The 72089-nt window shown below is 44.0% G+C and overlaps 1 protein-coding gene across 2 annotated transcripts; it reads left to right on the top strand.

The window, feature by feature from the left end:
- The first annotated feature begins 13665 nt into the window (after positions 1–13665).
- On the top strand, positions 13666–42986 carry LOC139572808 (microtubule cross-linking factor 3-like). 2 transcript variants are annotated; one of them, XM_071395590.1, is made up of 12 exons: positions 13666–13830; positions 14575–15485; positions 16821–17045; positions 29117–29275; positions 30608–30676; positions 30781–31097; positions 32037–32187; positions 34388–34549; positions 35547–35747; positions 35863–36219; positions 39118–40081; positions 42885–42986. In XM_071395590.1, exons 2-11 carry the CDS (start codon positions 14673–14675, stop codon positions 39175–39177), a joined length of 2514 nt encoding a protein of 837 aa, XP_071251691.1. In that variant the 5' UTR covers positions 13666–13830; positions 14575–14672; the 3' UTR covers positions 39178–40081; positions 42885–42986. The 2 variants fall into 2 exon arrangements, with proteins under 2 accessions (XP_071251691.1, XP_071251688.1); XM_071395587.1 differs by having other exon boundaries at positions 13675–13830; positions 38917–40081.
- The last annotated feature ends 29103 nt before the right edge of the window (positions 42987–72089 follow it).

Below are 72089 nucleotides of genomic sequence, written 5' to 3'. Positions count from 1 at the left end.
AACAGTGGAATCTAGAAGTGACATTCAGTTAGAAACAGTGGAATCTAGAAATTACATTCAGTTAGAGACAGTGGAATCTAGAAGTGACATTCAGTTAGAAACAGTGGAATCTGGAAGTGACATTCGGTTAGAGACAGTGGAATCTAGAAATGACATTCAGTTAGAGACAGTGGAATCTAGAAGTGACATTTGGTTAGAGACAGTGGAATCTAGAAATGACATTCAGTTAGAGACAGCGGAATCTAGAAGCGACATTCAGTTAGAAACAGCGGAATCTGGAAATGACATTCAGTTAGAAACAGTGGAATCTAGAAGCGACATTCAGTTAGAGACAGCGGAATCTAGAAGCGACATTCAGTTAGAGACAGTGGAATCTAGAAGCGACATTCAGTTAGAGACAGTGGAATCTAGAAGTGACATTCAGTTAGAGACAGTGGAATCTAGAAGTGACATTCAGTTAGAAACAGTGGAATCTAGAAGTGACATTCAGTTAGAAACAGTGGAATCTGGAAGTGACATTCAGTTAGAAACAGTGGAATCTGGAAGTGACATTCAGTTAGAGACAGTGGAATCTAGAAGCGACATTCAGTTAGAAACAGCGGAATCTGGAAATTACATTCAGTTAGAGACAGTGGAATCTAGAAGTGACATTCAATTAGAGACAGTGGAATCTAGAAGCGACATTCGGTTAGAGACAGTGGAATCTAGAAGCGACATTCAGTTAGAGACAGCGGAATCTAGAAGCGACATTCAGTTAGAGACAGCGGAATCTAGAAGCGACATTCAGTTAGAGACAGCGGAATCTAGAAGCGACATTCAGTTAGAGACAGTGGAATCTAGAAGCGACATTCAGTTAGAGACAGTGGAATCTAGAAGTGACATTCAGTTAGAAACAGTGGAATCTAGAAGTGACATTCAGTTAGAGACAGTGGAATCTGGAAATGACATTCAGTTAGAGACAGCGGAATCTAGAAGTGACATTCAGTTAGAGACAGTGGAATCTAGAAGTGACATTCAGTTAGAGACAGTGGAATCTAGAAGTGACATTCAATTAGAGACAGTGGAATCTAGAAGCGACATTCAGTTAGAAACAGTGGAATCTAGAAATTACATTCAGTTAGAGACAGTGGAATCTAGAAGTGACATTCAGTTAGAGACAGTGGAATCTGGAAGTGACATTCAGTTAGAGACAGTGGAATCTAGAAGCGACATTCAGTTAGAGACAGTGGAATCTAGAAGCGACATTCAGTTAGCAACAGTGGAATTTTGTCAGAAATGTTTTCTTGTTTTTTGTTTCACTGTTCTGTCCTGGTTGCCTCTACATACAATATCACTAGTTGTCTTACTCAGTGAACGTGGAGCTGTGAGCAGAGCCAAGTAGACGTACTATGTCAGGGAATAGTAACTGTGAAGACGCAGCTATGGATTATTAGGGCGAATCAAACGACTAGTCAACTGGGAGATGCTGTTTATCAACCAATCAAATCAAATGATCGATTGGCCGGATTGATTTGATACGCTGTTTTAGGCAATATCAGCTGGACAACGTGTTTAGTTAGTGCTCTGTACATACTGCTACTGAAGGACCATGTGCTCTACCTAACCGTGACACGTGTAGAGTACAACACGACACGGTCGACTCCAGAGCAGCAAATTCAACCATGTATCACGTTATGTAATAAGATGTTATTTCTTGTTTTTATTGATTTTATTGTTCCTATCTTTAATGTAGATGTTGTTGTTTTTTTCTGAATGGCAAAGTGCTTGTCTGTGTTTTAGTGTTCTTGGAGAATTTTTCATTTTTTATTTATTACGTGTTGTATATATTATATGCTGTGTGATTTTGTACATTTGTGCTTTTTTTGAGGGGGGAAGTTCCCAAGTTAATACCATGATGAGCAGATATTTCTCTGTCCAAACAGCTTGCACGTTCTTTTAAATGATCATATGACTTATTTCAAAACTCATAGATACAAATAAACAGAATGCCTGTACATACAGTATTGTGTTGTCTCTCCTTCAGGCTTTAAAAGATATTGTATGTCTACGATCAGTTCATTATTGTTGTTTTAGTTTGTTACTGCTCAGGACAGGAATGGAGGGTGGAAATCGTCACGCTGCTGTGGACCAAGGTCATGTTGAGGCTTGGTGATTCTGAGTGCCTTGTCATTCTTCCAAGTGACCACCAGAGGGCGTAGTGGTCATTAGAACAGAACGATGTTTTAAAGTCTCTAGCTCGAGAGAAGAAAGGGGTTTACACTTCAGAGATTTGTCCACCTTTTTGCTGATTCTCAGTTTTAACATTTGAGGCGACTGGGAGGTTGGTGTAAGCTCCAGTAGCTCCACTCTATGTCCACCATGGTTCTCCTATTCAGTCCAGTCCAGTATCTAACCTGTGTAGAGGAGTGACCGGTCAGGGGAGAGTCCTCACTGTATAACACCAGGGTAAAAATCTAATCCAAGTGTATTGGTCACATACACATATTTAGCAGATGTTATTGCGGACGTAGCGAAAAATGCTTGTGAATCTGAGGAGATGTTGAAACTGCAGTCAGTGAGGAAATAGAGGAGTGTTCCAAATGGCAGTCTATTCCCTACATAGTGTGCCCTACTTTTGACCAGAGCCCTATGGGTGCATCTAGTGCCCTATAAAGGGAATAGGGTCCCATTGGGGACGCAAGCCTAGCTGTTTAATAGATGTGTGATCCAGGAGGTCACCTACTGCTTTATGTCATTGAGGCCCCAAGGACCAATCAGCATCCTTCTTCCTCATCCCCACGCTTCACGGAAGACAAAGGTTTCCACGGTAACCGTACACAGCCGTGGTTCTAAATTAAACTGGGGGCCTCTCACACCTCCCTACCACACACACGCACACACACACGCATGCGCACACACACACGCCCCCTCTTCTGTAATCCGTTGAGGGCCCCCACACAGTTGGATGATTGTGTGTGTGTGTGTGTGTGTGTGTGTGTGTGTGTGTGTGTGTGTGTGTGTGTGTGTGTGTGTGTGTGTGTGTGTGTGTGTGTGTGTGTGTGTGTGTGTGTGTGTGTGTGTGTGTGTGTGTGTGTGTGTGTGTGTGTGTGTGTGTGTGTGGTCATGCACTACTAGACAAGAGAGTTTATGAGTGGGTGTTTGTATTGCCAGAGAAGGAGATGAAGGGCGGTTCTTTGTTATTCTGTTACCCGGAGCAATACTTTTATAACTCAATACAGGAAAGCTGTAATTTTAGCAAGTATCTCCCCTTTAGGCTCCTCTATTTCCTCACTGACTGCAGTTTCAACATCTCCTCAGACGCAGAGAGACGATTCCCCGACCGTCACATAACTCTTTGTTTCTTCTTCAGACTATTTGTTTTTAAAGTCTCAAATATCTGTCCTGGCCCTGTCATTGGATGGTCCAGAGGACCAATTACGGAGAAGTTCTATGCCTCCATAGTCCCCCCCCCCCCCCCCCCGTCTCCTCCCTCACACAGTCATCCTTCAGGGCCAGGCTAGAACAGATAGGTGTTCATCTATATGCCTGCTGGAAATTCACAGAGGAGAACAGAGCAGTAGTTTCCAGCCACATGAGACCCAGTAATAAGTCATATACATACAGTTGCTTTTTTGATTTATCTCTCATAAAATCTGATTAAATTGAGGGCAATGCAAACGTAAGTATTCTTGTAGAGCTTTGCTTAGCCTACAGACTGTCCAATTACGAAGCAGCATCTCTAGAATCTGTAACTCCTCCTACCCCACAGCTGTGGCCAGAACACGCCCACTCGTTAAAAACCGGCTGCTCCCTTTGGTCCTCGTCAGCTGTCATTCAAAGACAAAAACTGTGTACTGTTGTCACTGAAATCGCTTCATTAATCGTGTAGCATTATGATTTCCCGAAGTCCTATTGGTGTCTGGGCCCCAGACACGTTACACAAACCCTGAATAAACATGGAGGATTAGGATGCAGTCTCAGATGACTCTTCAGAGTTCCAACAATGCAAGCAGCCTGGATGAGTCTGGGCATGAGGTCATTGTGCTGGTGTTGGGGAAGGAGGAGGGGGGGGTTGACAGAGAGGGGAGGAGGGGGAAGGTTGACAGAGAGGGGAGGAGGGGAAGGTTGACACAGGGCAGGGTGAAGCAGGGTGATGGTATTATTTTGGGATGTGAGTTAATCAAGGCCTCTCTGTCTCTCCCATCTCACCAGTGGCGGACCTACGATTACGCCGTCAAGGGCTGCTCGGCTCGTCGATCTAACTCTGTTTTGCTTCAGCAGGTTTGTTCAACAGCAGCAAAATCTGCGGGAAGCTTCAAAGTTGGAAAATGGTAGAGGGGGGGGTTTCAGTGGTGGGAAAAGTACCCGATTGTCATACTTGAGTAAAAGTAAAGATACCTTAATAGAAAATGACTCAAGTAAAAGTGAAAGTCACTCAGTAAAATACTACTTGAGTAAAAGTCTAAAATTATTTGGTTCTAAAATATACTTAAGTATCAAAAGTAAAAGTATAAATCATTTCACATTCTTTATATTAAGCAAACCAGACGGTACCATTTTCTTGATTTTTTTTTAATTTTACGGATCGCCGGGGGCAACACTCCAATACTCAGACTTCATTTACAAATGAAGCATTTGTGTTTAGTGAGTCTGCCAGATCAGAAGCAGTAGGGATGGACCAGGGATGTTCTCTTGATAATTGTGTGAATTGGACCATGTCCTGTCCTGCTAAGCATTCAAAATATAACAAGTACTTTTGGGTGTCAGGGAAAATGTATGGAGTAAAAAGTACATTATTTTCTTTAGGAATGTAGTGTAGTAAAAGTAAAAGTAGTCAAAAATAGTAAATAGTAAAGTACAGATACCCCAAAACACTACTTAAGTAGTACTTTATAGTATTTTTACTTAAGTACTTTACACCACTGGGGGGTTTTGCCTGGCCACTGTGCCCAGGTTAATGAGGCCACATTATTTGGGATGAACATGCAAAGGTCACCTTCTTTTTGAAGTGATTTGTTTGACAATCAGATGAAAACATCATGACTGGTTGTGTTTATGGGACATTTAAAGGTAATACATTTTTTACAGTTCAATTACCGTAAAACTTCAATAAAAGCCGATTCTCACGATTCTCATCTGTCCCTTTAAATAGCCGGGCAACGTCACACATTTCAGCAAATAAAAGCCTGTTTAAAATATACGCTGGGTCTAAATGAAATGTTTATGAGGTTACTATGCTTTACCATGAATTGTTTACGAGGTCACCATGCTTTACCATGAATTGTTTACGAGTTCACCATGCTTTACCATGAATTGTTTACGAGGTTACCATGCTTTACCATGAATTGTTTACGAGGTTACCATGCTTTACCATGAATTGTTTATGAGGTTACCATGCTTTACCATGAATTGTTTATGAGGTTTATTGTTTGATTTGTTAGATTTAATCATTCAGTAATGACAACAAAAAAAATGATGGCAATCATCCATTTTATCACCAGTAAGAAACTGCTATCCATTGGCTGCTAACAGCAGATAACTGCCATCCATTGGCTGCCAACAGCTGAGAACTGCTATCCATTGGCTGCTAACAGCTGATAACTGCTAGCCATTGGCTGCCAACAGCTGAGAATGGCTAGCCATTGGCTGCTAACAGCTGAGAACTGCTATCCATTGGCTGCTAACAGCTGATAACTGCTATCCATTGGCTGCCAACAGCTGAGAATGGCTAGCCATTGGCTGCAAACAGCAGATAACTGCTAGCCATTGGCTGCTAACAGCTGAGAACTGCTAGCCATTGGCTGCTAACAGCTAAGAACTGCTAGCCATTGGATGCTGACAGCTGAGAACTGCTAGCTAACTGGCTAGCCATTGGCTGCAAACAGCAGATAACTGCTAGCCATTGGCTGCTAACAGCTGAGAACTGCTAGCCATTGGCTGCTAACAGCTAAGAACTGCTAGCCATTGGATGCTGACAGCTGAGAACTGCTAGCTAACTGGCAAGCACGAAAACCGTCAACAACTTCGGGAGTACAGACCCCTAGAAATCGGCCGATCGCCCTCTAGTGGCGAAAGTAAGAACTGTCGTAAATGCACAGTCAAAGAGGAGTTGTTATGTCAACGAAAAGTTTAAAAGAAATCTAAATAGAGGCATACTAAGTCAAAAGAAATGTGACACAGTGTGTAAACGATAACACATTAGTGCAGGAAATTAAGAAATATATTAATACTGGAAGTGAATGCTGGAATTAAACAATGAATTACTTAAATGAGCATAGTTAATAGACGCCTGTCTCTAATAAGTGCCTGTTGTGTTCAGTGATTTAAAAACTCCTGGGCAATTAATTGAAGTTTTACGGTACGTCTTTACTGTAAAACCCATTATAGGGGGGCCCTTAGACTGGCCTCTGCCTGGGGCCTCCAAAAATCAATAAGTCTGCCCCTGCCTCTCTCTCTTTCTCTCTCTGTGTGTGTGTGTGTGTGTGTGTGTGTGCGTGCGTGCCTGTCTCTCTCTCTCTCTCTCTCTGTGTGTGTGTGTGTGTGTGTGTGTTTGCGTGTGTGCGTGCGTGCTTGTCTCTCCCTGTGATGTCCTCCCATGCTGATACAGCTGTCCTTCAGACTACAGTTACACAATACCTCAGGATCAGACCAGAGTTACAGGATACCTCAGGATCAGACCAGAGTTACAGGATCAGACTAGAGTTACAGGATCAGACTGGAGTTACAGGATCCCTCAGTATCAGACTGGAGTTACAGGATACCTCAGGATCAGACTAGAGTTACAGGATCCCTCAAGATCAGACTAGAGTTACAGGATCCCTCAGGATCAGACTAGAGTTACAGGATACCTCAGTATCAGACTGGAGTTACAGGATCCCTCAGGATCAGACTAGAGTTACAGGATCCCTCAGGATCAGACTGGAGTTACAGGATACCTCAAGATCAGACTAGAGTTACAGGATACCTCAGGATCAGACTAGAATTACAGGATCAGACTAGAGTTACAGGATCCCTCAGGATCAGACTGGAGTTACAGGATCAGACTAGAGTTACAGGATCCCTCAGAATCAGACTGGAGTTACAGGATCCCTCAGGATCAGACTAGAGTTACAGGATCAGACTAGAGTTACAGGATACCTCAGTATCAGACTGGAGTTACAGGATCCCTCAGGATCAGACTGGAGTTACAGGATACCTCAGTATCAGACTGGAGTTACAGGATCCCTCAGGATCAGACTAGAGTTACAGGATCAGACTGGAGTTACAGGATACCTCAGGATCAGACTAGAGTTACAGGATCCCTCAGGATCAGACTAGAGTTACAGGATCAGACTAGAGTTACAGGATACCTCAGGATCAGACTAGAGTTACAGGATCAGACTGGAGTTACAGGATACCTCAGTATCAGACTGGAGTTACAGTATCAGACTAGAGTTACAGGATCAGATTGGAGTTACAGGATACCTCAGTATCAGACTGGAGTTACAGTATCAGACTGGAGTTACAGGATCAGACTGGAGTTACAGTATCAGACTGGAGTTACAGTATCAGACTGGAGTTACAGGATCAGACTAGAGTTACAGGATACCTCAGTATCAGACTGGAGTTACAGGATCCCTCAGGATCAGACTAGAGTTACAGGATCAGACTAGAGTTACAGGATACCTCAGGATCAGACTGGAGTTACAGGGTCCCTCAGGATCAGACTAGAGTTACAGGATCAGACTAGAGTTACAGGATACCTCAGTATCAGACTGGAGTTACAGGATCCCTCAGGATCAGACTGGAGTTACAGGATACCTCAGTATCAGACTGGAGTTACAGGATCCCTCAGGATCAGACTAGAGTTACAGGATACCTCAGGATCAGACTGGAGTTACAGGATCCCTCAGGATCAGACTAGAGTTACAGGATCAGACTAGAGTTACAGGATACCTCAGGATCAGACTGGAGTTACAGGATCCCTCAGGATCAGACTAGAGTTACAGGATCAGACTAGAGTTACAGGATACCTCAGTATCAGACTGGAGTTACAGGATCCCTCAGGATCAGACTAGAGTTACAGGATACCTCAGGATCAGACTAGAGTTACAGGATACCTCAGGATCAGACTAGAGTTACAGGATACTTCAGGATCAGACTGGAGTTACAGGATCCCTCAGGATCAGACCAGAGTTACAGGATACCTCAGGATCAGACCAGAGTTACAGGATCCCTCAGGATCAGACTGGAGTTACAGGATCCCTCAGGATCAGACCAGAGTTACAGGATACCTCAGGATCAGACCAGAGTTACAGGATACCTCAGGATCAGACTAGAGTTACAGGATCCCTCAGGATCAGACCAGAGTTACAGGATACCTCAGGATCAGACCAGAGTTACAGGATACCTCAGGATCAGACTAGAGTTACAGGATCCCTCAGGATCAGACCAGAGTTACAGGATACCTCAGGATCAGACTGGAGTTACAGGATACCTCAGGATCAGACTAGAGTTACAGGATACCTCAGGACCAGACTAGAGATACAGGATCCCTCAAGATCAGACTAGAGTTACAGGATCCCTCAGGATCAGACTAGAGTTACAGGATACCTCAGGATCAGACTAGAGTTACAGGATCAGACTAGAGTTACAGGATCCCTCAGGATCAGACTAGAGTTACAGGATCCCTCAGGATCAGACTGGAGTTACAGGATACCTCAGGATCAGACTAGAGTTACAGGATACCTCAGGACCAGACTAGAGATACAGGATCCCTCAAGATCAGACTAGAGTTACAGGATCCCTCAGGATCAGACTAGAGTTACAGGATACCTCAGTATCAGACTGGAGTTACAGGATCCCTCAGGATCAGACTAGAGTTACAGGATCCCTCAGGATCAGACTGGAGTTACAGGATACCTCAGGATCAGACTAGAGTTACAGGATCCCTCAGGATCAGACTGGAGTTACAGGATCAGACTAGAGTTACAGGATCCCTCAGAATCAGACTGGAGTTACAGGATCCCTCAGGATCAGACTAGAGTTACAGGATCAGACTAGAGTTACAGGATACCTCAGTATCAGACTGGAGTTACAGGATCCCTCAGGATCAGACTGGAGTTACAGGATACCTCAGTATCAGACTGGAGTTACAGGATCCCTCAGGATCAGACTAGAGTTACAGGATCAGACTGGAGTTACAGGATACCTCAGTATCAGACTGGAGTTACAGTATCAGACTGGAGTTACAGTATCAGACTAGAGTTACAGGATCAGACTGGAGTTACAGGATACCTCAGTATCAGACTGGAGTTACAGTATCAGACTAGAGTTACAGGATCAGACTGGAGTTACAGGATACCTCAGTATCAGACTGGAGTTACAGTATCAGACTGGAGTTACAGGATCAGACTGGAGTTACAGTATCAGACTGGAGTTACAGTATCAGACTGGAGTTACAGGATCAGACTAGAGTTACAGGATACCTCAGTATCAGACTGGAGTTACAGGATCCCTCAGGATCAGACTAGAGTTACAGGATCAGACTAGAGTTACAGGATACCTCAGGATCAGACTGGAGTTACAGGATCCCTCAGGATCAGACTAGAGTTACAGGATCAGACTAGAGTTACAGGATACCTCAGTATCAGACTGGAGTTACAGGATCCCTCAGGATCAGACTGGAGTTACAGGATACCTCAGTATCAGACTGGAGTTACAGGATCCCTCAGGATCAGACTAGAGTTACAGGATACCTCAGGATCAGACTGGAGTTACAGGATCCCTCAGGATCAGACTAGAGTTACAGGATCAGACTAGAGTTACAGGATACCTCAGGATCAGACTGGAGTTACAGGATCCCTCAGGATCAGACTAGAGTTACAGGATCAGACTAGAGTTACAGGATACCTCAGTATCAGACTGGAGTTACAGGATACCTCAGGATCAGACTAGAGTTACAGGATCAGACTAGAGTTACAGGATACCTCAGGATCAGACTGGAGTTACAGGATACCTCAGGATCAGACTAGTTACAGGATACCTCAGGATCAGACTGGAGTTACAGGATCCCTCAGGATCAGACTAGAGTTACAGGATCAGACTAGAGTTACAGGATACCTCAGTATCAGACTGGAGTTACAGGATCCCTCAGGATCAGACTAGAGTTACAGGATCAGACTAGAGTTACAGGATACCTCAGTATCAGACTAGAGTTACAGGATACCTCAGGATCAGACTAGAGTTACAGGATCCCTCAGAATCAGACTAGAGTTACAGGATCAGACTAGAGTTACAGGATCAGACTAGAGTTACAGGATCAGACTGGAGTTACAGGATACCTCAGGATCAGACTAGAGTTACAGGATACCTCAGGATCCTCAGGATCAGACTAGAGTTACAGGATACCTCAGGATCCTCAGGATCAGACTAGAGTTACAGGATACCTCAGGATCAGACTAGAGTTACAGGATCCCTCAGGATCAGACTAGAGTTACAGGATCCCTCAGGATCAGACTAGAGTTACAGGATACCTCAGAATCAGACTAGAGTTACAGGATCCCTCAGGATCATACTAGAGTTACAGGATCCCTCAGAATCAGACTAGAGTTACAGGATCAGACTAGAGTTACAGGATCCCTCAGGATCATACTAGAGTTACAGGATCCCTCAGAATCAGACTAGAGTTACAGGATCAGACTAGAGTTACAGGATCCCTCAGGATCAGACTGGAGTTACAGGATCAGACTGGAGTTACAGGATCAGACTAGAGATACAGGATCCCTCAGGATCAGACTGGAGTTACAGGATCTACTACAGGAGTTTCCAGGCTAGATCTCATCTAATTTTCAGGTTTATACAGTTTTGTATGTTTTATTGATAAGACATGAAAAATGTAATAATAACTGGACAATGGATAACATGTTATCAACTTTTCACAATTTGAGGATGCAGACTATAGAGGCTGTACAGGTTTGATTGGATTACAGGAAGTTACAGAAGAGATGTTCAAGGGTTAATTTAATGATGTGTGGATTACAGGAAGTTACAGAAGAGATGTTCAAGGGTTAATTTAATGATTGGATTACAGGAAGTTACAGAAGAGATGTTCAAGGGTTAATTTAATGATGTGTGGATTACAGGAAGTTACAGAAGAGATGTTCAAGGGTTAATTTAATGATGTGTGGATTACAGGAAGTTACAGAAGAGATGTTCAAGGGTTAATTTAATGAGTGGATTACAGGAAGTTACAGAAGAGATGTTCAAGGGTTAATTTAATGATTGGATTACAGGAAGTTACAGAAGAGATGTTCAAGGGTTAATTTAATGAGTGGATTACAGGAAGTTACAGAAGAGATGTTCAAGGGTTCATTTAATGATTGGATTACAGGAAGTTACAGAAGAGATGTTCAAGGGTTAATTTAATGATTGGATTACAGGAAGTTACAGAAGAGATGTTCAAGGGTTAATTTAATGTTGAGTGGATTACAGGAAGTTACAGAAGAGATGTTCAAGGGTTAATTTAATGATTGGATTACAGGAAGTTACAGAAGAGATGTTCAAGGGTTAATTTAATGATTGGATTACAGGAAGAGACAGAAGAGATGTTCAAGGGTTAATTTAATGTTGAGTGGATTTCATTTGAGGGAGACTGGGCCCTGCAGGGATGTAGACATCTGTCATAGTAAGGACCTCACAGTTGGCAGGGAGGGTATGGGGGTGGAGAGATGGGGGAGTGAGAGGAGGAGGGGGGAGAGGTTGTGGGGAGAGGAAGAGGGGAAGATGGGTGGAGAGGTGGAAGGAGGAGAGGAGGAGGGGGAGAGGTGGAGGAGGAGAGGAGGAGGGGGGAGAGGAGAGGAAGAGGGGGAGAGGAGGAGGGGGGAGAGGTGGAGGGAGGAGAGGAGAGGAAGAGGGGAAGATGGGTGGAGAGGTGGAGGGAGGAGAGGGGGAGAGGTGGAGGAGGAGAGGAGGAGGGGGGAGAGGAGAGGAAGAGGGGGAGAGGAGGAGGGGGGAGAGGTGGAGGGAGGAGAGGAGGAGGGGGAGAGGTGGGGGAGGAGAGGAGGAGGGGGGAGAGGTGGGGGAGGAGGTTGGGGGGAGAGGAAGAGGAGAAGATGGGTGGAGAGGTGGGGAGGATGGGGAGGAGAGCAGGGTTAGGTGGAGAGGACTAGAGGAGATTTGGGGTGGAGGGGGGTTGGGGGGGTAGCCCTAGAGGTGGGGGTAGTGGGGAGTTTAAACCCCAACACATCTGTGGTTCTTTAAAAAAGGAACAGACCATCACCACAGGACAAAGCCAAATAATTAGCTTCACATCTTTGACAATTAGATAGTGATTTACAATGAGGAATTAGCTTCAGCGCCACCAGTAAATAAATAATATAAACCAGTCTGCAGGCTGTGGTGATAAACTATCACAGCCGAGATACTCTTTAACTCTGGCTCTCTTAGGCACATTACCAAAACATTCTGCTTGGAATTTATGTTATTAACTAAACAAGAGGCTACAAGTGTGAGAGGGGGTCTATATTGGTTTCCCGTGACATGTATTGTACCTGTGTGCATACTACTATAGAGACTACTCTCTGGAGACTACACACCCTAGTTAGTGTGAGGAGGGTGGGAGATAACCCCAGTTAGTGTGAGGAGGGTGGGAGATAACCCCATTTAGTGTGAGGAGGGTGGGAGATAACCCAGTTAGTGTGAGGAGGGTGAGAGATAACCCCATTTAGTGTGAGGAGGGTGAGAGATAACCCCATTTAGTGTGAGGAGGGTGAGAGATAACCCAGGTAGTGTGAGGAGGGTGAGAGATAACCCAGGTAGTGTGAGGAGGGTGAGAGATAACCCAGTTAGTGTGAGGAGGGTGGGAGATAACCCCAGTTAGTGCGAGGAGGGTGGGAGATAACCCAGGTAGTGTGAGGAGGGTGAGAGATACTCCAGTTAGTGTGAGGAGGGTGGGAGATAACCCAGTTAGTGTGAGGAGGGTGAGAGATAACCCCAGTTAGTTTGAGGAGGGTGAGAGATAACCCAGTTAGTGTGAGGAGGGTGAGAGCGTTTGACTGTCTCTGTCCCGTAGCTCTGTTCAAAAAGTACCCCCCTCTCTCTCTCTTAACTCAGCTCTGACGGTCTCCAGGCTCCTGTGAAACAGTTTCACAGCACAGCTTGAGGCTACGAGAGAGAGCAAAAGAGATAGCAAGAGAGAGCGAGAGAGAGAGAGCAAAAGAGAGAGAGAGAGAGAGAGAGAGAGAGAGAGAGAGAGAGACAGAGACAGAGACAGAGACAGAGAGAGGAGAGAGTGACAAGCCAGGAGTTATTGGAAAGTGACAATGTTGGCTGGGTGTCTTTGGTACTCAGCTTGTTTTGAAACACAGAGGCAGAGTGATAGAAAATGCCTCCTTCCAATTGCATGGCAACAGAATTATGCTTAAATGTACACCAAACCAAAACCATTGATTTCAAAGTTTAACAAACCATACAACTGGTTGTAGACAGGAACCACGTATTCAAGGAGGGATACCCCCTGTGTATCCACCATCAAAGCCTCTGGTATGATTCTCTCTCTCTCTCTCTCTCTCTCTCTCTGACAATCTTTAAACCAATAAGGTAGTTTAGAGGCATTATCACAAATTATGGTGCCATAAATCTTCACGTCCTCATTCAGTGAATGTATTATTTGTGTAAATCATGAGTCCTGCCAGGTGCCAACTAAGCACTTCCAACTTCATCTTCCGGTGTGTCTCTTTCTTGCGCCCCTCCCTGAGGTGACGTAATGTAAATGTATATTGAAACAGTTTCATTGGTGGTTGGGCCGTGCGCTCAGAGATTCAGAGGAGGGGAATTCTCCTCCTCCCCATCACTGTCGCCGGGATACTGCTGGTAAGATGCCCTTTAAATGATATTCATTGTTTTCATTGGTTAAGAATAACTCTATTTGTAGGATTAACATCAATATATTTAGTGCTTAGAGAGGACAAAGGGTTTTTAATTGTGTCAATCAGTTTGAATCTTTATAATTGTTAGATCCCAGTGTTTGTGGTTTCCGTCGGAAACTAACCTCTAATTAGACTACACACGAGGATGACCGTCGAATTCCAGACGGTATTCAACTATTGAGTGTACTACAGCGCGAGCATCGTGTAGATTGACCCTTTTTTCTGTCACTCGGTTCTTTTATTTGCGGGTTTATCCGTTCCACCAGGTTGACTAATGTCTCATCGGTTTTATCCGTTCCATCCGGTTGAGTGAAGTCTCATCGAACGTGTCGGACGGCAGTGGTGGAATGACTGCCACGAGCCTGACAGATATTCAAAACACTTATCCTCGAGCCTTGTCTCGACGATGTTTACTTCTAGAGGTCAGGGCTCCGGAGAATCCTGTCTTTAAACGAATGAGAGAGAGAGAGAGAGAGAGTGTTGTTATGAAGGTGTCCTTTACATAAATATTCATTTCAGATATGCTCTATATTTAAACACCTCTCAAAATAGAATGTCCTCTCGTTTAGCCTACTTGGGTCTACTTTCAAGAAACGCATGAAAGCAAATCCCCTCGGCTTTCTCGGGCTTCTTTTTCTTTTTGCATTTGTACTTAAAATAACGACGTGTTCACTGGATTATTTTTCAGCCAGACGAAAGACAGCGCAGCGAGGGACTGTCTGGGTGATGTGATGTGGATGTAAACTAAGCTGTTGAACTGAACGTCCATCCTCTCTATATGACACCATGAACCCTGCCTCGGGCGGCGCTGCCGACTCCCGCAGCCAGCTAGACAATAGCAACAGAAAGCCGCAGCAGCAGCAACAGCGCGCTTCCTCCCCGGCTGGCGGCAAAGACATTGGATCTAAAGAGACACCGAAAAGCAGCACTCCGTCAAAGAGCATCACGTCAAAGCAGTGCGGAGGAGGGAGAGGCGGCCGCGGTAGCTCCCCGGTCTCCACGGCAACCAGCAAAGACAGACTGTCTTCTTCTTCTTCTTCCAAAGGCGCGGCAAGCGTCCAATCCGCTGGTGCTGAAATCCATACGTTGACCAGGGCGGCGGCGGCGGCTGGGAGCGGCAGAGGAGCGGCAGAGGAGCGCAGTAGTCAGTCTGAAGACTCGCGTTGTACTGATATATCGTGTTTAAAGGGGGATACAACACGGGTTGTTTCTGATCAGCCTTGTTCATCCAAATCTCCTAAATTGAAGAACAATAACCCGAGAAGAGGGGGAGGAGAAGGCGAGGCTAGCAGCACAGCTACCGGCAACAAAAAGAGCTCCGGCAAGAGCAGTGTGGGCTGCGGCCCTGGCTTCTGGAGAGAGGGATGTTTGCAGTCTGAGCTGATCCAGTTTCACCTGAATAAAAGCTTAAAGAAAGGAGGAGGAGGAGGAAAGATGAAGACGAAGACACCGTCTCCCCCGGAGCCGGTCACAGAAACGGCGGAACCAGAGGATCTCTCCCCTGAGGCCATCGTTAACGAGCCCGAGCCGGTACCTGAGCCCGACCAGCTATTTCAGGAGGAGATAGAGAAACTAGAGGATGAAAATGATGAGCTAAAGGTATGTCTATATGTCTACCACTGTCACGTCTGTATGGGTTTAAATAACAGCATGTTTTAGCAGCCTATGCTTTATACAGAAAGTAAATGAGGATGGCTGGTTGTGGGGGGGGGGGGGGGTTCCAGAGAGGGGCTATGCCCCTGTCCATAATTTGGAGAAATTTGCATAAAAAAAAAAAAAGGAAACAGCTTTTTCCGGCAATCTAGAGCCATAATCATTATGCGTAATTACATGTCCAAAATATGTATTTTGTTCTGCATATCTAAGCATTTTGAGATGTCTGTATCCTCCTGACTGGTGGTTCTATTTTCAAAGAAACTAAATATGATTTTCTGCATCTCTGCTCAAATCTTGGTAGAAAGATTGAAAGGAATATGAGTCTTATTCAGTACATTTAGTTATTGCCTGATTTTCTAAAGTCGACCAACCTTGCCAGCAGGCATGCCAGCTAAGATAGTTAGACAAGCTAGCTACTCTAACTTGATAGCCTGAAAATGGCTCCTTGGTAGCTAGTTATGAGGTTGGGAGATTGGCAACCTATCTGGGCTAGCTAAAGACAACTTCATAAAATTGCTTCATAAAAGTTGCAAGTATTATTACAGAGAAACAACGAACAAAAAATATGTATCATTTTTTTAATATACTTAAATATATAATTTAAATCTGAGGGGCACGTGCCCCTGTGCCCATGTGCCCCTATGCCCCTGTGCCCCTATGCCCCTATGCCCCTGTGCCCCTGTGCCCCTGTGCCCCTGTGCCCCTATGCCCCTGTGCCCCTATGCCCCTATGCCCCTGTGCCCCTGTGCCCCTGTACCCCTGTGCCCCTGTGCCCCTGTGCCCCTATGCCCCTATGCCCCTGTGCCCCTATGCCCCTGTGCCCCTATGCCCCTGTGCCCCTGTGCCTCTGTGCCCCTATGCCTCTGTGCCCCTATGCCTCTGTGCCCCTATGCCCCTGTGCCCCTATGCCCCTGTGCCCCTATGCCCCTGTGCCCCTGTGCCCCTATGCCCCTGTGCCTCTGTGCCCCTATGCCTCTGTGCCCCTATGCCTCTGTGCCCCTGTGCCCCTGTGCCCCTATGCCCCTGTGCCCCTATGCCCCTGTGCCCCTGTGCCCCTGTGCCCCTATGCCCCTATGCCCTTGTACCCCTGTGCCCCTGTGCCCCTGTGCCCCTATGCCCCTATGCCCTTGTACCCCTGTGCCCCTATGCCCCTGTACCCCTGTGCCTCTGTGCCCCTATGGGCATGACACCTTTGCTGTTGCATCTATAATGTTTTTATTAATGCCTCTAATTGCTGTGTCCCTCTCCATCTTTCTCTCTCTCATTCGTTCCCATTAGACGGAGATAGAGGAGATGAGAGCGGAGATGGACGAGATGAGAGACACGTTCTATGAAGAGGACGCCTGCCAGCTGCAGGACATGCGTCGCGAGCTGGAGCGAGCCAATAAGAACTGCCGAATTCTCCAGTACCGTCTGAGGAAGGCGGAGAGGAAGAGGATGAGGTTTGCTCAGACCGGAGAGGTAGACGGAGAGCTACTGAGAGCCCTGGAGCAGGACTTGAAGGTAAGGCGCTGTCTAGACTCTAGGATAACTATTTTCGGCTCGGGTTAAAAACCTCTTAATTAAGGATCCGTGCCGTTTAAAAAAAATTCGCCTAAAATTACATACTCAAATCTAACTTCCTGTAGCTCAGGACCTGAAGCAAGGATATGCATATTATTGATACCGTTTGAAAGGAAACACTTTGAAGTTTGTGGAAATGTGAAATGAATGTAGGAAAATATAACACATTAGATCTGGTAAAAGATATTACAAAGAAAAAAACAACAGTTTTTTTGTATTTTTTTGTACCATCCTCTTTGAAATATAAGAGAAAGGCCATAATGTATTATTCCAGCACAGGCGCAATTTAGATTTTGGCCACTAGATGGCAGCAGTGGATGTGTAAAGTTTTACACTGATCCAATGAACCATTGCATTTCAGTGAGGGGCCAAGCCTCGAGACACCCACAACTTGTTTATTCATTCAAACCAAGCCCGTTTGCACCAACGCCAGCAAGTGCGCCGATAATTGTGATAGTGAAAATAGCAGAAATATTTCTGACACACCAATGAACCTATAGCACTACTGCCTGCACTTAGATTTACCAATGTGTTAGGTTTGTTAAAATACCTGAAGTTGTCTAGACTCTATATGTCATAAGGTAATGTTGTCTAGAGTCTATATGTCATAGGGGAACCTGAAGGTAATGTTGTCTAGACTATATGTTATAGGGTGTGACCTGCCGGTAATGTTGTCTAGACTCTATATGTCATAGGGTAATGTTGTCTAGACTCTATATGGCATAGGTTGTGACCTGAAGGTAATGTTGTCTAGACTCTATATGTCATAGGGTAATGTTGTCTAGACTCTATATGGCATAGGTTGTGACCTGAAGGTAATGTTGTCTAGACTCTATATGGCATAGGGTAATGTTGCCTGGACTCGATATGTCGTAAGGTAATGTTGTCTAGAATCTATATGTCATAGGTTGTGACCTGAAGGTAATGTTGTCTAGACTCTATATGTCATAGGGTAATGTTGTCTAGACTCTATATGTCATAGGGTAATGTTGTCTAGACTCTATATGTCATAGGGTGTGACCTGAAGGTAATGTTGTCTAGACTCTATATGTCATAGGGTAATGTTGTCTAGACTCTATATGGCATAGGGTAATGTTGTCTAGACTCTATATGTCATAAGGTAATGTTGTCTAGACTCTATATGTCATAGGTTGTGGCCTGAAGGTAATGTTGACTAGACTCTATATGTCATAGGGGAACCTGAAGGTAATGTTGTCTAGACTATATGTTATAGGGTGTGACCTGCCGGTAATGTTGTCTAGACTCTATATGTCATAGGGTAATGTTGTCTAGACTCTATATGGCATAGGGTAATGTTGCCTGGACTCGATATGTCGTAAGGTAATGTTGTCTAGAATCTATATGTCATAGGTTGTGACCTGAAGGTAATGTTGTCTAGACTCTATATGTCATAGGGTAATGTTGTCTAGACTCTATATGTCATAGGGTAATGTTGTCTAGACTCTATATGTCATAGGGTGTGACCTGAAGGTAATGTTGTCTAGACTCTATATGTCATAGGGTAATATTGTCTAGACTCTATATGGCATAGGGTAATGTTGTCTAGAGTCTATATGTCATAAGGTAATGTTGTCTAGACTCTATATGTCATAGGTTGTGGCCTGAAGGTAATGTTGACTAGACTCTATATGTCATAGGGGAACCTGAAGGTAATGTTGTCTAGACTATATGTTATAGGGTGTGACCTGCCGGTAATGTTGTCTAGACTCTATATGTCATAGGGTAATGTTGTCTAGACTCTATATGGCATAGGGTAATGTTGCCTGGACTCGATATGTCGTAAGGTAATGTTGTCTAGAATCTATATGTCATAGGTTGTGACCTGAAGGTAATGTTGTCTAGACTCTATATGTCATAGGGTAATGTTGTCTAGACTCTATATGTCATAGGGTAATGTTGTCTAGACTCTATATGTCATAGGGTGTGACCTGAAGGTAATGTTGTCTAGACTCTATATGTCATAGGGTAATGTTGTCTAGACTCTATATGGCATAGGGTAATGTTGTCTAGACTCTATATGTCATAAGGTAATGTTGTCTAGACTCTATATGTCATAGGTTGTGGCCTGAAGGTAATGTTGACTAGACTCTATATGTCATAGGGTGTGACCTGAAGGTAATGTTGTCTAGACTCTATATGTCATAGGGTAATGTTGTCTAGACTCTATATGTCATAGGGTAATGTTGTCTAGACTCTATATGTCATAGGTTGTGGCCTGAAGGTAATGTTGTCTAGACTCTATATGTCATAGGGTAATGTTGTCTAGACTCTATATGTCATAAGGTAATGTTGTCTAGACTCTATATGTCATAGAGTGTGACCTGAAGGTAATGTTGTCTAGACTCCATATGTCATAAGGTAATGTTGTCTAGACTCTATATGTCATAGGGTGTGACCTGAAGGTAATGTTGTCTAGACTCTATATGTCATAGGTTGTGACCTGAAGGTAATGTTGTCTAGACTCTACATGTCATAGGTTGTGACCTGAAGGTAATGTTGTCTAGACTCTATATGCCATAGGGTAATGTGGTCTAGACTCTATATGTCATAGGGTGTGACCTGAAGGTAATGTTGACTAGACTCTATATGGCATAGGGTGTGACCTGAAGGTAATGTTGTCTAGACTCTATATGTCATAAGGTAATGTTGTCTAGACTCTATATGTCATAGGGTGGGACCTGAAGGTAATGTTGTATAGACTCTATATGGCATAGGGTAATGTTGTCTAGACTCTATATGTCATAGGGTAATGTTGTCTAGACTCTATATGTCATAGGGTAATGTTGTCTATACTCTATATGTCATAGGGTGTGACCTGAAGGTAATGTTGTCTAGACTCTATATGTCATAGGGTTTGACCTGGAGGTAATGTTGTCTAGACTCTATATGTCATAGGGTGTGACCTGAAGGTAATGTTGTCTAGACTCTATATGTGATAGGGTTTGACCTGCAGGTAATGTTGTCTAGACTCTATATGTCATAGGGTAATGTTGTCTAGACTCTATATGTCATAGGGTAATGTTGTCTAGACTCTATATGGCATAGGGTAATGTTCTCTAGACTCTATATGTCATAAGGTAATGTTGTCTAGACTCTATATGTCATAGGTTGTGGCCTGAAGGTAATGTTGACTAGACTCTATATGTCATAGGGGAACCTGAAGGTAATGTTGTCTAGACTATATGTTATAGGGTGTGACCTGCCGGTAATGTTGTCTAGACTCTATATGTCATAGGGTAATGTTGTCTAGACTCTATATGGCATAGGGTAATGTTGCCTGGACTCGATATGTCGTAAGGTAATGTTGTCTAGAATCTATATGTCATAGGTTGTGACCTGAAGGTAATGTTGTCTAGACTCTATATGTCATAGGGTAATGTTGTCTAGACTCTATATGTCATAGGGTAATGTTGTCTAGACTCTATATGTCATAGGGTGTGACCTGAAGGTAATGTTGTCTAGACTCTATATGTCATAGGGTAATATTGTCTAGACTCTATATGGCATATGGTAATGTTGTCTAGAGTCTATATGTCATAAGGTAATGTTGTCTAGACTCTATATGTCATAGGTTGTGGCCTGAAGGTAATGTTGACTAGACTCTATATGTCATAGGGGAACCTGAAGGTAATGTTGTCTAGACTATATGTTATAGGGTGTGACCTGCCGGTAATGTTGTCTAGACTCTATATGTCATAGGGTAATGTTGTCTAGACTCTATATGGCATAGGGTAATGTTGCCTGGACTCGATATGTCGTAAGGTAATGTTGTCTAGAATCTATATGTCATAGGTTGTGACCTGAAGGTAATGTTGTCTAGACTCTATATGTCATAGGGTAATGTTGTCTAGACTCTATATGTCATAGGGTAATGTTGTCTAGACTCTATATGTCATAGGGTGTGACCTGAAGGTAATGTTGTCTAGACTCTATATGTCATAGGGTAATGTTGTCTAGACTCTATATGGCATAGGGTAATGTTGTCTAGACTCTATATGTCATAAGGTAATGTTGTCTAGACTCTATATGTCATAGGTTGTGGCCTGAAGGTAATGTTGACTAGACTCTATATGTCATAGGGTGTGACCTGAAGGTAATGTTGTCTAGACTCTATATGTCATAGGGTAATGTTGTCTAGACTCTATATGTCATAGGGTAATGTTGTCTAGACTCTATATGTCATAGGTTGTGGCCTGAAGGTAATGTTGTCTAGACTCTATATGTCATAGGGTACTGTTGTCTAGACTCTATATGTCATAAGGTAATGTTGTCTAGACTCTATATGTCATAGAGTGTGACCTGAAGGTAATGTTGTCTAGACTCCATATGTCATAAGGTAATGTTGTCTAGACTCTATATGTCATAGGGTGTGACCTGAAGGTAATGTTGTCTAGACTCTATATGTCATAGGTTGTGACCTGAAGGTAATGTTGTCTAGACTCTACATGTCATAGGTTGTGACCTGAAGGTAATGTTGTCTAGACTCTATATGCCATAGGGTAATGTGGTCTAGACTCTATATGTCATAGGGTGTGACCTGAAGGTAATGTTGTCTAGACTCTATATGGCATAGGGTGTGACCTGAAGGTAATGTTGTCTAGACTCTATATGTCATAAGGTAATGTTGTCTAGACTCTATATGTCATAGGGTGGGACCTGAAGGTAATGTTGTCTAGACTCTATATGGCATAGGGTAATGTTGTCTAGACTCTATATGTCATAGGGTAATGTTGTCTAGACTCTATATGTCATAGGGTAATGTTGTCTATACTCTATATGTCATAGGGTGTGACCTGAAGGTAATGTTGTCTAGACTCTATATGTCATAGGGTTTGACCTGGAGGTAATGTTGTCTAGACTCTATATGTCATAGGGTGTGACCTGAAGGTAATGTTGTCTAGACTCTATATGTGATAGGGTTTGACCTGCAGGTAATGTTGTCTAGACTCTATATGGCATAGGGTAATGTTGTCTAGACTCTATATGTCATAGGGTAATGGTGTCTAGACTCTATATGTCATAGGGTTTGACCTGAAGGTAATGTTGTCTAGACTCTATATGTCATAGGGTGTGACCTGAAGGTAATGTTGTCGAGACTCTATATGTCATAGGGTGTGACCTGAAGGTAATGTTGTCTGGACTCTATATGTCATAGGGTAATGTTGCCTGGACTCTATATGTTATAGGTTGTGACCTGAAAGTAATGTTGTCTAGACTCTATATGTCATAGGGTAATGTTCTCTAGACTCTATATGGCATAGGGTAATGTTGCCTGGACTCGATATGGCATAAGGTAATGTTGTCTAGAATCTATATGTCATAGGTTGTGACCTGAAGGTAATGTTGTCTAGACTCTATATGTCATAGGGTAATGTTGTCTAGACTCTATATGTCATAGGGTAATGTTGTCTAGACTCTATATGTCATAGGGTGTGACCTGAAGGTAATGCTGTCTAGACTCTATATGTCATAGGGTAATGTTGTCTAGACTCTATATGGCATAGGGTAATGTTGTCTAGACTCTATATGTCATAAGGTAATGTTGTCTAGACTCTATATGTCATAGGTTGTGGCCTGAATGTAATGTTGACTAGACTCTATATGTCATAGGGTGTGACCTGAAGGTAATGTTGTCTATACTCTATATGTCATAGGGTAATGTTGTCTAGACTCTATATGTCATAGGGTAATGTTGTCTAGACTCTATATGGCATAGGTTGTGGCCTGAAGGTAATGCTGTCTAGACTCTATATGTCATAGGGTAATGTTGTCTAGACTCTATATGTCATAAGGTAATGTTGTCTAGACTCTATATGTCATAGAGTGTGACCTGAAGGTAATGTTGTCTAGACTCCATATGTCATAAGGTAATGTTGTCTAGACTCTATATGTCATAGGGTGTGAACTGAAGGTAATGTTGTCTAGACTCTATATGTCATAGGTTGTGACCTGAAGGTAATGTTGTCTAGACTCTACATGTCATAGGTTGTGACCTGAAGGTAATGTTGTCTAGACTCTATATGTCATAGGGTAATGTGGTCTAGACTCTATATGTCATAGGGTGTGACCTGAAGGTAATGTTGTCTAGACTCTATATGTCATAGGGTGTGACCTGAAGGTAATGTTGTCTAGACTCTATATGTCATAAGGTAATGTTGTCTAGACTCTATATGTCATAGGGTGGGACCTGAAGGTAATGTTGTCTAGACTCTATATGGCATAGGGTAATGTTGTCTAGACTCTATATGTCATAGGGTAATATTGTCTAGACTCTATATGTCATAGGGTAATGTTGTCTAGACTCTATATGTCATAGGGTAATGTTGTCTAGACTCTATATGTCATAGGGTGTGACCTGAAGGTAATGTTGTCTAGACTCTATATGTCATAGGGTTTGACCTGGAGGTAATGTTGTCTAGACTCTATATGTCATAGGGTTTGACCTGAAGGTAATGTTGTCTAGACTCTATATGTCATAGGGTGTGACCTGAAGGTAATGTTGTCTAGACTCTATATGTCATAGGGTAATGTTGTCTAGACTCTATATGTCATAGGGTAATGTTGTCTAGACTCTATATGTCATAGAGTGGGACCTGAAGGTAATGTTATCTAGACTCTATATGTCATAGAGTAATGTTATCTAGACTCTATATGTCATAGGGTAATGTTGTCTAGACTCTATATGTCATAGGGTGTGACCTGAAGGTAATGTTATCTAGACTCTATATGTCATAGAGTAATGTTGTCTAGACTCTATATGTCATAGGGTGTGACCTGAAGGTAATGTTATCTAGACGCTATATGTCATAGAGTAATGTTGTCTAGACTCTATATGTCATAGGGTAATGTTGTCTAGACTCTATATGTCATAGGGTAATGTTGTCTAGACTCTATATGTCATAGGGTAATGTTGTCTAGAGTCTATATGTCATAGGGTGTGACCTGAAGGTAATGCTATCTAGACTCTATATGTCATAGGGTAATGTTGTCTAGAGTCTATATGTCATAGGGTGTGACCTGAAGGTAATGTTGTCTAGACTCTATATGTCATAGGGTGTGACCTGAAGGTAATGTTGTCTAGAGTCTATATGGCATAGGGTGTGACCTGAAGGTAATGTTGTCTAGACTCTATATGGCATAGGGTAATGTTGTCTAGACTCTATATGTCATAGGGTAATGTTGTCTAGACTCTATATGTCATAGGGTAATGTTGTCTAGACTCTATATGTCATAGGGTTTGACCTGAAGGTAATGTTGTCTAGACTCTATATGTCATAGGGTCATGTTGTCTAGACTCTACATGTCATATGGTTTGACCTGAAGGTAATGTTGTCTAGACTCTATATGGCATAGGGTAATGTTGTCTAGACTCTATATGTCATAAGGTAATGTTGTCTAGACTCTATATGTCATAGGGTAATGTTCTCTAGACTCTATATGGCATAGGGTAATGTTGCCTGGACTCGATATGTCATAAGGTAATGTTGTCTAGAATCTATATGTCATAGGTTGTGACCTGAAGGTAATGTTGTCTAGACTCTATATGTCATAGGGTAATGTTGTCTAGACTCTATATGTCATAGGGTAATGTTGTCTAGACTCTATATGTCATAGGGTGTGACCTGAAGGTAATGCTGTCTAGACTCTATATGTCATAGGGTAATGTTGTCTAGACTCTATATGGCATAGGGTAATGTTGTCTAGACTCTATATGTCATAAGGTAATGTTGTCTAGACTCTATATGTCATAGGTTGTGGCCTGAATGTAATGTTGACTAGACTATATATGTCATAGGGTGTGACCTGAAGGTAATGTTGTCTATACTCTATATGTCATAGGGTAATGTTGTCTAGACTCTATATGTCATAGGGTAATGGTGTCTAGACTCTATATGTCATAGGTTGTGGCCTGAAGGTAATGCTGTCTAGACTCTATATGTCATAGGGTAATGTTGTCTAGACTCTATATGTCATAAGGTAATGTTGTCTAGACTCTATATGTCATAGAGTGTGACCTGAAGGTAATGTTGTCTAGACTCTATATGTCATAGGGTGTGAACTGAAGGTAATGTTGTCTAGACTCTATATGTCATAGGTTGTGACCTGAAGGTAATGTTGTCTAGACTCTACATGTCATAGGTTGTGACCTGAAGGTAATGTTGTCTAGACTCTATATGTCATAGGGTAATGTGGTCTAGACTCTATATGTCATAGGGTGTGACCTGAAGGTAATGTTGTCTAGACTCTATATGTCATAGGGTGTGACCTGAAGGTAATGTTGTCTAGACTCTATATGTCATAAGGTAATGTTGTCTAGACTCTATATGTCATAGGGTGGGACCTGAAGGTAATGTTGTCTAGACTCTATATGGCATAGGGTAATGTTGTCTAGACTCTATATGTCATAGGGTAATATTGTCTAGACTCTATATGTCATAGGGTAATGTTGTCTAGACTCTATATGTCATAGGGTAATGTTGTCTAGACTCTATATGTCATAGGGTGTGACCTGAAGGTAATGTTGTCTAGACTCTATATGTCATAGGGTTTGACCTGGAGGTAATGTTGTCTAGACTCTATATGTCATAGGGTGTGACCTGAAGGTAATGTTGTCTAGACTCTATATGTCATAGGGTTTGACCTGCAGGTAATGTTGTCTAGACTCTATATGTCATAGGGTAATGTTGTCTAGACTCTATATGTCATAGGGTAATGTTGCCTAGACTCTATATGTCATAGGGTTTGACCTGAAGGTAATGTTGTCTAGACTCTATATGTCATAGGGTGTGACCTGAAGGTAATGTTGTCTAGACTCTATATGTCATAGGGTAATGTTGTCTAGACTCTATATGTCATAGGGTAATGTTGTCTAGACTCTATATGTCATAGAGTGGGACCTGAAGGTAATGTTATCTAGACTCTATATGTCATAGAGTAATGTTATCTAGACTCTATATGTCATAGGGTAATGTTGTCTAGACTCTATATGTCATAGGGTGTGACCTGAAGGTAATGTTATCTAGACTCTATATGTCATAGAGTAATGTTGTCTAGACTCTATATGTCATAGGGTGTGACCTGAAGGTAATGTTATCTAGACTCTATATGTCATAGAGTAATGTTGTCTAGACTCTATATGTCATAGGGTAATGTTGTCTAGACTCTATATGTCATAGGGTAATGTTGTCTAGACTCTATATGTCATAGGGTAATGTTGTCTAGAGTCTATATGTCATAGGGTGTGACCTGAAGGTAATGCTATCTAGACTCTATATGTCATAGGGTAATGTTGTCTAGAGTCTATATGTCATAGGGTGTGACCTGAAGGTAATGTTGTCTAGACTCTATATGTCATAGGGTGTGACCTGAAGGTAATGTTGTCTAGAGTCTATATGGCATAGGGTGTGACCTGAAGGTAATGTTGTCTAGACTCTATATGGCATAGGGTAATGTTGTCTAGACTCTATATGTCATAGGGTAATGTTGTCTAGACTCTATATGTCATAGGGTAATGTTGTCTAGACTCTATATGTCATAGGGTTTGACCTGAAGGTAATGTTGTCTAGACTCTATATGTCATAGGGTAATGTTGTCTAGACTCTACATGTCATATGGTTTGACCTGAAGGTAATGTTGTCTAGACTCTATATGGCATAGGGTAATGTTGTCTAGACTCTATATGTCATAAGGTAATGTTGTCTAGACTCTATATGTCATAGGGTTTGACCTGAAGGTAATGTTGTCTAGACTCTATATGTCATAGGGTAATGTTGTCTAGACTCTATATGGCATAGGGTTTGACCTGAAGGTAATGTTGTCTAGACTCTATATGGCATAGGGTAATGTTGTCTAGACTCTATATGTCATAGGGTAATGTTGTCTAGTGTCTATATGTCATAGGGTAATGTTGTCTAGACTCTATATGTCATAGGGTAATGTTGTCTAGTGTCTATATGTCATAGGGTGTGACCTGAAGGTAATGTTGTCTAGACTCTATATGTCATAGAGTTTGACCTGAAGGTAATGTTGTCTAGACTCTATATGTCATAGGGTAATGTTGTCTAGTGTCTATATGTCATAGGGTAATGTTGTCTAGTGTCTATATGTCATAGGGTAATGTTGTCTAGACTCTATATGTCATAGGGTAATGTTGTCTAGTGTCTATATGTCATAGGGTTTCTGCAGCATTGAAGGTCTCCAACAACACAGTGGCCTCCATCATTCTTAAATGGAAGAAATTTAGAACCACCAAGACTCTTCCTAGAGCTGGCTGCCCGGCCAAACTGAGCAATCGGGAGGAAAGGGGCTTGGTCAGGGAGGTGACCAAGAACCAGATGGTCACTCTGACAGAGCTCAAGAGTTCCTCTGTGGAGATGGGAGAACCTTCCAGAAGGACAACAATCTCTGCAGCAGTCCACCAATCAGGCCTTTATAGTAGAGTGGCCAGACGGAAGCCACTCCTCAGTAAAAGGCACATGACAGCCCGCTTGGAGTTTGCCAAAAGGCACCTAATGACTCTCAGACTATGAGAAACAAGATTCTCTGGTCTGATGAAACTAAGATTGAACTCCTTGGCCTGAATGCCAAGCGTCACGTCTGGAGGAAACCTGGCATCATCCCTACGGTGAAGCATGGTGGTGGCAGCATCAAGCTGTGGGGATGTTTTTCAGCAGGCAGGAACTGGGAAACTAGTCAGGATGGAGGGAAAGATGAACAGAGCAAAGTACAGAGAGATCCTTGATGAAAACCTGCTCCAGAGCACTCAGGACCTCAGACTGGGGTGAAGGTTCACCTTCCAACAGGACGACAACCCTAAGCACACAGCCAAGACATCGCAGGAGTGGCCTCGGGACAAGTCTCTGAATGTCCTTGAGTGGCCCAGCCAGAGCCCGGACTTGAACCCGATCGAACATCTCTGGAGAGACCTGAAAATAACTGTGCAGCAACGCTCCCCATCCAACCTGTCAGAGCTTGAGAGGATCTGCAGAGAAGAATGGGAGAAACTCCTTAAATACAGCTGTGCCAAGCTTGTAGCATCATACCCAAGAAGACTCAAGGCTGTAATCGCTGCCAAAGGTGCTTCAACAAAGTACTGAGTAAATGGTCTGAATACTTATGTTAATGTTATATTTCTGGGTTTTTGAAAACTTGTTTTTGCTTTGTCATTGTGGGGTATTGTGTGTAGATTGATGAGGGGGAAAAACAATTTAATCCATTTTAGAATAAGGCTGTAATGTAACAAAATGTGTAAAAAGTCAAGGGGTCTGAATACTTTCAGAATGGACTGTAGACTAATAGACCATGGCCCATCTCTCTCCCCTCCCTCCCCCCTCCCTCCCTGTCTCTCTCCCCCTCCCTCCCTGTCCCCCTCCCCTCCCTCTCCCTCTCCCTCCCTGTCTGTCTCCCTCCCCTTCCCTCTCCCTCCCTGTCTCTCACCCTCCCCCTCTCCCCTTCCCTTTCCCCTTCCCTCTCCCCCTTCCTCCCTGTCTTTCTCCCTCTCCCATTCCCTCTCCCTCTCCCTCCCCCTCTCCCCTTCCCTTTCCCCTTCCCTCTCCCCCTCCCTGTCTCTCTCCCCCTCCCTCCCTGTCTTTCTCCCTCTCCCCTTCCTTCTCCCTCCCTGTCTCTCTCCCCCTCCCTCCCTGTCTTTCTCCCCCTCCCTCCCTGTCTTTCTCCCTCCCCCCTTCCTTCTCCCTCCCTGTCTCTCTCCCCCTCCCTCCCTGTCATTCTCCCCCTCCCTCCCTGTCTTTCTCCCTCTCCCCTTCCTTCTCCCTCCCTGTCTCTCTCCCCCTCCCTCCCTGTCTCTCTTCCCCTCCCTCCCTGTCTTTCTCCCTCTCCCCTTCCCTCTCCCTCCCTGTCTCTCTCCCTCTCCCTACCTGTCTCTCTCCCTCTCCCCTTCCCTTTCCCCTTCCCTCTCCCCCTCCCTCCCTCCCTGTATCTCTCCCTCTCCCTCCCTGTCTCTCTTCCCCTCCCTATCACTCCCCCCTAACTAGGTAGCGAAGGATGTATCAGTGCGTCTGCACCATGAGTTGGAGAACGTGGAGGAGAAAAGGACGAAGACGGAGGAGGAGAACGAGCAGCTAAGACAAAAGCTGATAGAGGTGGAGGTGACCAAGCAGGCCCTGCAAAACCAACTGGAGAAGGCCAAGGAGGTGAGGAGGGGGAGGGAAGGGGTGAGGTGGGGGGGACAGGGAGGGTTAGGGTTAGGTGGAGGTGACCAAGCAGGCCCTGCAAAACCAACTGGAGAAGGCCAAGGAGGTGATGAGGGGGAGGGAAGGGGTGAGGTGGGGGGGACAGGGAGGGTTAGGGTGGTGGGTTAGGGTTAGGTGGAGGTGACCAAGCAGGCCCTGCAAAACCAACTGGAGAAGGCCAAGGAGGTGAGGAGGGGGAGGGAGGGGTGAGGTGGGGGGGACAGGGAGGGTTAGGGTTAGGTGGAGGTGACCAAGCAGGCCCTGCAAAACCAACTGGAGAAGGCCAAGGAGGTGAGGAGGGGGAGGAAAGGGGTGAGGTGGGGGGGACAGGGAGGGTTAGGGTGGTGGGTTAGGGTTAGGTGGAGGTGACCAAGCAGGCCCTGCAAAACCAACTGGAGAAGGCCAGGGAGGTGAGGAGGGGGAGGAAAGGGGAAAGGTGGGGGGGACAGGGAGGGTTAGGGTTAGGTGGAGGTGACCAAGCAGGCCCTGCAAAACCAACTGGAGAAGGCCAAAGAGGTGATGGGGGGAGGGACAGGGAGGGTTAGGGTGGTGGGTTAGGGTTAGATGGAGGTGACCGAGCAGGCCCTGCAAAACCAGCTGGAGAAGGAGGTGATGAGGACACCTGCTGTCAGGGAGGGCAAGGTTCTGCAGTGTCATGTGACCGGCTGGATTCAAACCCAGGTCTCCTGCGTGCCACAACACTGTGTTAGCCTGCCGAGCTAAAGCCGAGACGTTAGCTCAGGGAGTTTTAACACAAGGGTCTGGTTACTCGTCACAAGCTTGTTAGTTAAGAGGTTCTAAGAGTCATGTTTTAATGATTGACAGTCTGTCTGTAAAGAACATTTAACTGTCCACAACAGATTCCACCAGTCATGTACAACAGTTAACAGGTCTATTATAATACAGGCCAGGTCTATTATAAAACTGGTCATGTCTACAGGCCAGGTCTACAGGCCAGGTATTAATATAATACAGGCCAGGTCTATTATAAAACTGGTCATGTCTACAGGCCAGGTCTACAGGCCAGGTATTAATATAATACAGGCCAGGTCTATTATAAAACTGGTCATGTCTACAGGCCAGGTCTACAGGCCAGGTATTAATATAATACAGGCCAGGTCTATTATAAAACTGGTCATGTCTACAGGCCAGGTCTACAGGCCAGGTATTAATATAATACAGGCCAGGTCTATTATAAAACTGGTCATGTCTACAGGCCAGGTATTAATATAATACAGGCCAGGTCTATTATAATACAGACTGGGCTGATGATGTCATCTTTATTCTCTGCAGCTGTCGCTGAAGAGGAGAGGAGGCAGGGATGTTCAGAAAGAGAAGAGGATTCCACAGACTCCAATAGAGGTACGGCACTATGTTCAACAATGTTTTTACATCATTGTTATTCGTCAAACTATAACGACGAGAGACAAGACCAAAACATATATATATTCTTCTTCTCTACTCAGGAGGACAACGAAGATCTAAAATGCCAGCTAGCCTTCATCAAGGAGGAAGCCGTTTTAATGAGGAAGAAGATGGCTAAAATTGACAAGGAGAAGGACCGGCTGGAACACGAGCTGCAGAAGTACCGCTCTTTCTACGGGGACGTGGACAGCCCTGGGCCCAAGGGAGAGGCTGGGGGACCAGCTACCACCAGGGAGTCAGAGCTGAAACTGAGACTGAGACTGGTGGAGGAGGAGGCCAACATCCTGGGGAGGAAGATCGTAGAGCTGGAGGTGGAGAATAGAGGACTGAAGGCTGAACTGGAGGACATGAGAGACAGGTAAGGGGAGAGAGGGAGGGAGGGAGGGAGGGAGGGAGGGAGGGAGGGAGGGAGGGAGGGAGGGAGGGAATAGAGGACTGAAGGCTGAACTGGAGGACATGAGAGACAGGTAGGTAGGTAGGTAGGTAGGGAGGGAGGGAGGGAGGGAGGGAGGGAGGGAGGGAGGGAGGGAGGGAGGGAGGTCGTAGAGCTGGAGGTGGAGAATAGAGGACTGAAGGCTGAACTGGAGGACATGAGAGGGAGGGAGGGAGGGAGGGAGGGAGGGAGGGAGGGAGGGAGGGAGGGAGGGAGGGAGGGAGGGAGGGAGGGAGGGAATAGAGGACTGAAGGCTGAACTGGAGGACATGAGAGACAGGTAGGTAGGGAGGGAGGGAGGGAGGGAGGGAGGGAGGGAGGGAGGGAGGGAGGGAGGGAGGGAGGGGTAGAGGTAGAGAATAGAGGACTGAGGCCTGAACTGGAGGAGAGAAGAGACAGATAGGCCCAATGGACCCCTAAACCCTAAACACTAAACCCTACGCCTTATAGACTGGATGTACTTGTGGAGATCTGACAGGATTTGACAGGTGTCAGCAATATGGTAGTAGCTCCACCCTGCTCTCTGTTAGGCTAAATAGAAGTTTCACCATATTGCTTATACCAATCAAATCCTCTCAGATCTCCACATGTCTTTGTAAATAAACAAGATACATTTGATTGATTGATGTATTGATTGGTTGATGTGTTGATTGATTTATGTATTGATTGATGTATTGATTTATGTATTGATTGATGTATTGATTGATGTATGTATTGATTGATGTATTGATTGATGCATTGATTGATTGATGTATTGATTGATTGATGTGTTGATTGACGTGTTAATTTATGTATTGATTGATGTATTGATTGATGTATTGGTTGATTTATGCATTGATTGAGGTGTTGATTGATGCATTGCCAGGGATGAGGTGGCTGGAGGCTCGGCTGAGCATGGCTGCAGCAGGGAGCAGGGAGAGGAACTCAGGGAGCTGAGACAGCAGCTACAGCTGGTGGAGGACGAGGCAGAGCTACTTAGGAGGAACCTGCAGGACTCAGAGGAGGACAACAACAAGGTGGCTCCCAAATGGCACCCTATTCCCTATATAGTGCACTACTTAGGCCAGGACCCAATGGCACCCTATTCCCTATATAGTGCACTACTTTAGACCAGAGCCCTATGGCACCCTATTCCCTATATAGTGCACTACTTTAGACCAGGACCCAATGGTACCCTATTCCCTATATAGTGCACTACTTTAGACCAGGGACCAAAGGGCTCTGATTGAAACTAGTGTGCTATATAGGGAATAGGGTGCAATTTGGAAAGCAGCTGTTTACATTCTACGTGTGAGTCATATAGTAGAGTATTTGTTATTACTGATCACATTTAGCTCTCTCACAACACCCCCTCGTAGCAACGTATCATCAGGCCAAATGGCCCCTCATAAGGTTTACCATGTATCTCCTGGGGGAAGGACACCTGGTCTCATAAGGTTTACCGTGTATCTCCTGGGGGAAGGACACCTGGTCTCATAAGGTATCTCCTGGGGGAAGGACACCTGGTCTCATAAGGTTTACCATGTACCTCCTGGGGGAAGGACACCTGATCTCATAAGGTTTACCGTGTACCTCCTGGGGGAAGGACACCTGGTCTCATAAGGTTTACTGTGTACCTCCTGGGGGAAGGACACCTGGTCTCATAAGGTTTACTGTGTACCTCCTGGGGGAAGGACACCTGGTCTCATAAGGTTTACCGTGTATCTCCTGGGGGAAGGACACCTGGTCTCATAAGGTTTACTGTGTATCTCCTGGGGGAAGGACACCTGGTCTCATAAGGTTTACTGTGTATCTCCTGGGGGAAGGACACCTGGTCTCATAAGGTTTACTGTGTACCTCCTGGGGGAAGGACACCTGGTCTCATAAGGTTTACTGTGTACCTCCTGGGGGAAGGACACCTGGTCTCATAAGGTTTACCGTGTATTTCCTGGGGGAAGGACACCTGGTCACATAAGGTTTACCGTGTATCTCCTGGGGGAAGGACACCTGGTCTCATAAGGTATCACCTGGGGGAAGGACACCTGGTCTCATAAGATTTACCATGTACCTCCTGGGGGAAGGACACCTGGTCTCATAAGGTTTACCGTGTACCTCCTGGGGGAAGGACACCTGGTCACATAAGGTTTACCATGTACCTCCTGGGGGAAGGACACCTGGTCACATAAGGTTTACCATGTATCTCCTGGAGGAAGGACACCTGGTCTCATAAGGTTTACCATGTATCTCCTGGAGGAAGGACACCTGGTCTCATAAGGTTTACCATGTACCTCCTGGGGGAAGGACACCTGGTCTCATAAGGTTTACCGTGTACCTCCTGGGGGAAGGACACCTGGTCACATAAGGTTTACCATGTACCTCCTGGGGGAAGGACACCTGGTCACATAAGGTTTACCATGTACCTCCTGGGGGAAGGACACCTGGTCTCATCCTGGGGGAAGGACACCTGGTCACATAAGGTTTACCATGTACCTCCTGGGGGAAGGACACCTGGTCACATAAGGTTTACCATGTACCTCCTGGGGGAAGGACACCTGGTCACATAAGGTTTACCATGTACCTCCTGGGGGAAGGACACCTGGTCTCATAAGGTTTACCATGTATCTCCTGGGGGAAGGACACCTGGTCTCATAAGGTTTACCATGTATCTCCTGGGGGAAGGACACCTGGTCTCATAAGGTTTACCATGTACCTCCTGGGGGAAGGACACCTGGTCTCATAAGGTTTACCATGTATCTCCTGGGGGAAGGACACCTGGCCTCATAAGGTATCACCTGGGGGAAGGACACCTGGTCTCATAAGGTTTACCATGTACCTCCTGGGGGAAGGACACCTGGTCTCATAAGGTTTACCATGTATCTCCTGGGGGAAGGACACCTGGTCTCATAAGGTTTACCGTGTATCTCCTGGGGGAAGGACACAAGACACGTACCCCAGGTTGAGAACCACAGATTTAACAGACGTTCTTTAATCCAGAGCCATTTTACAGTCAATTTAAGCTTTAAGGATTCTACCTGTTGGACGTGTCGTCTAACTCTCTAGTTCGTTCTGTACTCGGCGTCGTTGAGGGCAGAACTTAGAGTTAAGAAAGGTTGCAGGACATAATGGGCTGTGCTACCATGAGGTCCGCTCTTGTTTGACAGAAGGTAGTTTTATAATTAAAGTACATCCTGTTTCAATCCCCCCCCCCCCCCCCCCGCTACTAAATCTTTCTTTTAGGTGACGGGAGAGCTGAACAAGCTGAAGTACAAGGAGGGCTCCAGGCACGGCGCTGGTGGAGGAGGAGGTGGTGCCGGGGCAGCTGCAGACCGGGCCAAGGTGGAGGTCCTGCAGGAGGAGCTAAAGGCTGCCAGGCTACAGATCAACGAGCTGAGTGGCAAGGTGAGGCAGCGTGATGGACTACACTACCCACGATGCTCTGTGTATTTTTTTTTCTTTTCTGGCAAGGTTGGGGTCACTTCCATTTTAATTCCTTCAATTCAGGTGGAATTCCAATTTCTCTCAATGCTTCTCTGTGAGAACATGTTGGAAGTGGAATTTCAGTTTACTTCCTGAATTGATTGAATTGAAATGAAGCTGACAGTTGAAGCGAACATAATGCTATCCATCTCTAACGCTAACATAATGCTATCCATCGCTAACATAATGCTATTCATCTCTGATGCTAACATAATGCTATCCATCTCTGACGCTAACATAATGCTATCCATCTCTAACATAATGCTATCCATCTCTGATGCTAACATAATGCTATCCATCGCTGACGCTAAAATAATGCTATCCATCTCTGACGCTAACATAATGCTATCCATCTCTGACGCTAACATAATGCTATCCATCTCTGACGCTAACATAATGCTATCCATCTCTGACGCTAACATAATGCTATCCATCTCTGATGCTAACATAATGCTATCCATCTCTGATGCTAACATAATGCTATCCTGTCTCTGACGCTAACATAATGCTATCCATCTCTGACGCTAACATAATGCTATCCATCTCTGACGCTAACATAATGCTATCCATCTATGACGCTAACATAATGCTATCCATCTCTGACGCTAACATAATGCTATCCTGTCTCTGAAGCTAACATAATGCTATCCATCTCTGACGCTAACATAATGCTATCCATCTCTGACGCTAACATAATGCTATCCTGTCTCTGAAGCTAACATAATGCTATCCATCGCTGACGCTAACATAATGCTATCCATCTCTGACGCTAACATAATGCTATCCTGTCTCTGAAGCTAACATAATGCTATCCTGTCTCTGACGCTAACATAATGCTATCCATCTCTGACGCTAACATAATGCTATCTATCCATCTCTGACGCTAACATAATGCTATCCTGTCTCCTTACCTCTACAGGTGATGCAGATGCAGTATGAGAACCGAGTCCTCCTGTCCAACATGCAGCGCTACGACCTGGCATCACACCTGGGCATCAGGGCCAGCCCCCGGGAAAGTGACGCGGAGAGTGACGGAGGAGACGACGCCTCCACCTCGTCACGCTTCCCACCCCACCGTAAACGAGAAGGCCCCGTCGGAGGGGAGAGCGACTCGGACGAGGTGATACAGCATCATGTACCACAGTAACCCATAATGCTTTGTTGTATTGAATACGGTGAAAGCTGACAAGCTGACAAGCTAACCTAAGGTTATCCCGTCTCCCCTACCAATCCAGGTGCGTAACATCCGGTGCCTGACCCCCACCCGCTCCCTCTACTCCCCCGAGAGCCGCTTCCTCCCCCGCAGCCTGAAGGACCGGCAGCAGATGGTAGACATCCGTATAGAAGCAGAGCGGCTGGGCCGCACCATCGACAGGCTGATAGCAGACACCAGTACCATCATGGCTGAGGCACGGGTCTACATGGTCTCCAACGGGGAGCTTTACGAGGAGGAAGGGAGCACCGTCAGGGAGCACGAGTTGTTGTACAGGATCACCGCTCAGATGAAGGCCTTCAGGAAGGAGCTGCAGGGCTTTATAGACAGACTGGATGTCCCCAAGCCAGAGGACAAAGAGGAGGAGGAACCACTGTCTGTAAGTTGAACAGAGTTAGACACACACCAGGGTTTCCGTTGGCCTTTTGACACCCCCCCACCCGCTCTCTTAAATGTCCGGTAAATTAAAATGTCCGGCGCCACATTTCCTGACGGAAACCCTGGCACACACTTACACACACCCATTAGTGCACACACATGCACGTACACACACACACACACATGCACAGTACACACACACACACCCATTAGTGCACACACACACACACACACACACACACACAGTACACACACACACACACACACACACACACACACACACTAGTGTCTGGAGAAACATGATTGCTACATTGTTTAGTAGATGTATGCATTGTAGACATGTCAGTATTACATCTACTGTAGGACAGGCCTCTATTTGGTCTGAATGTCAGTATTACATCTACTGCAGGACAGGCCTCTATTTGGTCTGAATGTCAGTATTACATCTACTGTAGGACAGGCCTCTATTTGGTCTGAATGTCAGTATTACATCTACTGTAGGACAGGCCTCTATTTGGTCTGAATGTCAGTATTACATCTACTGTAGGACAGGCCTCTATTTGGTCTGAATGTCAGTATTACATCTACTGTAGGACAGGCCTCTATTTGGTCTGAATGTCAGTATTACATCTACTGTAGGACAGGCCTCTATTTGGTCTGAATGTCAGTATTACATCTACTGTAGGACAGGCCTCTATTTGGTCTGAATGTCAGTATTACATCTACTGTAGGACAGGCCTCTATTTGGTCTGAATGTCAGTATTACATCTACTGTAGGACAGGCCTCTATTTGGTCTGAATGTCAGTATTACATCTACTGTAGGACAGGCCTCTATTTGGTCTGAATGTCAGTATTACATCTACTGCAGGACAGGCCTCTATTTGGTCTGAATGTCAGTATTACATCTACTGCAGGACAGGCCTCTATTTGGTCTGAATGTCAGTATTACATCTACTGTAGGACAGGCCTCTATTTGGTCTGAATGTCAGTATTACATCTACTGTAGGACAGGCCTCTATTTGGTCTGAATGTCAGTATTACATCTACTGTAGGACAGGCCTCTATTTGGTCTGAATGTCAGTATTACATCTACTGCAGGACAGGCCTCTATTTGGTCTGAATGTCAGTATTACATCTACTGTAGGACAGGCCTCTATTTGGTCTGAATGTCAGTATGACATCTACTGTAGGACAGGCCTCTATTTGGTCTGAATGTCAGTATTACATCTACTGCAGGACAGGCCTCTATTTGGTCTGAATGTCAGTATGACATCTACTGTAGGACAGGCCTCTATTTGGTCTGAATGTCAGTATTACATCTACTGCAGGACAGGCCTCTATTTGGTCTGAATGTCAGTATTACATCTACTGTAGGACAGGCCTCTATTTGGTCTGAATGTCAGTATGACATCTACTGTAGGACAGGCCTCTATTTGGTCTGAATGTCAGTATTACATCTACTGCAGGACAGGCCTCTATTTGGTCTGAATGTCAGTATTACATCTACTGTAGGACAGGCCTCTATTTGGTCTGAATGTCAGTATGACATCTACTGTAGGACAGGCCTCTATTTGGTCTGAATGTCAGTATTACATCTACTGCAGGACAGGCCTCTATTTGGTCTGAATGTCAGTATGACATCTACTGTAGGACAGGCCTCTATTTGGTCTGAATGTCAGTATGACATCTACTGTAGGACAGGCCTCTATTTGGTCTGAATGTCAGTATGACATCTACTGCAGGACAGGCCTCTATTTGGTCTGAATGTCAGTATTACATCTACTGTAGGACAGGCCTCTATTTGGTCTGAATGTCAGTATTACATCTACTGCAGGACAGGCCTCTATTTGGTCTGAATGTCAGTATGACATCTACTGTAGGACAGGCCTCTATTTGGTCTGAATGTCAGTATGACATCTACTGTAGGACAGGCCTCTATTTGGTCTGAATGTCAGTATTACATCTACTGTACGACAGGCTTCTATTTGGTCTGAATGTCAGTATTACATCTACTGTAGGACAGGCCTCTATTTGGTCTGAATGTCAGTATTACATCTACTGTAGGACAGGCCTCTATTTGGTCTGAATGTCAGTATTACATCTACTGCAGGACAGGCCTCTATTTGGTCTGAATGTCAGTATTACATCTACTGTAGGACAGGCCTCTATTTGGTCTGAATGTCAGTATTACATCTACTGCAGGACAGGCCTCTATTTGGTCTGAATGTCAGTATGACATCTACTGTAGGACAGGCCTCTATTTGGTCTGAATGTCAGTATGACATCTACTGTAGGACAGGCCTCTATTTGGTCTGAATGTCAGTATTACATCTACTGTAGGACAGGCCTCTATTTGGTCTGAATGTCAGTATGACATCTACTGTAGGACAGGCCTCTATTTGGTCTGAATGTCAGTATTACATCTACTGTAGGACAGGCCTCTATTTGGTCTGAATGTCAGTATTACATCTACTGTAGGACAGGCCTCTATTTGGTCTGAATGTCAGTATTACATCTACTGTAGGACAGGCCTCTATTTGGTCTGAATGTCAGTATTACATCTACTGTAGGACAGGCTTCTATTTGGTCTGAATGTCAGTATTGTTTAACCTGCTTTTAATCTGTTCTCTCTTCCTGTCTTTCTACCATTCTGTTTTCCTGACTCGTCCTCCTTCTCTGTCCAATTAACCCACCTAGATGTTTCAACCCATCATTCTGCTCATCCTCATCCTCGTCCTGTTCTCTTCACTCTCCTATACCACCATCTTCAAACTCGTCTTCCTCTTTACTCTCTTCTTCGTCCTGTAACGTCCGTCTCACTTTGCATAGACACATATTTTTGTTTAGTCATATTTTTATTTGGTTTTGTATTTTTATTTTGGAACATTCCCGTCTAAGGTCACACGTGATACGGGACACTATTCCACGTTTCAGCAGTTACTATTTACAAGCTTTTAACACACACTGGAGAAGACCACACACCTCTGGGACTGATACACTGGAGAAGACCACTCACCTCTGGGGTTGAGACACTGGAGAAGACCACACACCTCTGGGGCTGAGACACTGGAGAAGACCACACACCTCTGGGGTTGAGACACTGGAGAAGACCACACACCTCTGGGACTGAGACACTGGAGAAGACCACACACCTCTGGGACTGAGACACTGGAGAAGACCACTCACCTCTGGGGTTGAGACACTGGAGAAGACCACACACCTCTGGGGCTCAGACACTGGAGAAGACCACACACCTCTGGGGTTGAGACACTGGAGAAGACCACACACCTCTGGGACTGAGACACTGGAGAAGACCACACACCTCTGGGACTGAGACACTGGAGAAGACCACTCACCTCTGGGGCTGAGACACTGGAGAAGACCACACACCTCTGGGACTGAGACACTGGAGAAGACCACTCACCTCTGGGGCTGAGACACTGGAGAAGACCACACACCTCTGGGGTTGAGACACTGGAGAAGACCACACACCTCTGAGGCTGAGACACTGGAGAAGACCACACACCTCTGGGGTTGAGACACTGGAGGAGACCACACACCTCTGGGACTGAGACACTGGAGAAGACCACTCACCTCTGGGACTGAGACACTGGAGAAGACCACACACCTCTGGGGCTGAGACACTGGAGAAGACCACACACCTCTGGGACTGAGACACTGGAGAAGACCACACACCTCTGGGGCTGAGACACTGGAGAAGACCACACACCTCTGGGGCTGAGACACTGGAGAAGACCACACACCTCTGGGACTGAGACACTGGAGAAGACCACACACCTCTGGGGCTGAGACACTGGAGAAGACCACACACCTCTGGGGCTGAGACACCGTATATTATTAGGTGAGTAGACAAGGTTAACAGTGAATGGTCCCTCATCTAACCTTATTTTAGAGGTCCCCCAGAACTCTGATGCAAAAGGCAGGAAGGAACAACAGTGTGCTGTGGGTGTATAGGAGGCCCAGTCTGTAAACCCACACAGTACCTACCTATGTATAGTACCCATGCATGTACAGTATAGCAGTGTTAGGGACACCTAATCCATCAACAGAGTATTCACCTGGAGTATAGCAGTGTTAGGGACACCTAATCCATCAACAGAGCAGTGTTAGGGACACCTAATCCATCAACAGAGTATTCACCTGGAGTATAGCAGTGTTAGGGACACCTAATCCATCAACAGCGTATTCACCTGGAGTATAGCAGTGTTAGGGACACCTAATCCACCAACAGAGCATTCACCTGGAGTACTGTGAAATGCGTACTTACGAGCCCTTAACCAACAATACAGAGATTTAAACAGTAAGAAATATGTACTACATAAAATAAATGAAAAATAGTAACTGCTGCTCTATGTACATAGTCATTGAACACTGATCACTTTAAATATGTTTATATACTGTTTTACCCACTTTATATATATTTATATATATATACTGTATTCTGGTAAAGGCTCATCGTATATAACTACTGCTGTACACTCCTTTTCTAGTCCTATATTGTCATAATGTATATACACACCATCACATACATACATGCCATTGCTCGTTCTGATATTTTTGGGGGTGGGTAATTGTTGTGTTTTTGTTAGGTTTTACTGCACTGCTGGACCTAGAAAACATACGCCATTTCGCTACACCTGCGATAACATCTGCATAAAATATGTGCACATGACCAATAACATTTGATTTTGGGTTTGTTTTGGATGTGGACTTGTTTATCCCGTAAGTTCTACTGGCCACTGAGACCGGGGGCGGGGCGGGAACACGGCGATTCTCATCCTGCGGTGGGGATATGACGTCATAAACGGTATTAAGACCAGCTGTGAGGGAGAAGTACGCGGGGCTTTCGCGACTCGTCTGGTCGAGTTGTCCAATGAAAATAAATATAATTCTGACCAAGACGGTTATTTCCGTTGGATTTAGGGACCACTCTGATTTTCATTAACAATTGACCAGAAAGACCCGTTTTTTGGATAGCTTATTTTGGGTGTTTTTGGGGTGTTTTTGGAGGCCTTTAAGATATTACACAGCTGGACATTGCATAACAGGTAAGATGTTTTCAGATGTCCCGAGTCTATTCAGAGATTTGAAGGCAATGAAAGGTCTTGTGAAATAACGGAGCACAGCCTTTTCTTATATCAAAACAGGCTGCAAACTAACTGCGAATACAGACACGTGGTTCCAGTGTTTGGCTTGGCTACTGTGTGTGTGTGTGAAGCCAATAAACAACCATTAGGTTATAACCAGCGAGCTGAACACATTTATCGCTATGGTAACGGTCACAACCCTCTCGGATAGCCTTAGTCTACCACTTGATCCACATTCCGCAGTCACATCTTCTTCAGAGCCCGCGACATAATGGTCCCGGTAGTAAACAGACGTGATTAATTCATATTTATTCAACCGGGGGGGCGACCTACTCCCGGCTCCGTTACTTAGTAGTCTACGCTACCCAGTGGGGTTATTGAGTAAAATGATATACGTGGTTACAGGGTGTAAAAATAGTTCCCCAGCTCTTACATCAGTGGGCTAGGTGTATTATTGGGTACTCGTCCTGTCCCACGTAACAACAGCGTACTGGGTGTTCGTCACCCACACAGTGCACTGCACAGGGCAGTAGCCTGGGCGATAACGTAGCACTGTACTTTTCAATGTAGGAATAACGAATAGCCGACAGAAGTTTGGATAATAAATCCAGATAGCGTCAGTAGAGTTCCGCCGCATAATGACCGATTGTTGACCTTGGCGCGGCGCGGTGACATGGAAGGGACAGACGCGCACATCGCTGCATGCCCTCCGACTGCTGCTGGTTCAGCGTTGAGAGAGACGGACGCGGCCGGGGAAATCGCCGGCTTCGGATAATTATGCTGCTGCTGCTGCAACTAGAAAAACCGAAGGCACCGGTCAACCGAAGGCTGTCCTCACTTTGTGTTTGTTTGTCACTGCACGTTGAGAAATGTGGAATGCTGCGTTCGGAAATGGGTCAGATTTGCGTAGTGGAGGAGGCGGCGGCAGCGGCGGCGGCGGGTACGTGCCAGCGCAGGACTGGGAATTCGTTCCCTGCTCCCGTCTGGAAAGAGAAAGAGAGAGAGGCAGCGGGAAGAGTCGCAGCCCGTTCAGGACGTTCTCCTCCCCGCCAACAGTCACTCCGTTCTACGAACAGTCTCATCCTGGAACGGTTGGAACATCAGTGGAACTTCCTCCGGGACATGAGCCAGGGACTCATCACTCCCGCCTGAAAAAGAAGTTTGAGCACTTAAAGAAACGCCACGGCCAGGACAAGGAAGAATGGATACGAGAGAAGGAGATACTGTTAAGACAAGTTGCTGAGATACAAGTAGACCGAATTGAAATCATTTCACACTACAGCACAGGGAGATGTTGTATTCTACGTGTTAGATGATACATCTGGTTCACTACTTGTTGCACTACGAGTGTTTCTGAATGTCACCAACTACAGCTAACTCTGTGTTGCTGTATTGATGCTGTAGTGATGCTGTATTAATGCTGTAGTGATGCTGTATTTATGCTGTAGTGATGCTGTATTGATTCTCAGGGTGGGGAGAACAGAGGGATGAATGATGCTGTATTGATTCTCAGGGTGGGGAGAACAGAGTGATTAATGATGCTGTATTGATGCTCAGGGTGGGGAGAACAGAAGGATTTTGCTGGATCTGAAGACTGTAGTGGAGGAGGTGCAGCTAGAGGTGAAGAGAGAGGAGGCGAAGAGGAGCGAGCTACAGCTGCAGTACACTAAGGACACATGTGCATGGCAACTGGAGAGAGCTGAGCTGAAATGCAGAATCGCACAGGTAAGAATACACTACACTATACGGCACTATACTATAATATATGATACAACACTATACTATGCTATACTATACTGTGCAATATGATACAACCCTATACTATACAATATGATACTATACTATACAATATGATACAACACTATACTATATGATACACATAATACACTACACTATACTATATGGTCCTACACAATATGATACTATACTATGTGATACAACACTATACTATACTATATGATACTATACTATGTGATACAACACTATACTATACTATATGATACTATACTATATGATACAACACTATACTATACTATATGATACTATACTATATGATACTATACTATGTGATACTATACTATACTATATGATACGGTACTATACTATATGATACAACACTATACTATATGATACTATACTATACTATATGATACAACACTATACCATACTATACTATATGATACAACACTATACTATACTATATGATACAACACTATACTATATGATACACCACTATACTATATGATACTATACTATACAATATGATACACCACTATACAATATGATACTATACTATACAATATGATACACCACTATACTATACTATATGATAAAACACTATACTATACTATATGATACACCACTATACTATACTATACAATGTGATACTATATTATACAATATGATACACCACTATACTATACTATACAACATGCTACTATACTATACAGCGTGATACAACACTATATTATGCTATATGATACTATACAATATGATACTATACTATACAACATGATACTATATTATACTATACAATGTGATACAACACTATATTATGCTATATGATACACCACTATACTATACTATATGATACAACACTATACTATATGATACAACACTATACAATATGATACAACACTATACTATACTATATGATACACCACTATACTATATGATACAACACTATACTATACTATATGATACAACACTATACTATACTATATGATACAACACTATACTATACTATATGATACACCACTATACTATACTATATGATACAACACTATACTATACAATATGTTACAACACTATACTATACTATATGTTACAACACTATACTATACAATGTGATACAACACTATACTATACTATATGATACACCACTATACTATATGATACACCACTATACTATACTATATGATACAACACTATACTATACAATATGTTACAACACTATACTATACTATATGATACAACACTATACTATACAATATGTTACAACACTATACTATACTATATGATACACCACTATACTATACAATATGTTACAACACTATACTATACAATATGTTACAACACTATACTATACTATATGATACACCACTATACTATATGATACACCACTATACTATACTATATGATACACCACTATACTATACTATATGATACACCACTATACTATATGATACACCACTATACTATACTATATGATACAACACTATACTATACAATATGTTACAACACTATACTATACTATATGATACAACACTATACTATACAATGTGATACAACACTATACTATACTATATGATACACCACTATACTATACAATATGTTACAACACTATACTATACTATATGATACACCACTATACTATATGATACACCACTATACTATACAATATGATACAACACTATACTATACTATATGATACACCACTATACTATATGATACACCACTATACTATACTATATGATACACCACTATACTATACTATACAATATGTTACAACACTATACTATACAATATGATACACCACTATACTATACTATATGATACACCACTATACTATACTATATGATACAACACTATACTATACTATATGATACAACACTATACTATACAATGTGATACAACACTATACTATACTATATGATACACCACTATACTATATGATACACCACTATACTATACTATACAATATGTTACAACACTATACTATACAATGTGATACAACACTATACTATACAATATGATACAACACTATACTATACTATATGATACACCACTATACTATATGATACACCACTATACTATACTATATGATACACCACTATACTATATGATACAACACTATACTATACAATATGTTACAACACTATACTATACTATATGATACAACACTATACTATATGATACACCACTATACTATACAATATGATACAACACTATACTATACAATATGATACAACACTATACTATACTATATGATACAACACTATACTATACAATATGATACAACACTATACTATACTATATGATACACCACTATACTATACTATATGATACAACACTATACTATACAATATGTTACAACACTATACTATATGATACAACACTATACTATATGATACACCACTATACTATACAATATGATACAACACTATACTATACAATATGATACAACACTATACTATACTATATGATACAACACTATACTATACTATATGATACACCACTATACTATATGATACACCACTATACTATACTATATGATACAACACTATACTATACAATATGATACAACACTATACTATACTATATGATACACCACTATACTATATGATACACCACTATACTATACTATATGATACACCACTATACTATACAATATGATACAACACTATACTATACTATATGATACACCACTATACTATACTATATGATACACCACTATACTATATGATACAACACTATGCTATACTATATGATACAACACTATACTATACTATATGATACAACACTATACTATACAATATGTTACAACACTATACTATACTATATGTTACAACACTATACTATATGATACACCACTATACTATACTATATGATACAACACTATACTATATGATACACCACTATACTATATGATACAACACTATACTATACTATATGATACAACACTATACTATACAATGTGATACAACACTATACTATACTATATGATACACCACTATACTATATGATACACCACTATACTATACTATATGATACAACACTATACTATACAATATGTTACAACACTATACTATACTATATGATACAACACTATACTATACAATGTGATACAACACTATACTATACTATATGATACACCACTATACTATATGATACACCACTATACTATACTATATGATACAACACTATACTATACTATATGATACAACACTATACTATACTATATGATACAACACTATACTATACTATATGATACACCACTATACTATATGATACACCACTATACTATACTATATGATACAACACTATACTATACTATATGATACAACACTATACTATACTATATGATACAACACTATACTATACAATGTGATACAACACTATACTATACTATATGATACACCACTATACTATATGATACACCACTATACTATACTATATGATACAACACTATACTATACAATATGATACAACACTATACTATACAATGTGATACAACACTATACTATACAATATGATACACCACTATACTATATGATACACCACTATACTATACAATATGTTACTATACTATACTATATGATACACCACTATACTATATGATACACCACTATACTATACAATATGATACAACACTATACTATACTATATGATACACCACTATACTATATGATACACCACTATACTATACTATATGATACACCACTATACTATACTATACAATATGTTACAACACTATACTATACAATATGATACACCACTATACTATACAATATGATACAACACTATACTATACTATATGATACAACACTATACTATACAATGTGATACAACACTATGCTATATGATACACCACTATACTATACAATATGTTACACCACTATACTATACAATATGATACAACACTATACTATACTATATGATACACCACTATACTATATGATACACCACTATACTATACTATATGATACACCACTATACTATACTATACAATATGTTACAACACTATACTATACAATATGATACACCACTATACTATACAATATGATACAACACTATACTATACTATATGATACAACACTATACTATACTATATGATACACCACTATACTATACTATATGATACACCACTATACTATATGATACACCACTATACTATACAATATGTTACAACACTATACTATACAATATGATACAACACTATACTATACTATATGATACACCACTATACTATACTCTATGATACACCACTATACTATACTATATGATACACCACTATACTATATGATACAACACTATACTATACTATATGATACACCACTATACTATACTATATGATACACCACTATACTATACTATATGATACACCACTATACTATACAATATGATACAACACTATACTATACTATATGATACACCACTATACTATATGATACACCACTATACTATACTATATGATACACCACTATACTATACTATACAATATGTTACAACACTATACTATACAATATGATACACCACTATACTATACAATATGATACAACACTATACTATACTATATGATACAACACTATACTATACAATGTGATACAACACTATGCTATATGATACACCACTATACTATACAATATGTTACACCACTATACTATACAATATGATACAACACTATACTATACTATATGATACACCACTATACTATATGATACACCACTATACTATACTATATGATACACCACTATACTATACTATACAATATGTTACAACACTATACTATACAATATGATACACCACTATACTATACAATATGATACAACACTATACTATACTATATGATACAACACTATACTATACTATATGATACACCACTATACTATACTATATGATACACCACTATACTATATGATACACCACTATACTATACAATATGTTACAACACTATACTATACAATATGATACAACACTATACTATACTATATGATACACCACTATACTATACTCTATGATACACCACTATACTATACTATATGATACACCACTATACTATATGATACAACACTATACTATACTATATGATACACCACTATACTATACTATATGATACACCACTATACTATACTATATGATACACCACTATACTATACTATATGATACACCACTATACTATACTATATTATACAACACTATACTATACTATATGATACAACACTATACTATACTATATGATACACCACTATACTATACAATATGATACAACACTATACTATACTATATGATACACCACTATACTATACAATATGATACAACACTATACTATACTATATGATACACCACTATACTATACTATATGATACAACACTATACTATATGATACAACACTATACTATACTATATGATACAACACTATACTATACTATATGATACAACACTATACTATATGATACACCACTATACTATACAATATGTTACAACACTATACTATACTATATGATACACCACTATACTATACTATATGTTACAGCACTATACTATATGATACAACACTATACTATACTATATGATACAACACTATACTATACTATATGATACAACACTATACTATACTATATGATACAACACTATACTATACAATATGTTACAACACTATGCTATACTATATGATACACCACTATACTATACTATATGATACACCACCATACTATACTATATGATACAACACTATACTATACTATACAATATGTTACAACACTATACTATACTATATGATACACCACTATACTATACAATATGTTACAACACTATACTATACAATATGTTACAACACTATACTATACTATATGATACACCACTATACTATACAATATGTTACAACACTATACTATACTATATGTTACAACACTATACTATACTATATGATACACCACTATACTATATGATACAACACTATACTATACTATATGATACAACACTATACTATACAATATGTTACAACACTATACTATATGATACAACACTATACTATACTATATGATACAACACTATACTATACTATATGATACAACACTATACTATACAATATGTTACACCACTATACTATACTATATGTTACAACACTATACTATACTATATGATACACCACTATACTATACTATATGATACAACACTATACTATACTATATGATACACCACTATACTATATGATACAACACTATACTATACTATATGTTACAACACTATACTATATGATACAACACTATACTATACTATATGATACAACACTATACTATACTATATGATACAACACTATACTATACAATATGTTACACCACTATACTATACTATATGATACACCACTATACTATACTATATGATACACCACTATACTATATGATACACCACTATACTATACTATATGCTACAACACTATACTGCGCTATACTATGCTATACTATACTATATGATACACCACTATACTATACTATATGATACACCACTATACTATATGATACAACACTATACTATACTATATGATACACCACTATACTATACAATATGTTACACCACTATACTATACTATATGTTACACCACTATACTATACTATATGTTACACCACTATACTATACTATATGATTCAACACTATACTATACTATATGATACAACACTATACTATACTATATGATACAACACTATACTATACAATATGTTACACCACTATACTATACTATATGTTACACCACTATACTATACTATATGATACACCACTATACTATACTATATGATACAACACTATACTATACTATATGATACAACACTATACTATACAATATGTTACACCACTATACTATACTATATGATACACCACTATACTATATGATACACCACTATACTATACTATATGATACACCACTATACTATACAATATGTTACAACACTATTCTATACTATATGATACACCACTATACTATACTATATGATACACCACTATACTATACTATATGCTACAACACTATACTATACTATATGATACACCACTATACTATACTATATGATACACCACTATACTATATGATACACCACTATACTATACTATATGATACACCACTATACTATACTATATGCTACAACACTATACTGCGCTATACTATGCTATACTATATGATACACCACTATACTATACTATATGGTACACCACCATACTACGCTATGCTATACTATACTATACTATATGATACACCACTATACTATACTATATGATACAACACTATACTATACTATATGATACACCACTATACTATATGCTACAACACTATACTATACTATATGCTACAACACTATACTGCGCTATACTATGCTATACTATACTATATGATACACCACTATACTATACTATATGATACACCACTATACTATATGATACACCACTATACTATACTATATGATACAACACTATACTATATGATACACCACTATACTATACTATATGATACACCACTATACTATATGATACACCACTATACTATACTATATGTTACAACACTATACTATACTATACTATATGATACACCACTATACTATATGATACACCACTATGCTATACTATGTGATACAACACTATACTATATGATACACCACTATACTACGTTATACTATACTATACTTTATGATACAGCACAATAGAATAGAATGCCTACTTCATCAATTCAATCATACTGCGTAACAACCTTCGTGGCATCAGTCTTTTCTCTTCATGCACGGTCCTTTGAAAACATATTATCACTGTCCACTAGACAGTATTCCATTAGTCTCTGTAGGACAGTCAGCCATCTCCCTCTATATCTCTCTCTGTGTTAGTACTGTAGGACACAGTCAGCCATCTCCCTCTATATCTCTCTCTGTGTTAGTACTGTAGGACACAGTCATCCATCTCCCTCTATATCTCTCTCTGTGTTAGTACTGTAGGACACAGTCAGCCATCTCCCTCTATATCGCTCTCTGTGTTAGTACTGTAGGACACAGTCAGCCATCTCCCTCTATAATATCTCTCTCTGTGTCAGTACTGTAGGACACAGTCAGCCATCTCCCTCTATAATATCTCTCTCTGTGTCAGTACTGTAGGACACAGTCAGCCATCTCCCTCTATATCTCTCTCTGTGTTAGTACTGTAGGACACAGTCAGCCATCTCCCTCTATATCTCTCTCTGTGTTAGTACTGTAGGACACAGTCAACCATCTCCCTCTATATCTCTCTCTGTGTTAGTACTGTAGGACACAGTCAGCCATCTCCCTCTATATCTCTCTCTGTGTCAGTACTGTAGGACACAGTCAACCATCTCCCTCTATATCTCTCTCTGTGTTAGTACTGTAGGACACAGTCAACCATCTCCCTCTATATCTCTCTCTGTGTTAGTACTGTAGGACACAGTCAGCCATCTCCCTCTATATCTCTCTCTGTGTTAGTACTGTAGGACACAGTCAACCATCTCCCTCTATATATCTCTCTGTGTTAGTACTGTAGGACACAGTCAACCATCTCCCTCTATATCGCTCTCTGTGTTAGTATTGTAGGACACAGTCAGCCATCTCCCTCTATATCTCTCTGTGTCAGTACTGTAGGACACAGTCAGCCATCTCTCTCTATATCTCTCTCTGTGTTAGTACTGTAGGACACAGTCAGCCATCTCCCTCTATATATCTCTCTGTGTCAGTACTGTAGGACACAGTCAGCCATCTCCCTCTATAATATCTATCTCTGTGTTAGTACTGTAGGACACAGTCAGCCATCTCCCTCTATAATATCTCTCTCTGTGTCAGTACTGTAGGACACAGTCAGCCATCTCCCTCTATATCTCTCTCTGTGTCAGTACTGTAGGACACAGTCAGCCATCTCCCTCTATATCTCTCTCTGTGTCAGTACTGTAGGACACAGTCAGCCATCTCCCACTATATCTCTCTCTGTGTCAGTACTGTAGGACAGTCAGCCATCTCCCTCTATATATCTCTGTGTCAGTATTGTAGGACACAGTCAGCCATCTCCCTCTATATCTCTCTCTGTGTTAGTACTGTAGGACACAGTCAGCCATCTCCCTCTATATATCTCTCTGTGTTAGTACTGTAGGACACAGTCAGACATCTCCCTCTATATCTCTCTCTGTGTTAGTACTGTAGGACAGTCAGCCATCTCCCTCTATATCTCTCTCTGTGTTAGTACTGTAGGACACAGTCAGCCATCTCCCTCTATATATCTCTCTGTGTTAGTACTGTAGGACACAGTCAGCCATCTCCCTCTATAATATCTCTCTCTGTGTTAGTACTGTAGGACACAGTCAGCCATCTCCCTCTATATATCTCTCTGTGTTAGTACTGTAGGACACAGTCAGCCATCTCCCTCTATATCTCTCTCTGTGTTAGTACTGTAGGACACAGTCAGCCATCTTTCAGAGGCCTGTGATGTGGTTAGAAGAGTCATGCTGGCATCACATGGTGCCAGAGAGAATCAGTGGCTACACAGACTGGGATCTGTGAATGTGTGACCAATCAATTGGATGAGGGGATTCGGGGTCTGAAGAGAGACAGACAGAGGCCTACATACAGACAGACAGACAGACAGACAGACAGACATACAGACAGACAGATAGACAGACAGACAGACATGCAAGACAGACATGCAAGACAGACATGCAAGACAGACATGCAAGACAGACATGCAAGACAGACATGCAAGACAATGGACAGACTGTGTGGAAAACCAGAGTCTGGTTTCATGTAAACAGGGGATAGATATGGACTCATACTAAACAGGGGATAGATATGGACTCATACTAAACAGGGGATAGATATGGACTCATACTAAACAGGGGACATATATGGACTCATACTAAACAGGGGATAGATATGGACTCATACTAAACAGGGGATAGATATGGACTCATACTAAACAGGGGATAGATATGGACTCATACTAAACATGTAAACAGGGGATAGATATGGACTCATACTAAACAGGGGATAGATATGGACTCATACTAAACAGGGGATAGATATGGACTCATACTAAACATGTAAACAGGGGGTAGATATGGACTCATACTAAACAGGGGACATATATGGACTCATACTAAACAGGGGATAGATATGGACTCATACTAAACAGGGGATAGATATGGACTCATACTAAACATGTAAACAGGGGGTAGATATGGACTCATACTAAACAGGGGACAGATATGGACTCATACTAAACATGGGATAGATATGGACTCATACTAAACAGGGGATAGATATGGACTCATACTAAACATGGGATAGATATGGACTCATACTAAACAGGGGACATATATGGACTCATACTAAACAGGGGATAGATATGGACTCATACTAAACAGGGGACATATATGGACTCATACTAAACAGGGGATAGATATGGACTCATACTAAACAGGGGATAGATATGGACTCATACTAAACATGTAAACAGGGGGTAGATATGGACTCATACTAAACAGGGGACAGATATGGACTCATACTAAACATGGGATAGATATGGACTCATACTAAACAGGGGATAGATATGGACTCATACTAAACAGGGGATAGATATAGACTCATACTAAACATGTAAACAGGGGATAGATATGGACTCATACTAAACAGGGGACAGATATGGACTCATACTAAACATGGGATAGATATGGACTCATACTAAACAGGGGATAGATATGGACTCATACTAAACAGGGGATAGATATGGACTCATACTAAACATGTAAACAGGGGATAGATATGGACTCATACTAAACAGGGGACAGATATGGACTCATACTAAACATGGGATAGATATGGACTCATACTAAACATGGGATAGATATGGACTCATACTAAACAGGGGATAGATATAGACTCATACTAAACAGGGGATAGATATAGACTCATACTAAACAGGGGATAGATATGGACTCATACTAAACATGGGATAGATATGGACTCATACTAAACAGGGGATAGATATGGACTCATACTAAACAGGGGATAGATATGGACTCATACTTAACAGGGGATAGATATGGACTCATACTAAACATGTAAACAGGGGATAGATATGGACTCATACTAAACATGGGATAGATATGGACTCATACTAAACAGGGGATAGATATGGACTCATACTAAACAGGGGATAGATATGGACTCATACTTAACAGGGGATAGATATGGACTCATACTAAACAGGGGATAGATATAGACTCATACTTAACAGGGGATAGATATGGACTCATACTAAACATGTAAACAGGGAATAGATATAGACTCATACTAAACATGTAAACATGGGATAGATATAGACTCATACTAAACAGGGGATAGATATGGACTCATACTTAACAGGGGATAGATATGGACTCATACTAAACAGGGGATAGATATAGACTCATACTAAACAGGGGATAGATATAGACTCATACTAAACAGGGGATAGATATGGACTCATACTTAACAGGGGATAGATATGGACTCATACTAAACAGGGGATAGATATAGACTCATACTTAACAGGGGATAGATATGGACTCATACTAAACATGTAAACAGGGAATAGATATAGACTCATACTAAACATGTAAACATGGGATAGATATAGACTCATACTAAACAGGGGATAGATATGGACTCATACTTAACAGGGGATAGATATGGACTCATACTAAACAGGGGATAGATATAGACTCATACTTAACAGGGGATAGATATGGACTCATACTAAACATGTAAACAGGGAATAGATATAGACTCATACTAAACATGTAAACATGGGATAGATATAGACTCATACTAAACAGGGGATAGATATGGACTAATACTAAACATGGGATAGATATGGACTCATACTTAACAGGGGATAGATATGGACTCATACTAAACATGTAAACAGGGAATAGATATAGACTCATACTAAACATGTAAACATGGGATAGATATAGACTCATACTAAACAGGGGATAGATATGGACTCATACTAAACATGGGATAGATATGGACTCATACTAAACATGTAAACATGGGATAGATATAGACTCATACTAAACATGGGATAGATATGGACTCATACTAAACAGGGGATAGATATGGACTCATACTAAACAGGGGATAGATATGGACTCATACTTAACAGGGGATAGATATGGACTCATACTAAACAGGGGATAGATATGGACTCATACTAAACAGGGGACAGATATGGACTCATACTAAACATGTAAACATGGGATAGATATAGACTCATACTAAACATGGGATAGATATGGACTCATACTAAACAGGGGATAGATATGGACTCATACTAAACATGGGATATATATAGACTCATACTAAACAGGGGATAGATATGGACTCATACTAAACATGGGATAGATATAGACTCATACTAAACATGTAAACAGGGGATAGATATGGACTCATACTAAACAGGGGATAGATATGGACTCATACTAAACATGTAAACAGGGGATAGATATGGACTCATACTAAACAGGGGATAGATATGGACTCATACTAAACAGGGGATAGATATGGACTCATACTAAACAGGGGATAGATATGGACTCATACTAAACAGGGGATAGATATGGACTCATACTAAACAGGGGATAGATATGGACTCATACTAAACAGGGGATAGATATGGACTCATACTAAACAGGGGATAGATATAGACTCATACTAAACAGGGGATAGATATGGACTCATACTAAACAGGGGATAGATATGGACTCATACTAAACAGGGGATAGATATGGACTCATACTAAACATGTAAACATGGGATAGATATGGACTCATACTAAACAGGGGATAGATATAGACTCATACTAAACAGGGGATAGATATGGACTCATACTAAACAGGGGATAGATATAGACTCATACTAAACAGGGGATAGATATGGACTCATACTAAACAGGGGATAGATATGGACTCATACTAAACAGGGGATAGATATAGACTCATACTAAACAGGGGATAGATATGGACTCATACTAAACATGGGATAGATATGGACTCATACTAAACAGGGGATAGATATAGACTCATACTAAACAGGGGATAGATATGGACTCATACTAAACATGGGATAGATATGGACTCATACTAAACAGGGGATAGATATAGACTCATACTAAACAGGGGATAGATATGGACTCATACTAAACATGGGATAGATATGGACTCATACTAAACAGGGGATAGATATAGACTCATACTAAACATGTAAACAGGGAATAGATATAGACTCATACTAATCATGTAAACATGGGATAGATATAGACTCATACTAAACAGGGGATAGATATGGACTCATACTAAACATGGGATAGATATGGACTCATACTAAACAGGGGATAGATATAGACTCATACTAAACATGTAAACATGGGATAGATATAGACTCATACTAAACATGTAAACAGGGAATAGATATAGACTCATACTAAACAGGGGATAGATATGGACTCATACTAAACAGGGGATAGATATGGACTCATACTTAACAGGGGATAGATATGGACTCATACTAAACAGGGGATAGATATGGACTCATACTAAACATGTAAACAGGGGATAGATATGGACTCATACTAAACAGGGGATAGATATGGACTCATACTAAACAGAGGATAGATATGGACTCATTCTAAACAGGGGATAGATATGGACTCATTCTAAACAGGGGATAGATATGGACTCATACTAAACAGGGGATAGATATGGACTCATACTAAACAGGGGATGGATATGGACTCATACTAAACAGAGGATAGATATGGACTCATACTAAACAGGGGATGGATATGGACTCATACTAAACAGGGGATAGATATGGACTCATACTAAACATGGGATAGATATGGACTCATACTAAACAGGGGATAGATATGGACTCATACCAAACAGGGGATAGATATGGACTCATACTAAACAGGGGATAGATATGGACTCATACTAAACAGGGGATAGATATGGACTCATACCAAACAGGGGATAGATATGGACTCATACTAAACAGGGGATAGATATGGACTCATACTAAACAGGGGATAGATATGGACTCATACCAAACAGGGGATAGATATGGACTCTGATGGTTCTGTGTGAGTCGTCCACAGTGTTCTATATTAATGATTGTCAGAACACATCAGCTTCTAGAATTCACTTGTTGTTCTGATGGTTCTGTGTGAGTCGTCCACAGTGTTCTATATTAATGATTGTCAGAACACATCAGCTTCTAGAATTCACTTGTTGTTCTGATGGTTCTGTGTGAGTCGTCTACAGTGTTCTATATTAATGATTGTAAGAACACATCAGCTTCTAGAATTCACTTGTTGTTCTGATGGTTCTGTGTGAGTCGTCTACAGTGTTCTATATGAATGATTGGAATGTTGGTCTGGCATAGCCTGGTGATGTGCAGGGAGGGGTTAGCTCCATTGTAAAAGCTGTTTTCTCTTCTCAGCCACATCCTGCTGCTGCAGTTTATTTTATACACAGCCTGTGGTTGTCTCAACGGGCTCCCTATTTCCTATGGGTCCTGGTCAAAAGTAGTGCACTACTGTATGTAGGGAATAGGGTGCCAAGCATGCTGTGTCTTCCAGCTACCAGGGTTTACCACCAAGCATGCTGTGTCTTCCAGCTACCAGGGTTTACCACCAAGCATGCTGGGTCGTCAAGCTACCAGGGTTTACCACCAAGCATGCTGTGTCTTCCAGCTACCAGGGTTTACCACCAAGCATGCTGTGTCTTCCAGCTACCAGGGTTTACCACCAAGCATGCTGTGTCTTCCAGCTACCAGGGTTTACCACCAAGCATGCTGTGTCTTCCAGCTACCAGGGTTTACCACCAAGCATGCTGTGTCTTCCAGCTACCAGGGTTTACCACCAAGCATGCTGGGTCTTCCAGCTACCAGGGTTTACCACCAAGCATGCTGTGTCTTCCAGCTACCAGGGTTTACCACCAAGCATGCTGTGTCTTCCAGCTACCAGGGTTTACCACCAAGCATGCTGTGTCTTCCAGCTACCAGGGTTTACCACCAAGCATGCTGTGTCTTCCAGCTACCAGGGTTTACCACCAAGCATGCTGTGTCTTCCAGCTACCAGGGTTTACCACCAAGCATGCTGTGTCTTCCAGCTACCAGGGTTTACCACCAAGCATGCTGTGTCTTCCAGCTACCAGGGTTTACCACCAAGCATGCTGTGTCTTCCAGCTACCAGGGTTTACCACCAAGCATGCTGTGTCTTCCAGCTACCAGGGTTTACCACCAAGCATGCTGTGTCTTCCAGCTACCAGGGTTTACCACCAAGCATGCTGTGTCTTCCAGCTACCAGGGTTTACCACCAAGCATGCTGTGTCTTCCAGCTACCAGGGTTTACCACCAAGCATGCTGTGTCTTCCAGCTACCAGGGTTTACCACCAAGCATGCTGTGTCTTCCAGCTACCAGGGTTTACCACCAAGCATGCTGTGTCTTCCAGCTACCAGGGTTTACCACCAAGCATGCTGTGTCTTCCAGCTACCAGGGTTTACCACCAAGCATCCTGGGGCCGAGCTGGATATTTGCAGGCATATCTCTCCACATAGTTTAGCTGTTTTGTCAAGCAGAAACATCTCACTCGTCCTTCCAGCCCCACCGCTCCCTGAGGAATGTATTTGACATTGTAACTCTGTACAGCATTGGCTGGTTGGTTGAGTCTCCTATTAATAGAGAGAGACCACGATGACACGGTCACATTTACACAAACACACAGACACACACACACATTGTCCAGTTCTACAGTAGCAGGAGATGGCTGCTACTGTGTGTTTATTCTCTGTCTGCCAGCCTGTCTCCTCTGTGTTTTACTGTCTGTCTGCCAGCCTGTCTCCTCTGTGTTTTACTGTCTGTCTGCCAGCCTGTCTCCTCTGTGTTTTACTGTCTGTCTGCCAGCCTGTCTCCTCTGTGTTTTACTGTCTGTCTGTCTGCCAGCCTGTCTCCTCTGTGTTTTACTGTCTGTCTGTCTGCCAGCCTGTCTCCTCTGTGTTTTACTGTCTGTCTGCCAGCCTGCCAGCCTGTCTCCTCTGTGTTTTACTGTCTGTCTGCCAGCCTGTCTCCTCTGTGTTTTACTGTCTGTCTGCCAGCCTGTCTCCTCTGTGTTTGTCTGTCTGTCTGCCAGCCTGCCAGCCTGTCTCCTCTGTGTTTTACTGTCTGTCTGTCTGCCAGCCTGCCAGCCTGTCTCCTCTGTGTTTTACTGTCTGTCTGCCAGCCTGTCTCCTCTGTGTTTTACTGTCTGTCTGCCAGCCTGCCAGCCTGTCTCCTCTGTGTTTTACTGTCTGTCTGCCAGCCTGTCTCCTCTGTGTTGTACTGTCTGTCTGCCAGCCTGTCTGTCTGCCAGCCTGTCTCCTCTGTGTTTTACTGTCTGTCTGCCAGCCTGTCTCCTCTGTGATTTACTGTCTGTCTGTCTGCCAGCCTGTCTCCTCTGTGTTTTACTGTCTGTCTGCCAGCCTGTCTCCTCTGTGTTTTACTGTCTGTCTGCCAGCCTGCCAGCCTGTCTCCACTGTGTTTTACTGTCTGTCTGTCTGCCAGCCTGTCTCCACTGTGTTTTACTGTCTGTCTGCCAGCCTGCCAGCCTGTCTCCTCTGTGATTTACTGTCTGTCTGCCAGCCTGTCTCCTCTGTGTTTTACTGTCTGTCTGCCAGCCTGTCTCCTCTGTGTTTTACTGTCTGTCTGCCAGCCTGCCAGCCTGTCTCCTCTGTGTTGTACTGTCTGTCTGCCAGCCTGCCAGCCTGTCTCCTCTGTGTTTTATTGTCTGTCTGCCAGCCTGTCTCCTCTGTGATTTACTGTCTGTCTGCCAGCCTGTCTCCTCTGTGTTTTACTGTCTGTCTGTCTGCCAGCCTGTCTCCTCTGTGTTTTACTGTCTGTCTGTCTGCCAGCCTGTCTCCACTGTGATTTACTGTCTGTCTGCCAGCCTGTCTCCACTGTGATTTACTGTCTGTCTGCCAGCCTGTCTCCTCTGTGTTTTACTGTCTGTCTGTCTGCCAGCCTGTCTCCTCAGTGTTTTACTGTCTGTCTGCCAGCCTGTCTCCACTGTGTTTTACTGTCTGTCTGCCAGCCTGTCTCCTCTGTGTTTTACTGTCTGTCTGCCAGCCTGTCTGGAGAACTGTAAGACTCTAGTCAACTATTGTTGTTACAGGTCCTCCTGGAATATACATACCTCACTTATACAGGTCCTCCTGGAATATACATACCTCACTGATACAGGTCCTCCTGGAATACACATACCTCACTGATACAGGTCCTCCTGGAATACACATACCTCACTGATACAGGTCCTCCTGGAATACACATACCTCACTGATACAGGTCCTCCTGGAATATACAGACCTCACTGCCAAGAAGAGCATCAGCCTCCGTCTCAGTTTAACCTGTGAGTTACAGCAGTAGCAGTCTCTGTGTGTGTTCCTGTTCATGTTTGGTATGGAATAAACCGGACAGCTCCGGTCCATCCTGCCACTGCAATTACACCGAGCGTTCAAAGACCTCACACAGACAGAGGATGCTTCCCAAATGGGACACTAGTCCCTATATGGTGCACTATGGGCCCTGGTCAAAAGTAGTGCACTATATAGGGAATAGGATGCTATTTAGGACACGACCAGAGGGACCAGAGAGACAGGGAGAAACAGTGTTCTCTTCGTACTCCATAACATCGTGACCCTTAGTTACGGGACCACCAGTACTTCATGGCCCTTAGTTACAGGACCACCAGTACTCTATAATGTCATGGCCCTTAGTTACGGGACCACCAGTACTCTATAACTTCATGGCCCTTAGTTACAGGACCACCAGTACTCTATAACTTCATGGCCCTTAGTTACGGGACCACCAGTACTCTATAACTTCATGGCCCTTAGTTACAGGACCACCAGTACTCTATAACTTCATGGCCCTTAGTTACGGGACCACCAGTACTCTATAACTTCATGGCCCTTAGTTACGGGACCACCAGTACTCTATAACTTCATGGCCCTTAGTTACAGGACCACCAGTACTCTATAACTTCATGGCCCTTAGTTACGGGACCACCAGTACTCTATAACTTCATGGCCCTTAGTTACAGGACCACCAGTACTCTATAACTTCATGGCCCTTAGTTACGGGACCACCAGTACTCTATAACTTCATGGCCCTTAGTTACGGGACCACCAGTACTCTATAATGTCATGGCCCTTAGTTACAGGACCACCAGTACTCCATAACATCGTGACCCTTAGTTACGGGACCACCAGTACTCTATAACTTCATGGCCCTTAGTTACGGGACCACCAGTACTCTATAACTTCATGACCCTTAGTTACGGGACCACCAGTACTCTATAACTTCATGACCCTTAGTTACGGGACCACCAGTACTCTATAATGTCATGGCCCTTAGTTACAGGACCACCAGTACTCCATAACATCGTGACCCTTAGTTACGGGACCACCAGTACTCTATAACTTCATGGCCCTTAGTTACGGGACCACCAGTACTCTATAACTTCATGGCCCTTAGTTACAGGACCACCAGTACTCTATAACTTCATGGCCCTTAGTTACAGGACCACCAGTACTCTATAACTTCATGACCCTTAGTTACGGGACCACCAGTACTCTATAACATCATGGCCCTTAGTTACGGCCCACCAGTACTTCATGGCCCTTAGTTACAGGACCACCAGTACTCTATAACTTCATGGCCCTTAGTTACGGGACCACCAGTACTCTATAACATCATGGCCCTTAGTTACGGGACCACCAGTACTCTATAACTTCATGGCCCTTAGTTACGGCCCACCAGTACTTCATGGCCATTAGTTACGGCCCACCAGTACTTTATGGCCCTTAGTTACGGCCCACCAGTACCTCATGGCCCTTAGTTACGGCCCACCAGTTCTTTATGGCCCTTAGTTACGGCCCACCAGTACCTCATGGCCCTTAGTTACGGCCCACCAGTTCTTCATGGCCCTTAGTTACGGCCCACCAGTTCTTCATGGCCCTTAGTTACGGCCCACCAGTTCTTCATGGCCCTTAGTTACGGCCCACCAGTTCTTCATGGCCCTTAGTTACGGCCCACCAGTTCTTCATGGCCCTTAGTTACGGCCCACCAGTACTTCATGGCCCTTGGTTACGGCCCACCAGTACTTCATGGCCCTTGGTTACGGCCCACAAGTACTTCATGGCCCTTGGTTACGGCCCACAGGTACTTCATGGCCCTTGGTTACGGCCCACCAGTACTTCATGGCCCTTAGTTACGGCCCACCAGTACTTCATGGCCCTTAGTTACGGCCCACCAGTACTTCATGGCCCTTAGTTACGACCCACCAGTTCTTCATGGCCCTTAGTTATGGCCCACCAGTTCTTCATGGCCCTTAGTTATTATGGCCCACCAGTTCTTCATGGCCCTTGGTTACGGGCCTCCAGTACTCCATAACTTCATGGCCCTTACTTACGGCCCACCAGTACTCTATAACTTCATGGCCCTTAGTTACGGCCCACCAGTACTTCATGGCCCTTAGCTACGGGACCACCACGGGCCCTGGTCAAAAGTAGTTGACTTTATAGGGAATAGGATGCCATTTTGGATGCAAGTCTGTGTCTCCTTACAGAGAGAAGCATTGTCCTGGTCTCATTGTGTCTCCTTACAGAGAGAAGCATTGTCCTGGTCTCTTTGTGTCTCCTTACAGAGAGAAGCATTGTCCTGGTCTCATTGCAGCTCCTTACTACAGAGAGAAGCATTGTCCTGGTCTCATTGTGTCTCCTTACTACAGAGAGAAGCATTGTCCTGGTCTCATTGTGTCTCCTTACTACAGAGAGAAGCATTGTCCTGGTCTCATTGTGTCTCCTTACTACAGAGAGAAGCATTGTCCTGGTCTCATTGTGTCTCCTTACTACAGAGAGAAGCATTGTCCTGGTCTCATTGTGTCTCCTTACTACAGAGAGAAGCATTGTCCTGGTCTCATTGTGTCTCCTTACAGAGAGAAGCATTGTCCTGGTCTCATTGTGTCTCCTTACTACAGAGAGAAGCATTGTCCTGGTCTCTTTCCAGCTCCTTACTACAGAGAGAAGCATTGTCCTGGTCTCATTGTGTCTCCTTACTACAGAGAGAAGCATTGTCCTGGTCTCATTGTGTCTCCTTACTACAGAGAGAAGCATTGTCCTGGTCTCATTGTGTCTCCTTACTACAGAGAGAAGCATTGTCCTGGTCTCATTGTGTCTCCTTACTACAGAGAGAAGCATTGTCCTGGTCTCATTGTGTCTCCTTACAGAGAGAAGCATTGTCCTGGTCTCTTTGTGTCTCCTTACTACAGAGAGAAGCATTGTCCTGGTCTCATTGTGTCTCCTTACTACAGAGAGAAGCATTGTCCTGGTCTCATTGTGTCTCCTTACTACAGAGAGAAGCATTGTCCTGGTCTCATTCCAGCTCCTTACTACAGAGAGAAGCATTGTCCTGGTCTCATTGTGTCTCCTTACTACAGAGAGAAGCATTGTCCTGGTCTCATTGTGTCTCCTTACAGAGAGAAGCATTGTCCTGGTCTCATTCCAGCTCCACAGCCAGAATAGTTTCTCTAAGGGGTATATTGACCACACAGAGAAAGAGAGGACTGATTCCCTTAACGCTGCCCTTCTTAACCCAAACCACAGTCAACAGAGCTAAAGATCACTTCATGTGTTAGTATCCAATTACAAGATCTCCTGAATTGGCCTAAACAGCAGATGTTTGTGTCTGATTTATGGACACTAGGCAGGGTATTCTAGTGGTTAGAGCGTTGGACTAGTAACCGAAAGGTTGCTAGATCGAATCCCTGAGCTGACAAGGTAAAAATCTGTTGTTCTGCCCCCTGAACAAGACAGTTAACCCACTGTTCCCCTGAACAAGACAGTTAACCCACTGTTCTCCGGTAGGTCGTCATTGTAAATAAGAATTTGTTCTTAACTGACTTTCCTAGTTAAATAAAGTTTTTTTTTTTTAAATTACTCCCCTTTTCAACAACTACTCTGTAGATAGGTCCAGAGACAGACAGGAAGATAGCTGTAGATAGGTCCAGAGACAGACAGGGAGATAGCTGTACTGTAGATGGGTCCAGAGAGAGACAGGGAGACAGCTGTACTGTAGATAGGTCCAGAGACAGGGAGGGAGATAGCTGTACTGTAGATAGGTCCAGAGACAGGGAGGGAGATAGCTGTACTGTAGATAGGTCCAGAGACAGGGAGGGAGATAGCTGTACTGTAGATAGGTCCAGAGACAGACAGGGAGATAGCTGTACTGTAGATAGGTCCAGAGACAGACAGGGAGATAGCTGTACTGTAGATAGGTCCAGAGACAGACAGGGAGATAGCTGTACTGTAGATAGGTCCAGAGACAGACAGGGAGATAGCTGTACTGTAGATAGGTCCAGAGACAGACAGGGAGATAGCTGTACTGCAGATGGGTCCAGAGACAGGGAGGGAGATAGCTGTACTGTAGATGGGTCCAGAGACAGACAGGGAGATAGCTGTACTGTAGATGGGTCCAGAGACAGACAGGGAGATAGCTGTACTGTAGATAGGTCCAGAGACAGACAGGGAGATAGCTGTACTGTAGATAGGTCCAGAGAGAGACAGGGAGACAGCTGTACTGTAGATGGGTCCAGAGAGAGACAGGGAGACAGCTGTACTGTAGATAGGTCCAGAGACAGGGAGGGAGATAGCTGTACTGTAGATAGGTCCAGAGACAGACAGGGAGATAGCTGTACTGTAGATAGGTCCAGAGACAGACAGGGAGATAGCTGTACTGTAGATAGGTCCAGAGACAGACAGGGAGATAGCTGTACTGTAGATAGGTCCAGAGACAGACAGGGAGATAGCTGTACTGCAGATGGGTCCAGAGACAGGGAGGGAGATAGCTGTACTGTAGATAGGTCCAGAGACAGACAGGGAGATAGCTGTACTGTAGATAGGTCCAGAGACAGACAGGGAGATAGCTGTACTGTAGATAGGTCCAGAGACAGACAGGGAGATAGCTGTACTGTAGATAGGTCCAGAGACAGACAGGGAGATAGCTGTACTGTAGATGGGTCCAGAGAGAGACAGGGAGACAGGACCACAGACAGGAAAGGAACTGTGTAGAGGCAGCTGTGATATCCTGTCAGATGATGAGAGAGGGAGACAGAGGGAGACAGAGGGAGGAGAGGGAGACAGAGGGAGGAGAGGGAGACAGAGGGAGGAGAGGTTGACCATAAACCCCTTTGAGTTATGATCTTTTAATCCCTTCCATCCGTTCTCTGAATTCTCCCTTTCCTCTCCTCCCTCTGGTCCTTCTCTCCCTCCACCCCTCTTCCTGACACTCCCTGACATTCTCTCCCACCTAATTCTCTTGCCTGCCGTCTCTCCCTGCTTGCCTCTCTCTCTACTCCCCTTTCTCCATGTCCCTCTCTCCCTGCCTGCCTCTCGCTCTACTCCTCCTTCTCCATCTCTCTCTCTCCCTGCTTGCCTCTCTCTCTACTCCCCCTTCTCCATCTCCCTCTCTCCCTGCCTCTCTCTCTACTCCCCCTTCTCCATCTCTCCATCTCCCTGCCTGCCTCTCTCTCTCTCTACTCCCCCTTCTCCTTCTCCCTCTCTCCCTGCCTGCCTCTCTCTCTACTCCCCCTTCTCCATCTCTCTCCCTGCCTGCCTCTCTCTCTACTCCCCCTTCTCCATCTCTCTCTCTCCCTCCCTGCCTCTCTCTCTACTCCTCCTCTCTCCATCTCCCCTCTCTCCCTCCATCTCTCTCTTCCTGTCCAGTTGGAGGCTAGAGGAGGTCCTGTCGTTGAGGTGGGGCTGAGAACTCAGAGTCCAGAGCCCAGGGAGAGTACTCTACAGCGGGGGGACAGAGAGCAGCAGAGGAGGCTGCTGGTTGACACCCACACGGCCGCAATGGACGTGCGCTGCCGGCTGGAGCTCAGCGAGAAGGGCTGGGTCCGAGAGAAGTCTGAACTGCTGGAGAGATTCAACTCTGAGAGGAAGGAGTGGGAGAGCCAGCTGGGAGACATGCAGAGGAAGATAGAGGAGGTGAGATGGGTGAGAGGAGGTGAGAGGGGAGAGGAGGTGGGGAGGGGAGGGGAGGGGAGAGGAGGGGAGAGGAGTTGAGAGGAGGAGAGAGGAGGGGAGAGGAGGAGAGAGGAGGGGAGAGGAGGTTAGATGGGTGAGAGGAGGTGAGAGGAGGTGAGAGGAGGGGAGAGGAGGTGAGAGGAGGGGAGATGGGGGAGAGGAGGGGAGAGGAGGTGAGAGGAGGTGAGAGGAGGGGAGAGGGGAGAGGAGGTGAGATGGGTGAGAGGAGGTGAGAGGAGGTGAGATGGATGAGAGGAGGTGAGATGGGTGAGAGGAGGTGAGAGGAGGTGAGAGGAGGTGAGAGGAGGTGAGATGGGTGAGAGGAGGAGAGAGGAGGGGAGATGGGTGAGAGGAGGGGAGAGGAGGGGAGAGGGGGTGAGAGGAGGTGAGAGGAGGTGAGAGGGGGTGAGAGGAGGTGAGAGGAGGAGAGAGGAGGTGAGATGGGGGAGAGGAGGTGAGATGGGTGAGAGGAGGGGAGAGGGGGTGAGATGGGTGAGAGGAGGTGAGATGGGTGAGAGGAGGAGAGAGGAGGTGAGAGGAGGGGAGAGGAGGTGAGATGGGTGAGAGGAGGTGAGATGGGTGAGAGGAGGAGAGAGGAGGGGAGAGGAGGTGAGAGGAGGTGAGATGGGTGAGAGGAGGAGAGAGGAGAGGTGTAGAAAGGGAAGGAGATGAGGAGAGGTAGAGAAAGGGAAGGAGATGAGGAGAGGTGTAGAAAGGGAAGGAGATGAGGAGAGGTAGAGAAAGGGAAGGAGATGAGGAGAGGTAGAGAAAGGGAAGGAGATGAGAGGTGTAGAAAGGGAAGGAGATGAGAGGAGAGGTGGAGAAAGGGAAGGAGAGAGGAGAGGTGGAGAAAGGGAAGGAGATGAGAGGAGAGGTGTAGAAAGGGAAGGAGATGAGAGGAGAGGTGTAGAAAGGGAAGGAGATGAGGAGAGGTGGAGAAAGGGAAGGAGAGAGGAGAGGAGTAGAAAGGGACGAGGAGAGGAGTAGAAAGGGAAGGAGATGAGGAGGTAGTGGGTAGCTAGTGAATGGAGAAGCCCCAGGGGACGTCTAAAACAAAAGGCTCTAATCTGACACACTCAGGCTAGGAGAGGCTAGGAGATTAGCTTCCTAATGAGAAGAACAAAACAAAAGGAACAATCTGCTTTGAACCAACATGTGGCTCTCATTTGGCCTCCCGAGAAACACAGAGGAAAAACAGAGAGTCAGAGAGACATGTTTACCAAAGCATAGCCCTAACCTTACTACAGAGAGGCAGAGAGGCAGAGAGACAGAGAGACAGAGAGACAGAGAGACAGAGAGACAGAGAGACAGAGAGGCAGAGAGGCAGAGAGGCAGAGAGACAGAGAGGCAGAGAGACAGAGAGGCAGAGAGACAGAGAGACAGAGAGGCAGAGAGACAGAGAGGCAGAGAGACAGAGAGGCAGAGAGGCAGAGAGGCAGAGAGACAGAGAGACAGAGAGACAGAGATAGAGAGAGGCAGAGAGAGACAGAGAGACAGACAGACAGAGACAGAGAGACAGAGAGACAGACAGACAGAGGCAGAGAGACAGACAGAGAGGCAGAGACAGAGAGGCAGAGAGACAGAGAGGCAGAGAGACAGAGAGCGACCTATATAGGGAACAGAGGGATGTTAGGGAGGCATCCATTATGAAATAGTTCTCCAATAGTTCTCCTCCTACCACACAGACGGAGTGGTAGGAGGGGAAAGGTCATTCGTTCAGTTTAGCACTCTGAGACTGTGGTCAGGTGTTTCCTCTGGGTCCGTAGCCTGAGGAGTGAGTTGTTCACTGAGTACCGTAGCCTGAGGAGTGAGTTGTTCACTGAGTACCGTAGCCTGAGGAGTGAGTTGTTCACTGAGTACCGTAGCCTGAGGAGTGAGTTGTTCACTGAGTACCGTAGTGGGTTCCAGATGGGATCGATGCCTTTATGACTATGGCTGTGTACGCCATACTTCTGTAACTTAAATGTCATCGAAAATGTGATCTACGTTAGCCCCAAAAGTCATTATATCACGAGAAGGCCAATAAACAGTAACTAGTAATGCTGTGTAACCCAAGAAAGGTAAAAAAAATCGTTATAAATTTCTGAGGTCTAGTCATTTTTTGAGGACACAAACTCAAGTAGACAGTACAAATATGATACAGTATTTTCAGTATTTTATACGACCTATTTCCTATTCAACAAAACTTTATATGAATAAGGCTTGAAATGACTTATATTTATTTTCAAAATATACTAGAATGGAGTTTATAAAATGACTAAGTGTATATAAGATTTTAAATCCTGTAACATATTTGTATGTTTAGATGTAGAGAAAATGTGCCGAATTTTCTAAAGGTCTCTCTTGATGGAAACGTCTCCCCCCCGTCGCTGTCAACGTCTCCCCCCCGTCGCTGTCAACGTCTCCCCCCGTCGCTGTCAACGTCTTCCCCCCCGTCGCTGTCGCTGTCTCCCCCCCCCCGTCGCTGTCGCTGTCTCCCCCCCCCGTCGCTGTCAACGTCTCCCCCCCGTCGCTGTCAACGTCTCCCCCCCGTCGCTGTCAACGTCTCCCCCCCCCGTCGCTGTCAACGTCTCCCCCCCGTCGCTGTCAACGTCTCCCCCCCCCGTCGCTGTCAACGTCTCCCCCCCGTCGCTGTCAACGTCTCCCCCCCGTCGCTGTCAACGTCTCCCCCCCGTCGCTGTCAACGTCTCCCCCCCGTTGCTGTCAACGTCTCCCCCCGTCGCTGTCAACGTCTTCCCCCCCGTCGCTGTCAACGTCTCCCCCCCGTCGCTGTCAACGTCTTCCCCCCGTCGCTGTCAACGTCTCCCCCCGTCGCTGTCAACGTCTCCCCCCCGTCGCTGTCAACGTCTCCCCCCGTCGCTGTCAACGTCTTCCCCCCCGTCGCTGTCAACGTCTCCCCCCCCCGTCGCTGTCAACGTCCCCCCCCCCCCGTCGCTGTCAACGTCTCCCCCCCCGTCGCTGTCAACGTCTCCCCCCGTCGCTGTCAACGTCTCCCCCCCGTCGCTGTCAACGTCTCCCCCCCGTCGCTGTCAACGTCTCCCCCCCGTCGCTGTCAACGTCTCCCCCCCGTCGCTGTCAACGTCTCCCCCCCGTCGCTGTCAACGTCTCCCCCCCGTTCGCTGTCAACGTCTTCCCCCCGTCGCTGTCAACGTCTCCCCCCCGTCGCTGTCAACGTCTTCCCCCCGTCGCTGTCAACGTCTTCCCCCCGTCGCTGTCAACGTCTCCCCCCCGTCGCTGTCAACGTCTCCCCCCCGTCGCTGTCAACGTCTCCCCCCCCGTCGCTGTCAACGTCTCCCCCCGTCGCTGTCAACGTCTCCCCCCCCGTCGCTGTCAACGTCTCCCCCCCCCGTCGCTGTCAACGTCTCCCCCCCCCGTCGCTGTCAACGTCTCCCCCCCCGTCGCTGTCAACGTCTCCCCCCCCCGTCGCTGTCAACGTCTCCCCCCCCCCGTCGCTGTCAACGTCTCCCCCCCGTCGCTGTCAACGTCTCCCCCCCGTCGCTGTCAACGTCTCCCCCTGTCGCTGTCAACGTCTTCCCCCCCGTCGCTGTCAACGTCTCCCCCCCGTCGCTGTCAACGTCTCCCCCCCGTCGCTGTCAACGTCTCCCCCCCGTCGCTGTCAACGTCTCCCCCCCGTCGCTGTCAACGTCTTCCCCCCCGTCGCTGTCAACGTCTTCCCCCCCGTCGCTGTCAACGTCTCCCCCCCGTCGCTGTCAACGTCTCCCCCCCGTCGCTATCAACGTTTCCCCCCCGTCGCTGTCAACGTCTCCCCCCCGTCGCTGTCAACGTCTCCCCCCCGTCGCTGTCAACGTCTCCCCCCCGTCGGTGTCAACGTCTTCCCCCCGTCGCTGTCAACGTCTTCCCCCCGTCGCTGTCAACGTCTTCCCCCCGTCGCTGTCAACGTCTTCCCCCCCCGTCGCTGTCAACGTCTCCCCCCCGTCGCTGTCAACGTCTCCCCCCCCGTCGCTGTCAACGTCTCCCCCCTCGTCGCTGTCAACGTCTCCCCCCTCGTCGCTGTCAACGTCTCCCCCCGTCGCTGTCAACGTCTCCCCCCCGTCGCTGTCAACGTCTCCCCCCCCGTTGCTGTCAACGTCTCCCCCCCGTCGCTGTCAACGTCTCCCCCCCGTCGCTGTCAACGTCTCAGAGCGCTCGCTCGGCTTCCTGAACTCGTTAGGAAGTCGCCTTTTCATCTCATATTGATCTTGTCCGTCTACGACAAACAGAAAGTGAATTTTGTTTAAAAATCTATGAATTCTTTTATGTTACTGGCTACTGGCGGCAGGTGGCCTAGTGGTTAGAGGGGGGAGGCAGGTAGCCTAGTGGTTAGAGGGGGGAGGCAGGTAGCCTAGTGGTTAGAGGGGGGAGGCAGGTAGCCTAGTGGTTAGAGGGGGGAGGCAGGTAGCCTAGTGGTTAGAGGGGGGAGGCAGGTAGCCTAGTGGTTAGAGAGGGGAGGCAGGTAGCCTAGTGGTTAGAGGGGGGAGGCAGGTAGCCTAGTGGTTAGAGCTTCTACACCTGCATTGCTTTGCTGTTTGGGGTTTTAGGCTGGGTTTCTGTACAGCACTTTGAGATATCAGCTGATGTAAGAAGGGCTTTATAAATACTTTTGATTGAAATTTGACTGATAGAGCGTTGGGTCAGTCACCGAAAGGTTGCAAGATCAAATCCCCGAGCTGACAAGGTAAAAATCTGTCGTTCTGCCCCTGAACAAGGCAGTTAACCCACTGTTCCCCGGTAGGCCGTCATTGAAAATAAGAATTTGTTCTTAACTGACTTGCCTCGTTAAATAAAAGGTTAATAAAATTACATCTCTGAATGTGCTACAACGATGTAAGGATTCAAAGCATGTGCTTTGTTAGTGTCTCAGCCAATAAGGTTCACCCGGGACTTGATGGACAGTCGGAAGACCAAATGAAATGGTAGGAGGGACATTCAAGCTTCATACAGGCAGAAGAGACGTACTCCTGTGTTCGTGGTAACCACGGCTACCACTCCATCGCAAGTCTTTTTCATCAACGGTGTCCACAGATGGATTTTATACGTGAAAATGACAGTCGGAACCGGTACCAGAACTACGCAGGACTTTACATCGAAGAGTTTAAAACGTAAACATGTTATTAACCCTCACAGACCTAGAATGAGATTATATTTCTGTTGTAACACTTTACTTCACGCCGACAGATATGAAACATTGTGATTCTGCCCTAGTGCATCGTGGGCAAGACCTGTGAAAGCATTTCCCACTGGTCACACACTGGTTTAATCGATGTTGAATCCACGTTGTTTAAATGATATGATATGACTCTCTCTCTTCCTAGATGTACAACGAGGTGAAGGTGAGGCGTGAGATATCTGGGGAGATGAGAGAACCTGTCGGAGAGATTACAGAGGAAGTTACCCTGAGTGTCAGCGTACAGTCCACCAGCACAGGATCCAGCATGCTTAGCGACAACTCGACCTGCGACCCCCAAAGCAGCAGCAGCCAATCAGAGCCCGCCAACCAACACGGCTCCTACCCCCGTCGTCACGGCAACGACGACTTCGCCGCCCACAGACACCGGGCGGATCACCGTGGCGACAGAGGAAACCCCCGTAACTATGACGACTGTGTCGGTAACCAGGAAGTGGACATGGCGGAACTGGAGGCCATCCTGCGAGGGGTGATGGGGCGGGGGGTTGACAGAGACTCTCCCTCTAAAGGGGGTATGGTTAATGTCCAGCGCGCCTCCCACGGTGGACCTAGTGGAGGAGTAGCCCACAACACAGAGGTGCGCTCTGGGACATGGAGTGACCAGAAGGAGAACTCTACAGCCCTCAATGCCGTGAGTCCACCACAGCGTTCCCTCGTCTGTTGCTCCACCCTCTGAAGTCTATTTTTGTCTTTAGTAATGTACATCTCTCCTTCTCT

This window comes from Salvelinus alpinus, chromosome 4 (assembly GCF_045679555.1).
Source record: "Salvelinus alpinus chromosome 4, SLU_Salpinus.1, whole genome shotgun sequence".
In the NCBI taxonomy this organism is placed as follows: domain Eukaryota; kingdom Metazoa; phylum Chordata; class Actinopteri; order Salmoniformes; family Salmonidae; genus Salvelinus; species Salvelinus alpinus.
The sequence above is the reverse complement of the archived record's forward strand: the minus strand, read 5'-3'. Positions and strand labels throughout refer to the sequence as shown.

Bases quoted from the DNA above. Each gene is read 5' to 3' on its own strand.
- LOC139572808 (XM_071395587.1), top strand. From the start codon at position 14,673: ATGAACCCTGCCTCGGGCGGCGCTGCCGACTCCCGCAGCCAGCTAGAC. The intron at 30,677-30,780 runs GTACGGCACTAT...TTCTCTACTCAG, and splicing joins TTCCACAGACTCCAATAGAG to GAGGACAACGAAGATCTAAA. The intron at 34,550-35,546 runs GTGAGGCAGCGT...TTACCTCTACAG, and splicing joins TCAACGAGCTGAGTGGCAAG to GTGATGCAGATGCAGTATGA.